Genomic DNA, 72,089 nt, shown 5'->3' with positions numbered 1-72,089 from the left:
AGTCTGATACAGTAAATGTTCTCTGTGCAGAGCTGTGGCATAGGGGCAGTGGTGCAAGTAGAAAAAATGTCTTACAGGTAATGTGTGCGTGCGTCCAAAAAATGGGTGTGGCCAAATGCCACATGGGGTGCGGATAATGAAAATGGCGTGATACACATATGGGGGGGGGGGGGCAGATACACATACGACCCCAATAGTACCAGATACACGTTGCCCCACAGTGTTAGATATACATTGTCCCACAGTCCCAGATACAGAAATGTCCCCAGTGCCAGATACACATGTTCCCCCAGTGCCAGATACAGAAATGCCCCCACAGTGCCAGATATGCCCCCAGTGCCAGATATGCCCCCAGTGCCAGATACAAAAATGCCCCCCCCCCCCAGTGCCAGATATGCCCCCAGTGCAAATGCCCCCCCCCCCCAGTGCCAGATATGCCCCCAGTGCCAGATACAAAAATGCCCCCCCCCAGTGCCAGATATGCCCCCAGTGAAAGATATGCCCCCAGTGCCAGATACAAAAATGCCCCACCCAGTGCCAGATATGCCCCCAGTGAAAGATATGCCCCCAGTGCCAGATACAAAAATGCCCCCCCCAGTGCCAGATATGCCCCCAGTGAAAGATATGCCCCCAGTGCCAGATACAAAAATGCCCCCCCCCCAGTGCCAGATATGCCCCCAGTGAAAGATATGCCCCCAGTGCCAGATAGAGATGCCCCCAGTTCCAGATATGCCCCCAGCGCCAGATACAGAAATGCCCCCACATTGACAGATATGCCCCCAGTGCCAGATATGCCCCCAGTGCCAGATACACATGTTCCCACAGTGCCAGATATGCCCCCAGTACCAGATATGCCCCCAGTGCCAGATACGCCAGCGCCAGGTACACATGCCCCCTCCTGCTGCTTACCGCCGTGCTGCTGTTCCTGTGTGTGAGGGGAGGAGAGCGCAGCGTTCACCTCTCCTGCCCCTCAGTCTCCGGCGGCGGTGCGGGTGTCACTCTACCTTGAATTAGGCACCGATCCGTGAGCCAATCAAAGCTCGCGGCCCGGCAGCCAATCAAGAGCCTTGGCTGCCGGTCCGCGAGCTCTGATTGGTTCATGGGTCGGTGCCGAATTGAAGGTAGACACTGAGGGGCAGGAGAGGCGCACGCTGCGCTCTCCTCCCTTCATGCAGCAGCAGCGCGGTGAGCCGCAGCGGATGGAGGGAGCGGCAGCCCGGCATTGGTGGGAACGGCGTACCCACGGCTAAATTTTTAAGGGTACGCCGTACCCACCTGTACCAGCCCACTTACACCTCTGCATAGGGGGGAGCTATATAAATAAATGCTAATAACAGTAGTTATAAACACTCTGTGCAGGGACCATTTAGAGACGGACGCAGATGTACATAGCGTTCCAACGACGCATTTACATCTTACTTACCTTCTCCCGGAAGTGGCAGGAGACTCATGGTTTTTCAGGTAGTTCCCCGCACCCCTGGAAGAGGTAGATCAGGGACGGGGAACCTTCGGCCCTCCACCTGTTGTTGAACTGTTGTTCCCCATCCCTGAGGTAGATAATGCCGGGAATTGTGGGTTTGTATGGAGAGGGTGGGGCTAAAATGGTACAAAGCGCCATCATTTTACCTCCGCCCCTTCCTAGAGGACCAATGATTTACCTAGACGTAGAAGACCAGGCCCCGCCCTGCTCACCGCCCAGCTGCTTCTTCTGGAGAGCAGTATTACAGGGTGGGCAAGTATGATTTATGGGCCCTACACACTGGGCATTTTCCCCCGAGGTGCCCGACGGCCAATAGGGTCTATGCGGCTGCGGGGGCGAGGGGTGACGGGGGGAGTGACAGGGGAGTGTAGTATCTTCACTTCCCCCGTCACCCGTCTCCATAGCCCTGCATGCTAATGTGGATGAGATTGTGGATATTGGCCTGCACGTATAAACGAGCCGCCACCAACGATGAACGAGCAAGGAGCTGCGCATCGCTCATCGGTGCATACACACTGAACGCTATCTCGTCCACATCGCTCAGTGTATCGCGTAATCTGTAAGGCCTGTTACGTGTCTATTGTAAGATGCGCGTATCTAAACCTGCAAGCAAATCAAAATGAACATGTGACTAATATACATACGTTTATATTACTGTAACTGTTATGTAACGGTGTAATTAGGGTAACATTCATAAGCATCATACTGACTAGGGAGTCCAATCCCGGGATCGGGATCAGCGGAATCCCGGGATTTGGGCTCAAAAATGCCGGGATTTGAATCCCGGGAGCATCCAATCCCGGGATTCACGGATTATACTGCACATGCGCGGCGGCGGGAGGGTGGGTGTGTAAGTAATAGTACTTACTAATATTAGGCGGGCGGCAGCCATGAACAAGTTGAACGCGGCGGCACTTCAAATGTAGCGCCGGCCGCCAGCCAATCAGAGCTGGCGGACCGGCAGCCAATCAGGGAAGCTGCAGCGGCAGCCAATCAGGAGCGACTGCTGCGGCCGCTTCCCTGATTGGCTGCCGGTCCGCCAGCTCTGGTTGGCTGGCAGCCGGCGCTTCATTTGAAATGCCGCCGCGTTCAGTGTCCATGGTTGCCGCCCGCCTAATAGTAAGTAGTTACTTACACACCCTCTCTCCCTCCGTGCATTCAGTGGTGCTCCCTACAGCCTTCCTCCCTCCAGCGCCGCTACCAACCTCCCTGCTGCGACCTACACCCACCCTCCTGAGTCCCGCACCGCTACCTACACCCTCCCTACACCCTCCCTACCTCCCGCACCACTACCTACACCCTCCCTACCTCCCGCACCGCTACCTACACCCTCCCTACCTCCCGCACCACTACCTACACCCTCCCTACCTCCCGCACCACTACCTACGCCCTCCCTACCTCCCGCACCACTAACTACGCCCTCCCTACCTCCCGTACCACTAACTACACCCTCCCTACCTCCCGCACCACTACCTACACCCTCCCTACCTCCCGCACCACTACCTACACCTCCCTACCTCCCGCACCACTACCTACACCCTCCCTACCTCCCGCACCGCTACCTACACCCTCCCTACCTCCCGCACCACTACCTACACCCTCCCTACCTCCCGCACCACTACCTACGCCCTCCCTACCTCCCGCACCACTAACTACGCCCTCCCTACCTCCCGCACCACTACCTACACCCTTCCTACCTCCCGCACCACTACCTACACCCTCCCTACCTCCCGCACCACTACCTACACCCTCCCTACCTCCCGCACCACTACCTACGCCCTCCCTACCTCCCGTACTACTAACTACACCCTCCCTACCTCCCGCACCACTACCTACACCCTCCCTACCTCCCGCACCACTACCTACACCCTCCCTACCTCCCCGCACCACTACCTACACCCTCCCTACCTCCCGCACCGCTACCTACACCCTCCCTACCTCCCGCACCACTACCTACACCCTCCCTACCTCCCGCACCACTACCTACGCCCTCCCTACCTCCCGCACCACTAACTACGCCCTCCCTACCTCCCGCACCACTACCTACACCCTCCCTACCTCCCGCACCACTACCTACACCCTCCCTACCTCCCGCACCACTACCTACGCCCTCCCTACCTCCCGTACCACTAACTACACCCTCCCTACCTCCCGCACCACTACCTACACCCTCCCTACCTCCCGCACCACTACCTACACCCTCCCTACCTCCCGCACCACTACCTACACCCTCCCTACCTCCCGCACCGCTACCTACACCCTCCCTACCTCCCGCACCACTACCTACACCCTCCCTACCTCCCGCACCACTACCTACGCCCTCCCTACCTCCCGCACCACTAACTACGCCCTCCCTACCTCCCGCACCACTACCTACACCCTCCCTACCTCCCGCACCACTACCTACACCCTCCCTACCTCCCGCACCACTACCTACACCCTCCCTACCTCCCGCACCGCTACCTACACCCTCCTCCTGAGTCCCGCACCACTACCTACACCCTCCCTACCTCCAGCACCGCTACCTACACACTCCCTACCTCCCGCACTGCTACCTACACCCTCCCTGCCTCCCGCACCGCTACCTACACCCTCCCTACCTCCCGCACCACTACCTACACCCTCCCTACCTCCCGCACCGCTACCTACACCCTCCCTACCTCCCGCACTGCTACCTACACCTACCTACCTCCCGCACCACTACCTACACCCTCCCTACCTCCCGCACCACTACCTACACCCTCCCTCCTGAGTCCCGCACCGCTACCTACACACTCCCTACCTCCCGCACTGCTACCTACACCCTCCCTGCCTCCCGCACCGCTACCTACACCCTCCCTACCTCCCGCACCACTACCTACACCCTCCCTACCCTCCCGCACCGCTACCTACACCCTCCCTACCTCCCGCACTGCTACCTACACCCTACCTACCTCCCGCACCACTACCTACACCCTCCCTACCTCCCGCACCACTACCTACACCCTCCTACCTCCCGCACCGCTACCTACACCCTCCCTACCTCCCGCACCACTACCTACACCCTCCCTACCTCCCGCACCGCTACCTACACCCTCCCTACCTCCCGCACCACTACCTACACCCTCCCTACCTCCCACACCACTACCTACACCCTCCCGCACCGCTACCTACACCCTCCCTACCTCCCGCACCGCTACCTACACCCTCCCTACCTCCCGCACCGCTACCTACACCCTCCCACCTGAGTCCCGCACCGTTACCTACACCCTCCCTACCTCCCACACCACTACCTACACCATCCCTACCTCCCGCACCGCTACCTACACACTCCCTACCTCCCGCACCGCTACCTACACACTCCCTACCTCCCGCACCGCTACCTACACCCTCCCTACCTCCCGCACCGCTACCTACACACTCCCTACCTCCCGCACCGCTACCTACACACTCCCTACCTCCCGCACCGCTACCTACACACTCCCTACCTCCCGCACCGCTACCTACACCCTCCCTACCTCCCACACCGCTACCTATACCCTCCCTACCTCCCGCACCGCTACCTACACCCTCCCTACCTCCCGCACCGCTAATTACACCCTCCCTACCTCCCGCACCGCTACCTACACTCTCCCTCCAGCGCTGCTCCCTACACCCTCCCTACCTCCTGCACCGCTACCTACACACTCCCTACCTCCCGCACCGCTACCTACACCCTCCCTACCTCCCGCACCGCTACCTACACCCTCCCTACCTCCCGCACCGCTACCTACACACTCCCTACCTCCCGCACCGCTACCTACACACTCCCTACCTCCCGCACCGCTACCTACACACTCCCTACCTCCCGCACCGCTACCTACACCCTCCCTTCAGCACTGCTGCCTACACCCTCCCTACCTCCCGCACCGCTACCTACACACTCCCTACCTCCCGCACCGCTACATACACACTCCCTACCTCCCGCACCGCTACCTACACCCTCCCTACCTCCCGCACCGCTACCTACACACTCCCTACCTCCCGCACCGCTACCTACACACTCCCTACCTCCCGCACCGCTACCTACACCCTCCCTATCTCCCGCACCGCTACCTACACCCTCCCTACCTCCCGCACCGCTACCTACACCCTCCCTACCTCCCACACCGCTAACTACACCCTCCCTACCTCCCGCACCGCTATACACCCTCCTACCTCCCGCACCGCTACCTACACCCTCCCTACCTCCCGCACCGCTACCTACACACTCCCTACCTCCCGCACCGCTACCTACACCCTCCCTACCTCCCGCACCGCTACCTACACCCTCCCTACCTCCCGCACCGCAAAATGAACATGTGACTAATATACATACGTTTATATTACTATAACTGTTATGTAACGGTGTAATTAGGGTAACATTCATTAGCATCATACTGACTAGGGAGGCCAATCCCGGGATCGGGATCGGCGGGATCTCGGAATTTGGGCCCAAAAATGCCGGGATTTGAATCCGGGAGCATCCAATCCCGGGATTCACGGGATTATACTGCGCATGCGCGGGAGGGTGGGTGTGTAAGTAATAGTACTTACTAAGATTAGGCGGGCGGCAGCCATGAACAAGTTTTACGCGGCGGCACTTCAAATGTAGCGCCGGCCGCCAGCCAATCAGAGCTGGCGGACCGGCAGCCAATCAGGGAAGCTGCAGCGGCAGCCAATCAGGAGCGACTGCTGCGGCCGCTTCCCTGATTGGCTGCCGGTCCGCCAGCTCTGGTTGGCTGGCGGCCGGCGCTTCATTTGAAATGCCGCCGCATTCAGTGTCCATGGTTGCCGCCCGCCTAATAGTAAGTAGTTACTTACACACCCCTCTCTCCCTCCGTGCATTCAGTGGTGCTCCCTACAGCCTTCCTCCCTCCAGCGCCGCTACCAACCCTCCCTGCTGCGACCTACACCCACCCTCCTGAGTCCCGCACCGCTACCTACACCCTCCCTCCTGAGTCCCGCACCGCTACCTACACCCTCCCTACCTCCCGCACCACTACCTACACCCTCCCTACCTCCCGCACCACTACCTACACACTCCCTACCTCCCGCACCACTACCTACAACCCTCCCTACCTCCCGCACCGCTACCTACACCCTCCCTACCTCCCGCACCGCTACCTACACCCTCCCTCCTGAGTCCCGCACCACTACCTACACCCTCCCTACCTCCAGCACCGCTACCTACACACTCCCTACCTCCCGCACCGCTACCTACACACTCCCTACCTCCCGCACCGCTACTACACCTCCCTACCTCCATCACCGCTACCTACACCCTCCCTACCTCCCGCACCGCTACCTACACCCTCCCTCCTGAGTCCCGCACCGCTACCTACACCCTCCCTACCTCCCGTACCACTAACTACACCCTCCCTACCTCCCGCACCGCTACTTACACACTCCCTACCTCCCGCACCGCTGCCTACACACTCCCTACCTCCCGCACCGCTACCTACACACTCCCTACCTCCCGCACCGCTACCTACACCCTCCCTACCTCCCGCACCGCTACCTACACACTCCCTACCTCCCGCACCGCTACCTACAGACTCCCTACCTCCCGCACCGCTACCTACACCCTCCCTACCTCCCACACCGCTACCTACACCCTCCCTATCTCCCGCACCGCTACCTACATCCTCCCTACCTCCCGCACCGCTAACTACACCCTCCCTACCTCCCGCATCGCTAACTACACCCTCCCTACCTCCCGCACCGCTACCTACACACTCCCTACCTCCCGCACTGCTACCTACACCCTCCCTACCTCCCGCACCGCTACCTACACCCTACCTACCTCCCGCACCGCTACCTGCACACTCCCTACCTCCCGCACCGCTACCTACACACTCCCTACCTCCCGCACCGCTACCTACACCCTCCCTACCTCCCGCACCGCTACCTACACCCTCCCTCCAGCGCTGCTCCCTACACCCTCCCTACCTCCCGCACCGCTACCTACACAGTACACACTCTCCAGCGCTGCTCCCTACACCCTCCCTACCTCCGCACCGCTTCCTACACACTCCCTACCTCCCGCACCGCTACCTACACCCTCCCTACCTCCCGCACCGCTACCTACACCCTCCCTACCTCCCGCACCGCTACCTACACCCTCCCTACCTCCCGCACCGCTACCTACACACTCCCTACCTCCCGCACCGCTACCTACACACTCCCTACCTCCCGGACCGCTACCTACACCCTCCCTACCTCCCACACCGCTACCTACACCCTCCCTACCTCCCGCACCGCTACCTACACTCTCCCTACCTTCCGCACTGCTAACTACACCCTCCCTACCTCCCGCACCGCTTCCTACACACTCCCTACCTCCCGCACCGCTACCTACACCCTCCCTACCTCCCGCACCGCTACCTACACCCTCCCTACCTCCCGCACCGCTACCTACACCCTCCCTACCTCCCGCACCGCTACCTACACACTCCCTACCTCCCGCACCGCTACCTACACACTCCCTACCTCCCGGACCGCTACCTACACCCTCCCTACCTCCCGCACCGCTACCTACACTCTCCCTACCTTCCGCACTGCTAACTACACCCTCCCTACCTCCCGCACCGCTTCCTACACACTCCCTACCTCCCGCACCGCTACCTACACCCTCCCTACCTCCCGCACCGCTACCTACACCCTCCCTACCTCCCGCACCGCTACCTACACCCTCCCTACCTCCCGCACCGCTACCTACACACTCCCTACCTCCCGCACCGCTACCTACACACTCCCTACCTCCCACACCGCTACCTACACCCTCCCTACCTCCCGCACCGCTACCTACACTCTCCCTACCTTCCGCACTGCTAACTACACCCTCCCTACCTCCCGCACCGCTACCTACACCCTCCCTACCTCCCGCACCGCTACCTACACCCTCCCTACCTCCCGCACCGCTACCTACACACTCCCTACCTCCCGCACTGCTACCTACACCCTCCCTACCTCCCGCACCGCAACCTACACCCTACCTACCTCCCGCACCGCTACCTACACACTCCCTACCTCCCGCACCGCTACCTACACACTCCCTACCTCCCGCACCGCTACCTACACCCTCCCTACCTCCCGCACCGCTACCTACACCCTCCCCCCAGCGCTGCTCCCTACACCCTCCCTTCCTCCCGCACCGCTACCTACACAGTACACACTCTCCAGCGCTGCTCCCTACACCCTCCCTACCTCCCGCACCGCTTCCTACACACTCCCTACCTCCCGCACCGCTACCTACACCCTCCCTACCTCCCGCACCGCTACCTACACCCTCCTACCTCCCGCACCGCTACCTACACCCTCCCTACCTCCCGCACCGCTACCTACACACTCTCTACCTCCCGCACCGCTACCTACACACTCCCTACCTCCCGGACCGCTACCTACACCCTCCCTACCTCCCACACCGCTACCTACACCCTCCCTACCTCCCGCACCGCTACCTACACTCTCCCTACCTTCCGCACTGCTAACTACACCCTCCCTACCTCCCGCACCGCTAACTACACCCTCCCTACCTCCCGCACCGCTACCTACACTCTCCCTCCAGCACTGCTCCCTACACCCTCCCTACCTCCCGCACCGCTACCTACACACTCCCTACCTCCCGCACCGCTACCTACACCCACCCTACCTCCCGCACCGCTACCTACACCCTCCCTACCTCCCGCACCGCTACCTACACACTCCCTACCTCCCGCACCGCTACCTACACACTCCCTACCTCCCGCACCGCTACCTACACCCTCCCTACCTCCCGCACCGCTACCTACACCCTCCCTCCAGCACTGCTCCCTACACCCTCCCTACCTCCCGCACCGCTACCTACACACTCTCTCCAGCGCTGCTCCCTACACCCTCCCTACCTCCCGCACCGCTTCCTACACACTCCCTACCTCCCGCACCGCTACCTACACCCTCCCTACCTCCCGCACCGCTACCTACACCCTCCCTACCTCCCGCACCGCTACCTACACACTCCCTACGTCCCGCACCACTACCTACACACTCCCTACCTCCCGCACCGCTACCTACACCCTCCCTACCTCCCGCACTGCTACCTACACCCTCCCTACCTCCCGCACCGCAACCTACACCCTACCTACCTCCCGCACCGCTACCTACACACTCCCTACCTCCCGCACCGCTACCTACACCCTCCCTACCTCCCGCACCGCTACCTACACCCTCCCCCCAGCGCTGCTCCCTACACCCTCCCTTCCTCCCGCACCGCTACCTACACAGTACACACTCTCCAGCGCTGCTCCCTACACCCTCCCTACCTCCCGCACCGCTTCCTACACACTCCCTACCTCCCGCACCGCTACCTACACCCTCCCTACCTCCCGCACCGCTACCTACACCCTCCCTACCTCCCGCACCGCTACCTACACCCTCCCTACCTCCAGCACCGCTACCTACACACTCCCTACCTCCCGCACCGCTACCTACACACTCCCTACCTCCCGGACCGCTACCTACACCCTCCCTACCTCCCGCACCGCTACCTACACTCTCCCTACCTTCCGCACTGCTAACTACACCCTCCCTACCTCCCGCACCGCTAACTACACCCTCCCTACCTCCCGCACCGCTACCTACACTCTCCCTCCAGCGCTGCTCCCTACACCCTCCCTACCTCCCGCACCGCTACCTACACACTCCCTACCTCCCGCACCGCTACCTACACCCTCCCTACCTCCCGCACCGCTACCTACACCCTCCCTACCTCCCGCACCGCTACCTACACACTCCCTACCTCCCGCACCGCTACCTACACACTCCCTACCTCCCGCACCGCTACCTACACCCTCCCTACCTCCCGCACCGCTACCTACACCCTCCCTCCAGCACTGCTCCCTACACCCTCCCTACCTCCCGCACCGCTACCTACACACTCTCTCCAGCGCTGCTCCCTACACCCTCCCTACCTCCCGCACCGCTTCCTACACACTCCCTACCTCCCGCACCGCTACCTACACCCTCCCTACCTCCCGCACCGCTACCTACACCCTCCCTACCTCCCGCACCGCTACCTACACACTCCCTACCTCCCGCACCACTACCTACACACTCCCTACCTCCCGCACCGCTACCTACACCCTCCCTACCTCCCGCACCGCTACCTACACCCTCCCTACCTCCCGCACCGCTACCTACACTCTCCCTACCTCCCACACCGCTACCTACACCCTCCCTACCTCCCGCACCGCTACCTACACCCTCCCTACCTCCCGCACCGCTACCTACACACTCCCTACCTCCCGCACCGCTACCTACACACTCCCTACCTCCCACACCGCTACCTACACCCTCCCTACCTCCCGCACCGCTACCTACACCCTCCCTACCTCCCGCACCGCTACCTACACACTCCCTACCTCCCGCACCGCTACCTACACACTCCCTACCTCCCGGACCGCTACCTACACCCTCCCTACCTCCCACACCGCTACCTACACCCTCCCTACCTCCCGCACCGCTACCTACACTCTCCCTACCTTCCGCACTGCTAACTACACCCTCCCTACCTCCCGCACCGCTTCCTACACACTCCCTACCTCCCGCACCGCTACCTACACCCTCCCTACCTCCCGCACCGCTACCTACACCCTCCCTACCTCCCGCACCGCTACCTACACCCTCCCTACCTCCCGCACCGCTACCTACACACTCCCTACCTCCCGCACCGCTACCTACACACTCCCTACCTCCCGGACCGCTACCTACACCCTCCCTACCTCCCGCACCGCTACCTACACTCTCCCTACCTTCCGCACTGCTAACTACACCCTCCCTACCTCCCGCACCGCTTCCTACACACTCCCTACCTCCCGCACCGCTACCTACACCCTCCCTACCTCCCGCACCGCTACCTACACCCTCCCTACCTCCCGCACCGCTACCTACACCCTCCCTACCTCCCGCACCGCTACCTACACACTCCCTACCTCCCGCACCGCTACCTACACACTCCCTACCTCCCACACCGCTACCTACACCCTCCCTACCTCCCGCACCGCTACCTACACTCTCCCTACCTTCCGCACTGCTAACTACACCCTCCCTACCTCCCGCACCGCTACCTACACCCTCCCTACCTCCCGCACCGCTACCTACACCCTCCCTACCTCCCGCACCGCTACCTACACACTCCCTACCTCCCGCACTGCTACCTACACCCTCCCTACCTCCCGCACCGCAACCTACACCCTACCTACCTCCCGCACCGCTACCTACACACTCCCTACCTCCCGCACCGCTACCTACACACTCCCTACCTCCCGCACCGCTACCTACACCCTCCCTACCTCCCGCACCGCTACCTACACCCTCCCCCCAGCGCTGCTCCCTACACCCTCCCTTCCTCCCGCACCGCTACCTACACAGTACACACTCTCCAGCGCTGCTCCCTACACCCTCCCTACCTCCCGCACCGCTTCCTACACACTCCCTACCTCCCGCACCGCTACCTACACCCTCCCTACCTCCCGCACCGCTACCTACACCCTCCCTACCTCCCGCACCGCTACCTACACCCTCCCTACCTCCCGCACCGCTACCTACACACTCCCTACCTCCCGCACCGCTACCTACACACTCCCTACCTCCCGGACCGCTACCTACACCCTCCCTACCTCCCACACCGCTACCTACACCCTCCCTACCTCCCGCACCGCTACCTACACTCTCCCTACCTTCCGCACTGCTAACTACACCCTCCCTACCTCCCGCACCGCTAACTACACCCTCCCTACCTCCCGCACCGCTACCTACACTCTCCCTCCAGCGCTGCTCCCTACACCCTCCCTACCTCCCGCACCGCTACCTACACACTCCCTACCTCCCGCACCGCTACCTACACCCACCCTACCTCCCGCACCGCTACCTACACCCTCCCTACCTCCCGCACCGCTACCTACACACTCCCTACCTCCCGCACCGCTACCTACACACTCCCTACCTCCCGCACCGCTACCTACACCCTCCCTACCTCCCGCACCGCTACCTACACCCTCCCTCCAGCACTGCTCCCTACACCCTCCCTACCTCCCGCACCGCTACCTACACACTCTCTCCAGCGCTGCTCCCTACACCCTCCCTACCTCCCGCACCGCTTCCTACACACTCCCTACCTCCCGCACCGCTACCTACACCCTCCCTACCTCCCGCACCGCTACCTACACCCTCCCTACCTCCCGCACCGCTACCTACACACTCCCTACGTCCCGCACCACTACCTACACACTCCCTACCTCCCGCACCGCTACCTACACCCTCCCTACCTCCCGCACTGCTACCTACACCCTCCCTACCTCCCGCACCGCAACCTACACCCTACCTACCTCCCGCACCGCTACCTACACACTCCCTACCTCCCGCACCGCTACCTACACCCTCCCTACCTCCCGCACCGCTACCTACACCCTCCCCCCAGCGCTGCTCCCTACACCCTCCCTTCCTCCCGCACCGCTACCTACACAGTACACACTCTCCAGCGCTGCTCCCTACACCCTCCCTACCTCCCGCACCGCTTCCTACACACTCCCTACCTCTCGCACCGCTACCTACACCCTCCCTACCTCCCGCACCGCTACCTACACCCTCCCTACCTCCCGCACCGCTACCTACACCCTCCCTACCTCCCGCACCGCTACCTACACACTCCCTACCTCCCGCACCGCTACCTACACACTCCCTACCTCCCGGACCGCTACCTACACCCTCCCTACCTCCCGCACCGCTACCTACACTCTCCCTACCTTCCGCACTGCTAACTACACCCTCCCTACCTCCCGCACCGCTAACTACACCCTCCCTACCTCCCGCACCGCTACCTACACTCTCCCTCCAGCGCTGCTCCCTACACCCTCCCTACCTCCCGCACCGCTACCTACACACTCCCTACCTCCCGCACCGCTACCTACACCCTCCCTACCTCCCGCACCGCTACCTACACCCTCCCTACCTCCCGCACCGCTACCTACACACTCCCTACCTCCCGCACCGCTACCTACACACTCCCTACCTCCCGCACCGCTACCTACACCCTCCCTACCTCCCGCACCGCTACCTACACCCTCCCTCCAGCACTGCTCCCTACACCCTCCCTACCTCCCGCACCGCTACCTACACACTCTCTCCAGCGCTGCTCCCTACACCCTCCCTACCTCCCGCACCGCTTCCTACACACTCCCTACCTCCCGCACCGCTACCTACACCCTCCCTACCTCCCGCACCGCTACCTACACCCTCCCTACCTCCCGCACCGCTACCTACACACTCCCTACCTCCCGCACCACTACCTACACACTCCCTACCTCCCGCACCGCTACCTACACCCTCCCTACCTCCCGCACCGCTACCTACACCCTCCCTACCTCCCGCACCGCTACCTACACTCTCCCTACCTCCCACACCGCTACCTACACCCTCCCTACCTCCCGCACCGCTACCTACACCCTCCCTACCTCCCGCACCGCTACCTACACACTCCCTACCTCCCGCACCGCTACCTACACACTCCCTACCTCCCACACCGCTACCTACACCCTCCCTACCTCCCGCACCGCTACCTACACTCTCCCTACCTTCCGCACTGCTAACTACACCCTCCCTACCTCCCGCACCGCTACCTACACCCTCCCTACCTCCCGCACCGCTACCTACACCCTCCCTACCTCCCGCACCGCTACCTACACACTCCCTACCTCCCGCACCGCTACCTACACCCTCCCTACCTCCCGCACCGCAACCTACACCCTACCTACCTCCCGCACCGCTACCTACACACTCCCTACCTCCCGCACCGCTACCTACACACTCCCTACCTCCCGCACCGCTACCTACACCCTCCCTACCTCCCGCACCGCTACCTACACCCTCCCTCCAGCGCTGCTCCCAACACCCTCCCTACCTCCCGCACCGCTACCTACACAGTACACACTCTCCAGCGCTGCTCCCTACACCCTCCCTACCTCCCGCACCGCTTCCTACACACTCCCTACCTCCCGAACCGCTACCTACACCCTCCCTACCTCCCGCACCGCTACCTACACCCTCCCTACTTCCCGCACCGCTACCTACACCCTCCCTACCTCCCGCACCGCTACCTACACACTCCCTACCTCCCGCACCGCTACCTACACACTCCCTACCTCCCGGACCGCTACCTACACCCTCCCTACCTCTTACACCGCTACCTACACCCTCCCTACCTCCCGCACCGCTACCTACACACTCCCTACCTCCCGCACCGCTACCTACACACTCCCTACCTCCCGCACCGCTACCTACACCCTCCCTACCTCCCGCACCGCTACCTACACCCTCCCTACCTCCCGCACCGCTACCTACACCCTCCATACCTCCCACACCGCTAACTACACCCTCCCTACCTCCCGCACCGCTACCTACACTCTCCCTACCTCCGCACCGCTAACTACACCCTCCCTACCTCCCGCACCGCTACCTACACCCTCCCTACCTCCCACACCGCTAACTACACCCTCCCTACCTCCCGCACCGCTACCTACACCCTTCCTACCTCCCGCACCGCTACCTACACCCTCCCTACCTCCCGCACCGCTACCTACACCCTCCCTACCTCCCGCACCGCTACATACACCCTCCCTACCTCCCACACAGCTACCTACACACTCCCTACCTCCCACACCGCTACCTACACACTCCCTACCTCCCGCACCGCTAACTACTCCCTCCCTACCTCCCGCACCGCTACCTACACCCTTCCTACCTCCCGCACCGCTACCTACACCCTCCCTACCTCCCGCACCGCTACCTACACCCTCCCTACCTCCCGCACCGCTACATACACCCTCCCTACCTCCCGTACCGCTACCTACACCCTCCCTACCTCCCGCACCGCTACCTACACACTCCCTACCTCCCGCACCGCTACCTACACCATCCCTACCTCCCGCAACGCTACCTACACCCTCCCTACCTCCCGCACCGCTATCTACACCCTCCCTACCTCCCGCACCGCTACCTACACCCTCCCTACCTCCCGCACCGCTACCTACACCCTCCCTCCAGCGCTGCTCCCTACAACTTTCTCTGATCCCTACTGCAATCCCGGGATTGAAAAAACGGCCTGGGATTGGCCTCCCTTATACTGACAGCATGGAGGGACACGGTTGTCTGTACAGCACAGGGGAATCGGATTAGCAAAAACAGGGACCCCTACCCCAGGAAACAACATTCCCGTGCTGAAAGTGCCGCAGTTACGGGGGTTATTCAGAGCTGCTAGCAAACCAAAAATGATAGCAATTGGGTAAAACCATGTGCACTGCAGGTGGGCCAGATGTAACATATGCAGAGAGAGTTAGATTTGGGTGGATTATATTGTTTCTGTGCAGAGTAAATACTGGCTGCTTTATTTTTACACTGCAATTTACATTTCAGTTTGAACACACCACCCAAATCTAACTCTCTCTGCACATGTTACATCTGCCCCACCTGCACTGCACATGGGCCCTCATTCCGAGTTGATCGGTCGCAAGGCGAATTTAGCAGAGTTACACACGCTAAGCCGCCGCCTACTGGGAGTGAATCTTAGCTTCTTAAAATTGCGACCGATGTATTCGCAATATTGCGATTACTAACTACTTAGCAGTTTCAGAGTAGCTTCAGACTTACTCTGCCTGTGCGATCATTTCAGTGCTTGTCGTTCCTGGTTGACGTCACAAACACACCCAGCGTTCGCCCAGGCACTCCCACCGTTTCCCCGGCCACTCCTGCGTTTTTTCCGGAAACGGTAGCGTTTTCAGCCACACGCCCCTGAAACGCCGTGTTTCCGCCCAGTAACACCCATTTCCTGTCAATCACATTACGATCGCCGGAGCGAAGAAAAAGCCGTGAGTAAAATTACTTTCTTCATAGTAAAGTTACTTGGCGCAGTCGCAGTGCGAACATTGCGCATGCGTACTAAGCGGATTTTCACTGCGATGCGATGAAAAATACCGAGCGAACAACTCGGAATGAGGGCCATGGTTTTGCCCAATTGCTAACTTTTTGGGGTTGCTAACAACGCTGAATAACCCCCACTATGCGAAGCTCTGCTAAAAGATGTGACAAGGATCCCAGGCTCTCCCCTCTCACCTGTGATACATGGCTGTAGCAGCTCTTCCCTCTCACCTGTGATACATGGCTGTAGCAGCTCTCCCCTCTCACCTGTGATACATGGCTGTAGCAGCTCTCCCCTCTCACCTGTGATACATGGCTGTAGCTGCTCTTACCTCTCACCTGTGATACATGGCTGTAGCAGCTCTCCCCTCTCACCTGTGATACATGGCTGTAGCAGCTCTCCCCTCTCACCTGTGATACATGGCTGTAGCTGCTCTCCTCTCTCACCTGTAATACATGGCTGTAGCAGCTCTCCCCTCTCACCTGTGATACATGGCTGTAGCAGCTCTCCCCTCTCACCTGTGATACATGGCTGTAGCAGCTCTCCCCTCTCACCTGTGATACATGGCTGTAGCAGCTCTCCCCTCTCACCTGTGATACATAGCTGTAGCAGCTCTCCCCTCTCACCTGTAAAACATGGCTGTAGCTGCTCTCCCCTCTCACCTGTGATACATGGCTGTAGCTGATCTCCCCTCTCACCTGTGATACATGGCTGTAGCAGCTCTACACTCTCACCTGTCATACATGGCTGTAGCAGCTCTCCCCTCTCACCTGTGATACCTGGCTGTAGCTGCTCTCCCCTCTCACCTGTGATACATGGCTGTAACTGCTCTCCCCTCTCACCTGTGATACATAGCTGTAGCAGCTCTCCCCTCTCACCTGTAAAACATGGCTGTAGCTGCTCTCCCCTCTCACCTGTGATACATGGCTGTAGCTGATCTCCCCTCTCACCTGTGATACATGGCTGTAGCAGCTCTACACTCTCACCTGTCATACATGGCTGTAGCAGCTCTCCCCTCTCACCTGTGATACCTGGCTGTAGCTGCTCTCCCCTCTCACCTGTGATACCTGGCTGTAGCTGCTCTCCCCTCTCACCTGTGATACATGGCTGTAGCTGATCTCCCCTCTCACCTGTGATACATGGCTGTAGCAGCTCTACACTCTCACCTGTCATACATGGCTGTAGCAGCTCTCCCCTCTCACCTGTGATACCTGGCTGTAGCAGCTCTCCCCTCTCACCTGTGATACATGGCTGTAGCTGCTCTCCCCTCTCACCTGTGATACATGGCTGTAGCAGCTCTCCCCTCTCACCTGTGATACATGGCTGTAGCAGCTCTTCCCTCTCACCTGTGATACATGGCTGTAGCAGCTCTCCCCTCTCACCTGTGATACATGGCTGTAGCTGCTCTTCCCTCTCACCTGTGATACATGGCTGTAGCTGATCTCCCCTCTCACCTGTGATACATGGCTGTAGCAGCTCTCCCCTCTCACCTGTGATACATGGCTGTAGCTGATCTCCCCTCTCACCTGTGATACATGGCTGTAGCTGATCTCCCCTCTCACCTGTGATACATGGCTGTAGCAGCTCTCCCCTCTCACCTGTGATACATGGCTGTAGCAGCTCTCCCCTCTCATCTGTGATACATGGCTGTAGCAGCTCTCCCCTCTCACCTGTGATACATGGCTGTAGCTGATCTCTCCTCTCACCTGTGATACATGGCTGTAGCAGCTCTACACTCTCACCTGTCAAACATGGCTGTAGCAGCTCTCCCCTCTCACCTGTGATACATGGCTGTAGCAGCTCTCCCCTCTCACCTGTCATACATGGCTGTAGCTGCTCTCCCCTCTCACCTGTGATACATGGCTCTACCCTCTCACCTGTGATACATGGCTGTAGCAGCTCTCCCCTCTCACCTGTGATACATGGCTGTAGCAGCTCTCCCCTCTCACCTGTGATACATGGCTGTAGCAGCTCTCCCCTCTCACCTGTGATACATGGCTGTAGCAGCTCTCCCCTCTCACCTGTGATATATGGCTGTAGCAGCTATCCACTCTCACCTGTGATACATGGCTGTAGCAGCTCTTCCCTCTCACCTGTGATACATGGCTGTAGCAGCTCTCCCCTCTCACCTGTGATACATGGCTGTAGCTGCTCTTCCCTCTCACCTGTGATACATGGCTGTAGCTGATCTCCCCTCTCACCTGTGATACATGGCTGTAGCTGATCTCCCCTCTCACCTGTGATACATGGCTGTAGCTGATCTCCCCTCTCACCTGTGATACATGGCTGTAGCAGCTCTCCCCTCTCACCTGTGATACATGGCTGTAGCAGCTCTCCCCTCTCATCTGTGATACATGGCTGTAGCAGCTCTCCCCTCTCACCTATAATACATGGCTGTAGCAGCTCTCCCCTCTCACCTGTGATACATGGCTGTAGCTGCTCTCCCGTCTCACCTGTGATACATGGCTGTAGCAGCTCTCCCCTCTCACCTGTCATACATAGTTGTAGCTGCTCTCCCCTCTCACCTGTGATACATGGCTCTACCCTCTCACCTGTGATACATGGCTGTAGCAGCTCTCCCCTCTCACCTGTGATACATGGCTATAGCAACTCTCCCCTCTCACCTGTGATACATGGCTGTAGCAGCTCTCCCCTCTCACCTGTGATATATGGCTGTAGCAGCTCTCCCCTCTCACCTGTGATACATGGCTGTAGCAGCTCTCCCCTCTCACCTGTGATACATGGCTGTAGCTGCTCTCCCCTCTCACCTGTGATACATGGCTGTAGCAGCTCTCCCCTCTCACCTGTGATACCTGGCTGTAGCTGATCTCCCCTCTCACCTGTGATACATGGCTGTAGCAGATCTCCCCTCTCACCTGTGATACATGGCTGTAGCAGCTCTCCTCTCTCACCTGTGATACCTGGCTGTAGCTGATCTCCCCTCTCACCTGTAATACATGGCTGTAGCTGATCTCCCCTCTCACCTGTGATACATAGCTGTAGCAGATCTCCCCTCTCACCTGTGATACATGGCTGTAGCAGCTCTCCTCTCTCACTTGTGGTACCTGGCTGTAGCAGCTCTCCCCTCTCACCTGTCATACATGGCTGTAGCTGCTCTCCCCTCTCACCTGTGATACATGGCTGTAGCAGCTCTCCCCTCTCACCTGTGATACATGGCTGTAGCTGCTCTCCCCTCTCACCTGTGATACATGGCTGTAGCAGCTCTCCCCTCTCACCTGTGATACATGGCTGTAGCTGATCTCCCCTCTCACCTGTGAAACATGGCTGTAGCTGATCTCCCCTCTCACCTGTGATACATGGCTGTAGCAGATCTCCCCTCTCACCTGTGATACATGGCTGTAGCAGCTCTCCTCTCTCACCTGTGATACCTGGCTGTAGCTGCTCTCCCCTCTCACCTGTGATACATGGCTGTAGCAGCTCTCCCCTCTCACCTGTGATACATGGCTGCAGCAGCTCTCCCCGCTCACCTGTGATACATGGCTGTAGCTGCTCTCCCCTCTCACCTGTGATACATGGCTGTAGCAGCTCTCCCCTCTCACCTGTGATACATGGCTGTAGCAGCTCTCCCCTCTCACCTATAATACATGGCTGTAGCAGCTCTCCCTTCTCACCTGTGATACATGGCTGTAACAGCATACCCCTCTTACCTGTGATACATGGCTGTAGCAGCTCTCCTCTCTCACCTGTGATACATGGCTGTAGCAACTCTCCCCTCTCACCTATAATACATGGCTGTAGCAGCTCTTCCCTCTCACCTGTGATACATGGCTGTAGCAGCTCTCCCCTCTCACCTGTGATACATGGCTGTAGCAGCTCTCCCCTCTCACCTGTGATACATGGCTGTAGCAGCTCTCCCCTCTCACCTGTGATACATGGCTGTAGCAGCTCTCCCCTCTCACCTGTGGTACATGACTGCAGCAGCTCTCCCCTCTCACCTTTGATACATGGCTATAGCAGCTCTCCCCTCTCACCTGTGATACATGGCTATAGCAGCTCTCCCCTCTCACCTGTGATACATGGCTGTAGCAGCTCTCCCCTCTCACCTATAATACATGGCTGTAGCTGCTCTCCCCTCTCACCTGTGATACATGGGTGAAGCTGATCTCCCGTCTCACCTGTGATACATGGCTGTAGCTGCTCTTACCTCTCACCTGTGATACATGGCTGTAGCAGCTCTCCCCTCTCACCTGTGATACATGGCTGTAGCAGCTCTCCCCTCTCACCTGTGATACATGGCTATAGCAGCTCTCCCCTCTCACCTGTCATACATGGCTATAGCAGCTCTCCCCTCTCACCTGTGATACATGGCTGTAGCAGCTCTCCCCTCTCACCTGTGATACATGGCTGTAGCTGCTCTCCTCTCTCACCTGTGATACATGGCTGTAGCAGCTCTCCCCTCTCACCTGTGATACATAGCTGTAGCAGCTCTTCCCTCTCACCTGTAAAACATGGCTGTAGCTGCTCTCCCCTCTCACCTGTGATACATGGCTGTAGCTGATCTCCCCTCTCACCTGTGATACAATGGCTGTAGCAGCTCTACACTCTCACCTGTCATACATGGCTGTAGCAGCTCTCCCCTCTCACCTGTGATACCTGGCTGTAGCTGCTCTCCCCTCTCACCTGTGATACATGGCTGTAGCTGATCTCCCCTCTCACCTGTGATACATGGCTGTAGCATCTCTACACTCTCACCTGTCATACATGGCTGTAGCAGCTCTCCCCTCTCACCTGTGATACCTGGCTGTAGCTGCTCTCCCCTCTCACCTGTGATACATGGCTGTAGCTGATCTCCCCTCTCACCTGTGATACTTGGCTGTAGCAGCTCTACACTCTCACCTGTCATACATGGCTGTAGCAGCTCTCCCCTCTCACCTGTGATACCTGGCTGTAGCTGCTCTCACCTCTCACCTGTGATACATGGCTGTAGCTGATCTCCCCTCTCACCTGTGATACATGGCTGTAGCAGCTCTCCCCTCTCACCTGTGATACCTGGCTGTAGCTGCACTCCCCTCTCACCTGTGATACATGGCTGTAGCTGCTCTCCCCTCTCACCTGTGATACATGGCTGTAGCTGATCTCCCCTCTCACCTGTGATACATGGCTGTAGCTGATCTCCCCTCTCACCTGTGATACATGGCTGTAGCAGCTCTCCCCTCTCACCTGTGATACATGGCTGTAGCTGCTCTCCCCTCTCACCTGTGATACATGGCTGTAGCTGCACTCCCCTCCCACCTGTGATACATGGCTGTAGCAGCTCTCCCCTCTCACCTGTGATACATGGCTGTAGCTGATCTCCCCTCCCACCTGTGATACATGGCTGTAGCAGCTCTCCCCTCTTCCCTGTGATACATGGCTGTAGCAGCTCTCCCCTCTCACCTGTGATACATGGCTGTAGCAACTCTCCCCTCTCACCTATAATACATGGCTGTAGCAGCTCTTCCCTCTCACCTGTGATACATGGCTGTAGCAGCTCTCCCCTCTCACCTGTGATACATGGCTGTAGCTGCTCTCCCCTCTCACCTGTGAAACATGGCTGTAGCTGATCTCCCCTCTCACCTGTGATACATGGCTGTAGCAGCTCTCCCCTCTCACCTGTGATACATGGCTGTAGCAGCTCTCCCCTCTCACCTGTGATACATGGCTGTAGCAGCTCTCCCCTCTCACCTGTGATACATGGCTGTAGCAGCTCTCCCCTCTCACCTGTGATACATGGCTATAGCAGCTCTCCCCTCTCACCTGTGATACATGGCTGTAGCAGCTCTCCCCTCTCACCTGTGATACATGGCTGTAGCTGCTCTTACCTCTCACCTGTGATACATGGCTGTAGCAGCTCTCCCCTCTCACCTGTGATACATGGCTGTAGCTGCTCTTCCCTCTCACCTGTGATACCTGGCTGTAGCTGATCTCCCCTCTCACCTGTGATACATGGCTGAAGCAGCTATTACCTCTCACCTGTGATACATGGCTGTAGCAGCTCTCCCCTCTCACCTGTGATACATGGCTGTAGCAGCTCTCCCCTCTCACCTGTGATACATGGCTGTAGCAGCTCTCCTCTCTCACCTGTGATACATGGCTGTAGCTGATCTCCCCTCTCACCTGTGATACATGGCTGTAGCTGATCTCCCCTCTCACCTGTGATACATGGCTGTAGCAGCTATCCCCTCTCACCTGTGATACATGGCTGTAGCTGCTCTCCCCTCTCACATGTGATACATGGCTGTAGCAGCTCTCCCCTCTCACCTGTGATACATGGCTGTAGCTGATCTCCCCTCTCACCTGTGATACATGGCTGTAGCAGCTCTCCCCTCTCACCTGTGATACATGGCTGTAGCAGCTCTCCCCTCTCACCTATAATACATGGCTGTAGCAGCTCTCCCCTCTCACCTGTGATACATGGCTGTAGCTGCTCTCCCCTCTCACCTGTGATACATGGCTGTAGCTGCACTCCCCTCCCACCTGTGATACATGGCTGTAGCAGCTCTCCCCTCTCACCTGTGATACTTGGCTGTAGCAGATCTCCTCTCTTACCTGTGATACATGGCTGTAGCTGATCTCCCCTCTCACCTGTGATACATGGCTGTAGCAGATCTCACCTCTCACCTGTGATACATGGCTGTAGCTGCTCTCCCCTCTCACCTGTGATACATGGCTGTAGCTGATCTCCCCTCTCACCTGTGATACATGGCTGTAGCTGATCTCCCCTCTCACCTGTGATACATGGCTGTAGCTGATCTCCCCTCTCACCTGTGATACATGGCTGTAGCTGATCTCCCCTCTCACCTGTGATACATGGCTGTAGCAGCTCTCCCCTCTCACCTGTGATACATGGCTGTAGCTGCTCTCCCCTCTCACCTGTGATACATGGCTGTAGCTGCACTCCCCTCCCACCTGTGATACATGGCTGTAGCAGCTCTCCCCTCTCACCTGTGATACTTGGCTGTAGCAGATCTCCTCTCTTACCTGTGATACATGGCTGTAGCATCTCTCCCCTCTCACCTGTGATACTTGGCTGTAGCAGCTCTTCCCTCTCACCTGTGATACATGGCTGTAGCAGCTCTTCCCTCTCACCTGTGATACATGGCTGTAGCTGCTCTCCCCTCTCACATGTGATACATGGCTGTAGCAACTCTCCCCTCTCACCTGTGATACATGGCTGTAGCTGATCTCCCCTCTCACCTGTGATACATGGCTGTAGCTGCTCTCCCCTCTCACCTGTGATACATGGCTGTAGCTGATCTCTCCTCTCACCTGTGATACATGGCTGTAGCTGATCTCCCCTCTCACCTGTGATACATGGCTGTAGCAACTCTCCCCTCTCACCTGTGATACATGGCTGTAGCTGATCTCCCCTCTCACCTGTGATACATGGCTGTAGCAGCTCTCCCCTCTCACCTGTGATACATGGCTGTAGCAGCTCTCCCCTCTCACCTGTCATACATGGCTGTAGCTGCTCTCCCCGCTCACCTGTGATACATGGCTGCAGCAGCTCTCCCCTCTCACCTGTGATACATGGCTGTAGCAGATCTCCCCTCTCACCTGTGATACATGGCTGTAGCAGCTCTCCTCTCTCACCTGTGATACATGGCTGTAGCATCTCTCCCCTCTCACCTGTGATACATGGCTGTAGAAGCTCTCCCTTCTCACCTGTGATACATGGCTGTAGCAGCTCTCCCCTCTCACCTATAATACATGGCTGTAGCAGCTCTCCCCCCTCACCTGTGATACATGGCTGTAACAGCATACCCCTCTCACCTGTGATACATGGCTGTAGCAGCTCTCCTCTCTCACCTGTGATACATGGCTGTAGCAACTCTCCCCTCTCACCTATAATACATGGCTGTAGCAGCTCTTCCCTCTCACCTGTGATACATGGCTGTAGCAGCTCTCCCCTCTCACCTGTGATACATGGCTGTAGCAGCTCTCCCCTCTCACCTGTGATACATGGCTGTAGCAGCTCTCCCCTCTCACCTGTGATACATGGCTGTAGCAGCTCTCACCTGTGATACATGGCTGTAGCAGCTCTCCCCTCTCACTTGTGATACATGGCTCTAGCAGCTCTCCCCTCTCACCTGTGATACATGGCTATAGCAGCTCTCCCCTCTCACCTGTGATACATGGCTATAGCAGCTCTCCCCTCTCACCTGTGATACATGGCTGTAGCAGCTCTCCCCTCTCACCCGTGATACATGGCTGTAGCAGCTCTCCCCTCTCACCTGTGATACATGGCTGTAGCAGCTCTCCCCTCTCACCTGTGATACATGGCTGTAGCAGCTCTCCCCTCTCACCTGTGAAACATGGCTATAGCAGCTCTCCCCTCTCACCTATAATACATGGCTGTAGCTGCTCTTCCCTCTCACCTGTGATACATGGCTGTAGCTGCTCTCCCCTCTCACCTGTGATACATGGCTGTAGCTGCTCTTCCCTCTCACCTGTGATACATGGCTGTAGCAGCTCTCCCCTCTCACCTGTGATACATGGCTGTAGCTGATCTCCCCTCTCACCTGTGATACATGGCTGTAGCTGATCTCCCCTCTCACCTGTGATACATGGCTGTAGCTGATCTCCCCTCTCACCTGTGATACATGGCTGTAGCAGCTATCCCCTCTCACCTGTGATACATGGCTGTAGCTGATCTCCCCTCTCACCTGTGATACATGGCTGTAGCTGATCTCCCCTCTCACCTGTGATACATGGCTGTAGCTGATCTCCCCTCTCACCTGTGATACATGGCTGTAGCAGCTCTCCCCTCTCACCTGTGATACATGGCTGTAGCAGCTCTCCCCTCTCACCTATAATACATGGCTGTAGCAGCTCTCCCCTCTCACCTGTGATACATGGCTGTAGCTGCTCTCCCGTCTCACCTGTGATACATGGCTGTAGCAGCTCTCCCCTCTCACCTGTGATACATGGCTGTAGCAGATCTCCCCTCTCACCTGTGATACATGGCTGTAGCAGCTCTCCCCTCTCACCTGTGATACATGGCTGTAGCTGCTCTCCCCTCTCACCTGTGATACATGGCTGTAGCAGCTCTCCTCTCTCACCTGTGATACATGGCTGTAGCTGCTCTCCCCTCTCACCTGTGATACATGGCTGTAGCTGCTCTCCCCTCTCACCTGTGATACATGGCTGTAGCAGCTCTCCCCTCTCACCTGTGATACATGGCTGTAGCTGATCTCTCCTCTCACCTATAATACATGGCTGTAGCAGATCTCCCCTCTCACCTGTGATACATGGCTGTAGCAGCTCTCCCCTCTCACCTGTGATACATGGCTGTAGCAGCTCTCCCCTCTCACCTGTGATACATGGCTGTAGCTGATCTCTCCTCTCACCTGTGATACATGGCTGTAGCTGCTCTCCCCTCTCACCTGTGATACATGGCTGTAGCAGCTCTCCCCTCTCACCTGTGATACATGGCTGTAGCTGCTCTCCCCTCTCACCTGTGATACATGGCTGTAGCTGCTCTCCCCTCTCACCTGTGATACATGGCTGTAGCAGCTCTCCCCTCTCACCTGTGATACATGGCTGTAGCAGCTATCCCCTCTCACCTGTGATACATGGCTGTAGCTGATCTCCCCTCTCACCTGTGATACATGGCTGTAGCTGATCTCCCCTCTCACCTGTGATACATGGCTGTAGCTGATCTCCCCTCTCACCTGTCATACATGGCTGTAGCAGCTCTCCCCTCTCACCTGTGATACATGGCTGTAGCAGCTCTCCCCTCTCACCTATAATACATGGCTGTAGCAGCTCTCCCCTCTCACCTGTGATACATGGCTGTAGCTGCTCTCCCGTCTCACCTGTGATACATGGCTGTAGCAGCTCTCCCCTCTCACCTGTGATACATGGCTGTAGCAGATCTCCCCTCTCACCTGTGATACATGGCTGTAGCAGCTCTCCCCTCTCACCTGTGATACATGGCTGTAGCTGCTCTCCCCTCTCACCTGTGATACATGGCTGTAGCAGCTCTCCTCTCTCACCTGTGATACATGGCTGTAGCTGCTCTCCCCTCTCACCTGTGATACATGGCTGTAGCTGCTCTCCCCTCTCACCTGTGATACATGGCTGTAGCAGCTCTCCCCTCTCACCTGTGATACATGGCTGTAGCTGATCTCTCCTCTCACCTATAATACATGGCTGTAGCAGATCTCCCCTCTCACCTGTGATACATGGCTGTAGCAGCTCTCCCCTCTCACCTGTGATACATGGCTGTAGCAGCTCTCCCCTCTCACCTGTGATACATGGCTGTAGAAGATCTCCCCTCTCACCTGTGATACATGGCTGTAGCAGCACTCCCCTCTCACCTATAATACATGGCTGTAGCAGCTCTCCCCTCTCACCTGTGATACATGGCTGTAACAGCATACCCCTCTCACCTGTGATACATGGCTGTAGCAGCTCTCCTCTCTCACCTGTGATACATGGCTGTAGCAACTCTCCCCTCTCACCTATAATACATGGCTGTAGCAGCTCTTCCCTCTCACCTGTGATACATGGCTGTAGCAGCTCTCCCCTCTCACCTGTGATACATGGCTGTAGCTGCTCTCCCCTCTCACCTGTGATACATGGCTGTAGCTGATCTCCCCTCTCACCTGTGATACATGGCAGTAGCAGCTCTCCCCTCTCACCTGTGATACATGGCTGTAGCAGCGCTCCCCTCTCACCTGTGATACATGGCTGTAGCAGCTCTCCCCTCTCACCTGTGATACATGGCTGTAGCAGCTCTCCCCTCTCACCTGTGATACATGGCTATAGCAGCTCTCCCCTCTCACCTGTGATACATGGCTGTAGCAGCTCTCCCCTCTCACCTGTGATACATGGCTGTAGCTGCTCTTACCTCTCACCTGTGATACATGGCTGTAGCAGCTCTCCCCTCTCACCTGTGATACATGGCTGTAGCTGCTCTTCCCTCTCACCTGTGATACCTGGCTGTAGCTGATCTCCCCTCTCACCTGTGATACATGGCTGTAGCAGCTATTACCTCTCACCTGTGATACATGGCTGTAGCAGCTCTCCCCTCTCACCTGTGATACATGGCTGTAGCAGCTCTCCCCTCTCACCTGTGATACATGGCTGTAGCAGCTCTCCTCTCTCACCTGTGATACATGGCTGTAGCTGATCTCCCCTCTCACCTGTGATACATGGCTGTAGCTGATCTCCCCTCTCACCTGTGATACATGGCTGTAGCAGCTATCCCCTCTCACCTGTGATACATGGCTGTAGCTGCTCTCCCCTCTCACATGTGATACATGGCTGTAGCAGCTCTCCCCTCTCACCTGTGATACATGGCTGTAGCTGATCTCCCCTCTCACCTGTGATACATGGCTGTAGCAGCTCTCCCCTCTCACCTGTGATACATGGCTGTAGCAGCTCTCCCCTCTCACCTATAATACATGGCTGTAGCAGCTCTCCCCTCTCACCTGTGACACATGGCTGTAGCTGCTCTCCCCTCTCACCTGTGATACATGGCTGTAGCTGCACTCCCCTCCCACCTGTGATACATGGCTGTAGCAGCTCTCCCCTCTCACCTGTGATACTTGGCTGTAGCAGATCTCCTCTCTTACCTGTGATACATGGCTGTAGCTGATCTCCCCTCTCACCTGTGATACATGGCTGTAGCAGATCTCCCCTCTCACCTGTGATACATGGCTGTAGCTGCTCTCCCCTCTCACCTGTGATACATGGCTGTAGCTGATCTCCCCTCTCACCTGTGATACATGGCTGTAGCTGATCTCCCCTCTCACCTGTGATACATGGCTGTAGCTGATCTCCCCTCTCACCTGTGATACATGGCTGTAGCTGATCTCCCCTCTCACCTGTGATACATGGCTGTAGCAGCTCTCCCCTCTCACCTGTGATACATGGCTGTAGCTGCTCTCCCCTCTCACCTGTGATACATGGCTGTAGCTGCACTCCCCTCCCACCTGTGATACATGGCTGTAGCAGCTCTCCCCTCTCACCTGTGATACTTGGCTGTAGCAGATCTCCTCTCTTACCTGTGATACATGGCTGTAGCATCTCTCCCCTCTCACCTGTGATACTTGGCTGTAGCAGCTCTTCCCTCTCACCTGTGATACATGGCTGTAGCAGCTCTTCCCTCTCACCTGTGATACATGGCTGTAGCTGCTCTCCCCTCTCACATGTGATACATGGCTGTAGCAACTCTCCCCTCTCACCTGTGATACATGGCTGTAGCTGATCTCCCCTCTCACCTGTGATACATGGCTGTAGCTGCTCTCCCCTCTCACCTGTGATACATGGCTGTAGCTGATCTCTCCTCTCACCTGTGATACATGGCTGTAGCTGATCTCCCCTCTCACCTGTGATACATGGCTGTAGCAACTCTCCCCTCTCACCTGTGATACATGGCTGTAGCTGATCTCCCCTCTCACCTGTGATACATGGCTGTAGCAGCTCTCCCCTCTCACCTGTGATACATGGCTGTAGCAGCTCTCCCCTCTCACCTGTCATACATGGCTGTAGCTGCTCTCCCCGCTCACCTGTGATACATGGCTGCAGCAGCTCTCCCCTCTCACCTGTGATACATGGCTGTAGCAGATCTCCCCTCTCACCTGTGATACATGGCTGTAGCAGCTCTCCTCTCTCACCTGTGATACATGGCTGTAGCATCTCTCCCCTCTCACCTGTGATACATGGCTGTAGAAGCTCTCCCCTCTCACCTGTGATACATGGCTGTAGCAGCTCTCCCCTCTCACCTATAATACATGGCTGTAGCAGCTCTCCCCCCTCACCTGTGATACATGGCTGTAACAGCATACCCCTCTCACCTGTGATACATGGCTGTAGCAGCTCTCCTCTCTCACCTGTGATACATGGCTGTAGCAACTCTCCCCTCTCACCTATAATACATGGCTGTAGCAGCTCTTCCCTCTCACCTGTGATACATGGCTGTAGCAGCTCTCCCCTCTCACCTGTGATACATGGCTGTAGCAGCTCTCCCCTCTCACCTGTGATACATGGCTGTAGCAGCTCTCCCCTCTCACCTGTGATACATGGCTGTAGCAGCTCTCACCTGTGATACATGGCTGTAGCAGCTCTCCCCTCTCACTTGTGATACATGGCTCTAGCAGCTCTCCCCTCTCACCTGTGATACATGGCTATAGCAGCTCTCCCCTCTCACCTGTGATACATGGCTATAGCAGCTCTCCCCTCTCACCTGTGATACATGGCTGTAGCAGCTCTCCCCTCTCACCTGTGATACATGGCTGTAGCAGCTCTCCCCTCTCACCTGTGATACATGGCTGTAGCAGCTCTCCCCTCTCACCTGTGATACATGGCTGTAGCAGCTCTCCCCTCTCACCTGTGAAACATGGCTATAGCAGCTCTCCCCTCTCACCTATAATACATGGCTGTAGCTGCTCTTCCCTCTCACCTGTGATACATGGCTGTAGCTGCTCTCCCCTCTCACCTGTGATACATGGCTGTAGCTGCTCTTCCCTCTCACCTGTGATACATGGCTGTAGCAGCTCTCCCCTCTCACCTGTGATACATGGCTGTAGCTGATCTCCCCTCTCACCTGTGATACATGGCTGTAGCTGATCTCCCCTCTCACCTGTGATACATGGCTGTAGCTGATCTCCCCTCTCACCTGTGATACATGGCTGTAGCAGCTATCCCCTCTCACCTGTGATACATGGCTGTAGCTGATCTCCCCTCTCACCTGTGATACATGGCTGTAGCTGATCTCCCCTCTCACCTGTGATACATGGCTGTAGCTGATCTCCCCTCTCACCTGTGATACATGGCTGTAGCAGCTCTCCCCTCTCACCTGTGATACATGGCTGTAGCAGCTCTCCCCTCTCACCTATAATACATGGCTGTAGCAGCTCTCCCCTCTCACCTGTGATACATGGCTGTAGCTGCTCTCCCGTCTCACCTGTGATACATGGCTGTAGCAGCTCTCCCCTCTCACCTGTGATACATGGCTGTAGCAGATCTCCCCTCTCACCTGTGATACATGGCTGTAGCAGCTCTCCCCTCTCACCTGTGATACATGGCTGTAGCTGCTCTCCCCTCTCACCTGTGATACATGGCTGTAGCAGCTCTCCTCTCTCACCTGTGATACATGGCTGTAGCTGCTCTCCCCTCTCACCTGTGATACATGGCTGTAGCTGCTCTCCCCTCTCACCTGTGATACATGGCTGTAGCAGCTCTCCCCTCTCACCTGTGATACATGGCTGTAGCTGATCTCTCCTCTCACCTATAATACATGGCTGTAGCAGATCTCCCCTCTCACCTGTGATACATGGCTGTAGCAGCTCTCCCCTCTCACCTGTGATACATGGCTGTAGCAGCTCTCCCCTCTCACCTGTGATACATGGCTGTAGCTGATCTCTCCTCTCACCTGTGATACATGGCTGTAGCTGCTCTCCCCTCTCACCTGTGATACATGGCTGTAGCAGCTCTCCCCTCTCACCTGTGATACATGGCTGTAGCTGCTCTCCCCTCTCACCTGTGATACATGGCTGTAGCTGCTCTCCCCTCTCACCTGTGATACATGGCTGTAGCAGCTCTCCCCTCTCACCTGTGATACATGGCTGTAGCTGATCTCCCCTCTCACCTGTGATACATGGCTGTAGCAGCTCTCCCCTCTCACCTGTGATACATGGCTGTAGCAGCTCTCCCCTCTCACCTATAATACATGGCTGTAGCAGCTCTCCCCTCTCACCTGTGATACATGGCTGTAGCTGCTCTCCCCTCTCACCTGTGATACATGGCTGTAGCTGCACTCCCCTCCCACCTGTGATACATGGCTGTAGCAGCTCTCCCCTCTCACCTGTGATACTTGGCTGTAGCAGATCTCCTCTCTTACCTGTGATACATGGCTGTAGCTGATCTCCCCTCTCACCTGTGATACATGGCTGTAGCAGATCTCACCTCTCACCTGTGATACATGGCTGTAGCTGCTCTCCCCTCTCACCTGTGATACATGGCTGTAGCTGATCTCCCCTCTCACCTGTGATACATGGCTGTAGCTGATCTCCCCTCTCACCTGTGATACATGGCTGTAGCTGATCTCCCCTCTCACCTGTGATACATGGCTGTAGCTGATCTCCCCTCTCACCTGTGATACATGGCTGTAGCAGCTCTCCCCTCTCACCTGTGATACATGGCTGTAGCTGCTCTCCCCTCTCACCTGTGATACATGGCTGTAGCTGCACTCCCCTCCCACCTGTGATACATGGCTGTAGCAGCTCTCCCCTCTCACCTGTGATACTTGGCTGTAGCAGATCTCCTCTCTTACCTGTGATACATGGCTGTAGCATCTCTCCCCTCTCACCTGTGATACTTGGCTGTAGCAGCTCTTCCCTCTCACCTGTGATACATGGCTGTAGCAGCTCTTCCCTCTCACCTGTGATACATGGCTGTAGCTGCTCTCCCCTCTCACATGTGATACATGGCTGTAGCAACTCTCCCCTCTCACCTGTGATACATGGCTGTAGCTGATCTCCCCTCTCACCTGTGATACATGGCTGTAGCTGCTCTCCCCTCTCACCTGTGATACATGGCTGTAGCTGATCTCTCCTCTCACCTGTGATACATGGCTGTAGCTGATCTCCCCTCTCACCTGTGATACATGGCTGTAGCAACTCTCCCCTCTCACCTGTGATACATGGCTGTAGCTGATCTCCCCTCTCACCTGTGATACATGGCTGTAGCAGCTCTCCCCTCTCACCTGTGATACATGGCTGTAGCAGCTCTCCCCTCTCACCTGTCATACATGGCTGTAGCTGCTCTCCCCGCTCACCTGTGATACATGGCTGCAGCAGCTCTCCCCTCTCACCTGTGATACATGGCTGTAGCAGATCTCCCCTCTCACCTGTGATACATGGCTGTAGCAGCTCTCCTCTCTCACCTGTGATACATGGCTGTAGCATCTCTCCCCTCTCACCTGTGATACATGGCTGTAGAAGCTCTCCCTTCTCACCTGTGATACATGGCTGTAGCAGCTCTCCCCTCTCACCTATAATACATGGCTGTAGCAGCTCTCCCCCCTCACCTGTGATACATGGCTGTAACAGCATACCCCTCTCACCTGTGATACATGGCTGTAGCAGCTCTCCTCTCTCACCTGTGATACATGGCTGTAGCAACTCTCCCCTCTCACCTATAATACATGGCTGTAGCAGCTCTTCCCTCTCACCTGTGATACATGGCTGTAGCAGCTCTCCCCTCTCACCTGTGATACATGGCTGTAGCAGCTCTCCCCTCTCACCTGTGATACATGGCTGTAGCAGCTCTCCCCTCTCACCTGTGATACATGGCTGTAGCAGCTCTCACCTGTGATACATGGCTGTAGCAGCTCTCCCCTCTCACTTGTGATACATGGCTCTAGCAGCTCTCCCCTCTCACCTGTGATACATGGCTATAGCAGCTCTCCCCTCTCACCTGTGATACATGGCTATAGCAGCTCTCCCCTCTCACCTGTGATACATGGCTGTAGCAGCTCTCCCCTCTCACCTGTGAAACATGGCTATAGCAGCTCTCCCCTCTCACCTATAATACATGGCTGTAGCTGCTCTTCCCTCTCATCTGTGATACATGGCTGTAGCTGCTCTCCCCTCTCACCTGTGATACATGGCTGTAGCTGCTCTTCCCTCTCACCTGTGATACATGGCTGTAGCAGCTCTCCCCTCTCACCTGTGATACATGGCTGTAGCTGATCTCCCCTCTCACCTGTGATACATGGCTGTAGCTGATCTCCCCTCTCACCTGTGATACATGGCTGTAGCTGATCTCCCCTCTCACCTGTGATACATGGCTGTAGCAGCTATCCCCTCTCACCTGTGATACATGGCTGTAGCTGATCTCCCCTCTCACCTGTGATACATGGCTGTAGCAGCTCTCCCCCCTCACCTGTGATACATGGCTGTAACAGCATACCCCTCTCACCTGTGATACATGGCTGTAGCAGCTCTCCTCTCTCACCTGTGATACATGGCTGTAGCAACTCTCCCCTCTCACCTATAATACATGGCTGTAGCAGCTCTTCCCTCTCACCTGTGATACATGGCTGTAGCAGCTCTCCCCTCTCACCTGTGATACATGGCTGTAGCAGCTCTCCCCTCTCACCTGTGATACATGGCTGTAGCAGCTCTCCCCTCTCACCTGTGATACATGGCTGTAGCAGCTCTCACCTGTGATACATGGCTGTAGCAGCTCTCCCCTCTCACTTGTGATACATGGCTCTAGCAGCTCTCCCCTCTCACCTGTGATACATGGCTATAGCAGCTCTCCCCTCTCACCTGTGATACATGGCTATAGCAGCTCTCCCCTCTCACCTGTGATACATGGCTGTAGCAGCTCTCCCCTCTCACCTGTGAAACATGGCTATAGCAGCTCTCCCCTCTCACCTATAATACATGGCTGTAGCTGCTCTTCCCTCTCACCTGTGATACATGGCTGTAGCTGCTCTCCCCTCTCACCTGTGATACATGGCTGTAGCTGCTCTTCCCTCTCACCTGTGATACATGGCTGTAGCAGCTCTCCCCTCTCACCTGTGATACATGGCTGTAGCTGATCTCCCCTCTCACCTGTGATACATGGCTGTAGCTGATCTCCCCTCTCACCTGTGATACATGGCTGTAGCTGATCTCCCCTCTCACCTGTGATACATGGCTGTAGCAGCTATCCCCTCTCACCTGTGATACATGGCTGTAGCTGATCTCCCCTCTCACCTGTGATACATGGCTGTAGCTGATCTCCCCTCTCACCTGTGATACATGGCTGTAGCTGATCTCCCCTCTCACCTGTGATACATGGCTGTAGCAGCTCTCCCCTCTCACCTGTGATACATGGCTGTAGCAGCTCTCCCCTCTCACCTATAATACATGGCTGTAGCAGCTCTCCCCTCTCACCTGTGATACATGGCTGTAGCTGCTCTCCCGTCTCACCTGTGATACATGGCTGTAGCAGCTCTCCCCTCTCACCTGTGATACATGGCTGTAGCAGATCTCCCCTCTCACCTGTGATACATGGCTGTAGCAGCTCTCCCCTCTCACCTGTGATACATGGCTGTAGCTGCTCTCCCCTCTCACCTGTGATACATGGCTGTAGCAGCTCTCCTCTCTCACCTGTGATACATGGCTGTAGCAGCTCTTCCCTCTCACCTGTGATACATGGCTGTAGCTGCTCTCCCCTCTCACATGTGATACATGGCTGTAGCAACTCTCCCCTCTCACCTGTGATACATGGCTGTAGCTGATCTCCCCTCTCACCTGTGATACATGGCTGTAGCTGCTCTCCCCTCTCACCTGTGATACATGGCTGTAGCTGATCTCTCCTCTCACCTGTGATACATGGCTGTAGCTGATCTCCCCTCTCACCTGTGATACATGGCTGTAGCAACTCTCCCCTCTCACCTGTGATACATGGCTGTAGCTGATCTCCCCTCTCACCTGTGATACATGGCTGTAGCAGCTCTCCCCTCTCACCTGTGATACATGGCTGTAGCAGCTCTCCCCTCTCACCTGTCATACATGGCTGTAGCTGCTCTCCCCGCTCACCTGTGATACATGGCTGCAGCAGCTCTCCCCTCTCACCTGTGATACATGGCTGTAGCAGATCTCCCCTCTCACCTGTGATACATGGCTGTAGCAGCTCTCCTCTCTCACCTGTGATACATGGCTGTAGCATCTCTCCCCTCTCACCTGTGATACATGGCTGTAGAAGCTCTCCCCTCTCACCTGTGATACATGGCTGTAGCAGCTCTCCCCTCTCACCTATAATACATGGCTGTAGCAGCTCTCCCCCCTCACCTGTGATACATGGCTGTAACAGCATACCCCTCTCACCTGTGATACATGGCTGTAGCAGCTCTCCTCTCTCACCTGTGATACATGGCTGTAGCAACTCTCCCCTCTCACCTATAATACATGGCTGTAGCAGCTCTTCCCTCTCACCTGTGATACATGGCTGTAGCAGCTCTCCCCTCTCACCTGTGATACATGGCTGTAGCAGCTCTCCCCTCTCACCTGTGATACATGGCTGTAGCAGCTCTCCCCTCTCACCTGTGATACATGGCTGTAGCAGCTCTCACCTGTGATACATGGCTGTAGCAGCTCTCCCCTCTCACTTGTGATACATGGCTCTAGCAGCTCTCCCCTCTCACCTGTGATACATGGCTATAGCAGCTCTCCCCTCTCACCTGTGATACATGGCTATAGCAGCTCTCCCCTCTCACCTGTGATACATGGCTGTAGCAGCTCTCCCCTCTCACCTGTGATACATGGCTGTAGCAGCTCTCCCCTCTCACCTGTGATACATGGCTGTAGCAGCTCTCCCCTCTCACCTGTGATACATGGCTGTAGCAGCTCTCCCCTCTCACCTGTGAAACATGGCTATAGCAGCTCTCCCCTCTCACCTATAATACATGGCTGTAGCTGCTCTTCCCTCTCACCTGTGATACATGGCTGTAGCTGCTCTCCCCTCTCACCTGTGATACATGGCTGTAGCTGCTCTTCCCTCTCACCTGTGATACATGGCTGTAGCAGCTCTCCCCTCTCACCTGTGATACATGGCTGTAGCTGATCTCCCCTCTCACCTGTGATACATGGCTGTAGCTGATCTCCCCTCTCACCTGTGATACATGGCTGTAGCTGATCTCCCCTCTCACCTGTGATACATGGCTGTAGCAGCTATCCCCTCTCACCTGTGATACATGGCTGTAGCTGATCTCCCCTCTCACCTGTGATACATGGCTGTAGCTGATCTCCCCTCTCACCTGTGATACATGGCTGTAGCTGATCTCCCCTCTCACCTGTGATACATGGCTGTAGCAGCTCTCCCCTCTCACCTGTGATACATGGCTGTAGCAGCTCTCCCCTCTCACCTATAATACATGGCTGTAGCAGCTCTCCCCTCTCACCTGTGATACATGGCTGTAGCTGCTCTCCCGTCTCACCTGTGATACATGGCTGTAGCAGCTCTCCCCTCTCACCTGTGATACATGGCTGTAGCAGATCTCCCCTCTCACCTGTGATACATGGCTGTAGCAGCTCTCCCCTCTCACCTGTGATACATGGCTGTAGCTGCTCTCCCCTCTCACCTGTGATACATGGCTGTAGCAGCTCTCCTCTCTCACCTGTGATACATGGCTGTAGCTGCTCTCCCCTCTCACCTGTGATACATGGCTGTAGCTGCTCTCCCCTCTCACCTGTGATACATGGCTGTAGCAGCTCTCCCCTCTCACCTGTGATACATGGCTGTAGCTGATCTCTCCTCTCACCTATAATACATGGCTGTAGCAGATCTCCCCTCTCACCTGTGATACATGGCTGTAGCAGCTCTCCCCTCTCACCTGTGATACATGGCTGTAGCAGCTCTCCCCTCTCACCTGTGATACATGGCTGTAGCTGATCTCTCCTCTCACCTGTGATACATGGCTGTAGCTGCTCTCCCCTCTCACCTGTGATACATGGCTGTAGCAGCTCTCCCCTCTCACCTGTGATACATGGCTGTAGCTGCTCTCCCCTCTCACCTGTGATACATGGCTGTAGCTGCTCTCCCCTCTCACCTGTGATACATGGCTGTAGCAGCTCTCCCCTCTCACCTGTGATACATGGCTGTAGCTGATCTCCCCTCTCACCTGTGATACATGGCTGTAGCAGCTCTCCCCTCTCACCTGTGATACATGGCTGTAGCAGCTCTCCCCTCTCACCTATAATACATGGCTGTAGCAGCTCTCCCCTCTCACCTGTGATACATGGCTGTAGCTGCTCTCCCCTCTCACCTGTGATACATGGCTGTAGCTGCACTCCCCTCCCACCTGTGATACATGGCTGTAGCAGCTCTCCCCTCTCACCTGTGATACTTGGCTGTAGCAGATCTCCTCTCTTACCTGTGATACATGGCTGTAGCTGATCTCCCCTCTCACCTGTGATACATGGCTGTAGCAGATCTCACCTCTCACCTGTGATACATGGCTGTAGCTGCTCTCCCCTCTCACCTGTGATACATGGCTGTAGCTGATCTCCCCTCTCACCTGTGATACATGGCTGTAGCTGATCTCCCCTCTCACCTGTGATACATGGCTGTAGCTGATCTCCCCTCTCACCTGTGATACATGGCTGTAGCTGATCTCCCCTCTCACCTGTGATACATGGCTGTAGCAGCTCTCCCCTCTCACCTGTGATACATGGCTGTAGCTGCTCTCCCCTCTCACCTGTGATACATGGCTGTAGCTGCACTCCCCTCCCACCTGTGATACATGGCTGTAGCAGCTCTCCCCTCTCACCTGTGATACTTGGCTGTAGCAGATCTCCTCTCTTACCTGTGATACATGGCTGTAGCATCTCTCCCCTCTCACCTGTGATACTTGGCTGTAGCAGCTCTTCCCTCTCACCTGTGATACATGGCTGTAGCAGCTCTTCCCTCTCACCTGTGATACATGGCTGTAGCTGCTCTCCCCTCTCACATGTGATACATGGCTGTAGCAACTCTCCCCTCTCACCTGTGATACATGGCTGTAGCTGATCTCCCCTCTCACCTGTGATACATGGCTGTAGCTGCTCTCCCCTCTCACCTGTGATACATGGCTGTAGCTGATCTCTCCTCTCACCTGTGATACATGGCTGTAGCTGATCTCCCCTCTCACCTGTGATACATGGCTGTAGCAACTCTCCCCTCTCACCTGTGATACATGGCTGTAGCTGATCTCCCCTCTCACCTGTGATACATGGCTGTAGCAGCTCTCCCCTCTCACCTGTGATACATGGCTGTAGCAGCTCTCCCCTCTCACCTGTCATACATGGCTGTAGCTGCTCTCCCCGCTCACCTGTGATACATGGCTGCAGCAGCTCTCCCCTCTCACCTGTGATACATGGCTGTAGCAGATCTCCCCTCTCACCTGTGATACATGGCTGTAGCAGCTCTCCTCTCTCACCTGTGATACATGGCTGTAGCATCTCTCCCCTCTCACCTGTGATACATGGCTGTAGAAGCTCTCCCTTCTCACCTGTGATACATGGCTGTAGCAGCTCTCCCCTCTCACCTATAATACATGGCTGTAGCAGCTCTCCCCCCTCACCTGTGATACATGGCTGTAACAGCATACCCCTCTCACCTGTGATACATGGCTGTAGCAGCTCTCCTCTCTCACCTGTGATACATGGCTGTAGCAACTCTCCCCTCTCACCTATAATACATGGCTGTAGCAGCTCTTCCCTCTCACCTGTGATACATGGCTGTAGCAGCTCTCCCCTCTCACCTGTGATACATGGCTGTAGCAGCTCTCCCCTCTCACCTGTGATACATGGCTGTAGCAGCTCTCCCCTCTCACCTGTGATACATGGCTGTAGCAGCTCTCACCTGTGATACATGGCTGTAGCAGCTCTCCCCTCTCACTTGTGATACATGGCTCTAGCAGCTCTCCCCTCTCACCTGTGATACATGGCTATAGCAGCTCTCCCCTCTCACCTGTGATACATGGCTATAGCAGCTCTCCCCTCTCACCTGTGATACATGGCTGTAGCAGCTCTCCCCTCTCACCTGTGATACATGGCTGTAGCAGCTCTCCCCTCTCACCTGTGATACATGGCTGTAGCAGCTCTCCCCTCTCACCTGTGATACATGGCTGTAGCAGCTCTCCCCTCTCACCTGTGAAACATGGCTATAGCAGCTCTCCCCTCTCACCTATAATACATGGCTGTAGCTGCTCTTCCCTCTCACCTGTGATACATGGCTGTAGCTGCTCTCCCCTCTCACCTGTGATACATGGCTGTAGCTGCTCTTCCCTCTCACCTGTGATACATGGCTGTAGCAGCTCTCCCCTCTCACCTGTGATACATGGCTGTAGCTGATCTCCCCTCTCACCTGTGATACATGGCTGTAGCTGATCTCCCCTCTCACCTGTGATACATGGCTGTAGCTGATCTCCCCTCTCACCTGTGATACATGGCTGTAGCAGCTATCCCCTCTCACCTGTGATACATGGCTGTAGCTGATCTCCCCTCTCACCTGTGATACATGGCTGTAGCTGATCTCCCCTCTCACCTGTGATACATGGCTGTAGCTGATCTCCCCTCTCACCTGTGATACATGGCTGTAGCAGCTCTCCCCTCTCACCTGTGATACATGGCTGTAGCAGCTCTCCCCTCTCACCTATAATACATGGCTGTAGCAGCTCTCCCCTCTCACCTGTGATACATGGCTGTAGCTGCTCTCCCGTCTCACCTGTGATACATGGCTGTAGCAGCTCTCCCCTCTCACCTGTGATACATGGCTGTAGCAGATCTCCCCTCTCACCTGTGATACATGGCTGTAGCAGCTCTCCCCTCTCACCTGTGATACATGGCTGTAGCTGCTCTCCCCTCTCACCTGTGATACATGGCTGTAGCAGCTCTCCTCTCTCACCTGTGATACATGGCTGTAGCTGCTCTCCCCTCTCACCTGTGATACATGGCTGTAGCTGCTCTCCCCTCTCACCTGTGATACATGGCTGTAGCAGCTCTCCCCTCTCACCTGTGATACATGGCTGTAGCTGATCTCTCCTCTCACCTATAATACATGGCTGTAGCAGATCTCCCCTCTCACCTGTGATACATGGCTGTAGCAGCTCTCCCCTCTCACCTGTGATACATGGCTGTAGCAGCTCTCCCCTCTCACCTGTGATACATGGCTGTAGCTGATCTCTCCTCTCACCTGTGATACATGGCTGTAGCTGCTCTCCCCTCTCACCTGTGATACATGGCTGTAGCAGCTCTCCCCTCTCACCTGTGATACATGGCTGTAGCTGCTCTCCCCTCTCACCTGTGATACATGGCTGTAGCTGCTCTCCCCTCTCACCTGTGATACATGGCTGTAGCAGCTCTCCCCTCTCACCTGTGATACATGGCTGTAGCAGCTATCCCCTCTCACCTGTGATACATGGCTGTAGCTGATCTCCCCTCTCACCTGTGATACATGGCTGTAGCTGATCTCCCCTCTCACCTGTGATACATGGCTGTAGCTGATCTCCCCTCTCACCTGTCATACATGGCTGTAGCAGCTCTCCCCTCTCACCTGTGATACATGGCTGTAGCAGCTCTCCCCTCTCACCTATAATACATGGCTGTAGCAGCTCTCCCCTCTCACCTGTGATACATGGCTGTAGCTGCTCTCCCGTCTCACCTGTGATACATGGCTGTAGCAGCTCTCCCCTCTCACCTGTGATACATGGCTGTAGCAGATCTCCATTCTCACCTGTGATACATGGCTGTAGCAGCTCTCCCCTCTCACCTGTGATACATGGCTGTAGCTGCTCTCCCCTCTCACCTGTGATACATGGCTGTAGCAGCTCTCCTCTCTCACCTGTGATACATGGCTGTAGCTGCTCTCCCCTCTCACCTGTGATACATGGCTGTAGCTGCTCTCCCCTCTCACCTGTGATACATGGCTGTAGCAGCTCTCCCCTCTCACCTGTGATACATGGCTGTAGCTGATCTCTCCTCTCACCTATAATACATGGCTGTAGCAGATCTCCCCTCTCACCTGTGATACATGGCTGTAGCAGCTCTCCCCTCTCACCTGTGATACATGGCTGTAGCAGCTCTCCCCTCTCACCTGTGATACATGGCTGTAGAAGATCTCCCCTCTCACCTGTGATACATGGCTGTAGCAGCACTCCCCTCTCACCTATAATACATGGCTGTAGCAGCTCTCCCCTCTCACCTGTGATACATGGCTGTAACAGCATACCCCTCTCACCTGTGATACATGGCTGTAGCAGCTCTCCTCTCTCACCTGTGATACATGGCTGTAGCAACTCTCCCCTCTCACCTATAATACATGGCTGTAGCAGCTCTTCCCTCTCACCTGTGATACATGGCTGTAGCAGCTCTCCCCTCTCACCTGTGATACATGGCTGTAGCTGCTCTCCCCTCTCACCTGTGATACATGGCTGTAGCTGATCTCCCCTCTCACCTGTGATACATGGCAGTAGCAGCTCTCCCCTCTCACCTGTGATACATGGCTGTAGCAGCTCTCCCCTCTCACCTGTGATACATGGCTGTAGCAGCTCTCCCCTCTCACCTGTGATACATGGCTGTAGCAGCTCTCCCCTCTCACCTGTGATACATGGCTATAGCAGCTCTCCCCTCTCACCTGTGATACATGGCTGTAGCAGCTCTCCCCTCTCACCTGTGATACATGGCTGTAGCTGCTCTTACCTCTCACCTGTGATACATGGCTGTAGCAGCTCTCCCCTCTCACCTGTGATACATGGCTGTAGCTGCTCTTCCCTCTCACCTGTGATACCTGGCTGTAGCTGATCTCCCCTCTCACCTGTGATACATGGCTGTAGCAGCTATTACCTCTCACCTGTGATACATGGCTGTAGCAGCTCTCCCCTCTCACCTGTGATACATGGCTGTAGCAGCTCTCCCCTCTCACCTGTGATACATGGCTGTAGCAGCTCTCCTCTCTCACCTGTGATACATGGCTGTAGCTGATCTCCCCTCTCACCTGTGATACATGGCTGTAGCTGATCTCCCCTCTCACCTGTGATACATGGCTGTAGCAGCTATCCCCTCTCACCTGTGATACATGGCTGTAGCTGCTCTCCCCTCTCACATGTGATACATGGCTGTAGCAGCTCTCCCCTCTCACCTGTGATACATGGCTGTAGCTGATCTCCCCTCTCACCTGTGATACATGGCTGTAGCAGCTCTCCCCTCTCACCTGTGATACATGGCTGTAGCAGCTCTCCCCTCTCACCTATAATACATGGCTGTAGCAGCTCTCCCCTCTCACCTGTGATACATGGCTGTAGCTGCTCTCCCCTCTCACCTGTGATACATGGCTGTAGCTGCACTCCCCTCCCACCTGTGATACATGGCTGTAGCAGCTCTCCCCTCTCACCTGTGATACTTGGCTGTAGCAGATCTCCTCTCTTACCTGTGATACATGGCTGTAGCTGATCTCCCCTCTCACCTGTGATACATGGCTGTAGCAGATCTCCCCTCTCACCTGTGATACATGGCTGTAGCTGCTCTCCCCTCTCACCTGTGATACATGGCTGTAGCTGATCTCCCCTCTCACCTGTGATACATGGCTGTAGCTGATCTCCCCTCTCACCTGTGATACATGGCTGTAGCTGATCTCCCCTCTCACCTGTGATACATGGCTGTAGCTGATCTCCCCTCTCACCTGTGATACATGGCTGTAGCAGCTCTCCCCTCTCACCTGTGATACATGGCTGTAGCTGCTCTCCCCTCTCACCTGTGATACATGGCTGTAGCTGCACTCCCCTCCCACCTGTGATACATGGCTGTAGCAGCTCTCCCCTCTCACCTGTGATACTTGGCTGTAGCAGAACTCCTCTCTTACCTGTGATACATGGCTGTAGCATCTCTCCCCTCTCACCTGTGATACTTGGCTGTAGCAGCTCTTCCCTCTCACCTGTGATACATGGCTGTAGCAGCTCTTCCCTCTCACCTGTGATACATGGCTGTAGCTGCTCTCCCCTCTCACATGTGATACATGGCTGTAGCAACTCTCCCCTCTCACCTGTGATACATGGCTGTAGCTGATCTCCCCTCTCACCTGTGATACATGGCTGTAGCTGCTCTCCCCTCTCACCTGTGATACATGGCTGTAGCTGATCTCTCCTCTCACCTGTGATACATGGCTGTAGCTGATCTCCCCTCTCACCTGTGATACATGGCTGTAGCAACTCTCCCCTCTCACCTGTGATACATGGCTGTAGCTGATCTCCCCTCTCACCTGTGATACATGGCTGTAGCAGCTCTCCCCTCTCACCTGTGATACATGGCTGTAGCAGCTCTCCCCTCTCACCTGTGATACATGGCTGTAGCTGCTCTCCCCGCTCACCTGTGATACATGGCTGCAGCAGCTCTCCCCTCTCACCTGTGATACATGGCTGTAGCAGATCTCCCCTCTCACCTGTGATACATGGCTGTAGCAGCTCTCCTCTCTCACCTGTGATACATGGCTGTAGCATCTCTCCCCTCTCACCTGTGATACATGGCTGTAGAAGCTCTCCCCTCTCACCTGTGATACATGGCTGTAGCAGCTCTCCCCTCTCACCTATAATACATGGCTGTAGCAGCTCTCCCCCCTCACCTGTGATACATGGCTGTAACAGCATACCCCTCTCACCTGTGATACATGGCTGTAGCAGCTCTCCTCTCTCACCTGTGATACATGGCTGTAGCAACTCTCCCCTCTCACCTATAATACATGGCTGTAGCAGCTCTTCCCTCTCACCTGTGATACATGGCTGTAGCAGCTCTCCCCTCTCACCTGTGATACATGGCTGTAGCAGCTCTCCCCTCTCACCTGTGATACATGGCTGTAGCAGCTCTCCCCTCTCACCTGTGATACATGGCTGTAGCAGCTCTCACCTGTGATACATGGCTGTAGCAGCTCTCCCCTCTCACTTGTGATACATGGCTCTAGCAGCTCTCCCCTCTCACCTGTGATACATGGCTATAGCAGCTCTCCCCTCTCACCTGTGATACATGGCTATAGCAGCTCTCCCCTCTCACCTGTGATACATGGCTGTAGCAGCTCTCCCCTCTCACCTGTGATACATGGCTGTAGCAGCTCTCCCCTCTCACCTGTGATACATGGCTGTAGCAGCTCTCCCCTCTCACCTGTGATACATGGCTGTAGCAGCTCTCCCCTCTCACCTGTGAAACATGGCTATAGCAGCTCTCCCCTCTCACCTATAATACATGGCTGTAGCTGCTCTTCCCTCTCACCTGTGATACATGGCTGTAGCTGCTCTCCCCTCTCACCTGTGATACATGGCTGTAGCTGCTCTTCCCTCTCACCTGTGATACATGGCTGTAGCAGCTCTCCCCTCTCACCTGTGATACATGGCTGTAGCTGATCTCCCCTCTCACCTGTGATACATGGCTGTAGCTGATCTCCCCTCTCACCTGTGATACATGGCTGTAGCTGATCTCCCCTCTCACCTGTGATACATGGCTGTAGCAGCTATCCCCTCTCACCTGTGATACATGGCTGTAGCTGATCTCCCCTCTCACCTGTGATACATGGCTGTAGCTGATCTCCCCTCTCACCTGTGATACATGGCTGTAGCTGATCTCCCCTCTCACCTGTGATACATGGCTGTAGCAGCTCTCCCCTCTCACCTGTGATACATGGCTGTAGCAGCTCTCCCCTCTCACCTATAATACATGGCTGTAGCAGCTCTCCCCTCTCACCTGTGATACATGGCTGTAGCTGCTCTCCCGTCTCACCTGTGATACATGGCTGTAGCAGCTCTCCCCTCTCACCTGTGATACATGGCTGTAGCAGATCTCCCCTCTCACCTGTGATACATGGCTGTAGCAGCTCTCCCCTCTCACCTGTGATACATGGCTGTAGCTGCTCTCCCCTCTCACCTGTGATACATGGCTGTAGCAGCTCTCCTCTCTCACCTGTGATACATGGCTGTAGCTGCTCTCCCCTCTCACCTGTGATACATGGCTGTAGCTGCTCTCCCCTCTCACCTGTGATACATGGCTGTAGCAGCTCTCCCCTCTCACCTGTGATACATGGCTGTAGCTGATCTCTCCTCTCACCTATAATACATGGCTGTAGCAGATCTCCCCTCTCACCTGTGATACATGGCTGTAGCAGCTCTCCCCTCTCACCTGTGATACATGGCTGTAGCAGCTCTCCCCTCTCACCTGTGATACATGGCTGTAGCTGATCTCTCCTCTCACCTGTGATACATGGCTGTAGCTGCTCTCCCCTCTCACCTGTGATACATGGCTGTAGCAGCTCTCCCCTCTCACCTGTGATACATGGCTGTAGCTGCTCTCCCCTCTCACCTGTGATACATGGCTGTAGCTGCTCTCCCCTCTCACCTGTGATACATGGCTGTAGCAGCTCTCCCCTCTCACCTGTGATACATGGCTGTAGCAGCTATCCCCTCTCACCTGTGATACATGGCTGTAGCTGATCTCCCCTCTCACCTGTGATACATGGCTGTAGCTGATCTCCCCTCTCACCTGTGATACATGGCTGTAGCAGCTCTCCCCTCTCACCTGTGATACATGGCTGTAGCTGCTCTCCCCTCTCACCTGTGATACATGGCTGTAGCTGCACTCCCCTCCCACCTGTGATACATGGCTGTAGCAGCTCTCCCCTCTCACCTGTGATACTTGGCTGTAGCAGAACTCCTCTCTTACCTGTGATACATGGCTGTAGCATCTCTCCCCTCTCACCTGTGATACTTGGCTGTAGCAGCTCTTCCCTCTCACCTGTGATACATGGCTGTAGCAGCTCTTCCCTCTCACCTGTGATACATGGCTGTAGCTGCTCTCCCCTCTCACATGTGATACATGGCTGTAGCAACTCTCCCCTCTCACCTGTGATACATGGCTGTAGCTGATCTCCCCTCTCACCTGTGATACATGGCTGTAGCTGCTCTCCCCTCTCACCTGTGATACATGGCTGTAGCTGATCTCTCCTCTCACCTGTGATACATGGCTGTAGCTGATCTCCCCTCTCACCTGTGATACATGGCTGTAGCAACTCTCCCCTCTCACCTGTGATACATGGCTGTAGCTGATCTCCCCTCTCACCTGTGATACATGGCTGTAGCAGCTCTCCCCTCTCACCTGTGATACATGGCTGTAGCAGCTCTCCCCTCTCACCTGTGATACATGGCTGTAGCTGCTCTCCCCGCTCACCTGTGATACATGGCTGCAGCAGCTCTCCCCTCTCACCTGTGATACATGGCTGTAGCAGATCTCCCCTCTCACCTGTGATACATGGCTGTAGCAGCTCTCCTCTCTCACCTGTGATACATGGCTGTAGCATCTCTCCCCTCTCACCTGTGATACATGGCTGTAGAAGCTCTCCCCTCTCACCTGTGATACATGGCTGTAGCAGCTCTCCCCTCTCACCTATAATACATGGCTGTAGCAGCTCTCCCCCCTCACCTGTGATACATGGCTGTAACAGCATACCCCTCTCACCTGTGATACATGGCTGTAGCAGCTCTCCTCTCTCACCTGTGATACATGGCTGTAGCAACTCTCCCCTCTCACCTATAATACATGGCTGTAGCAGCTCTTCCCTCTCACCTGTGATACATGGCTGTAGCAGCTCTCCCCTCTCACCTGTGATACATGGCTGTAGCAGCTCTCCCCTCTCACCTGTGATACATGGCTGTAGCAGCTCTCCCCTCTCACCTGTGATACATGGCTGTAGCAGCTCTCACCTGTGATACATGGCTGTAGCAGCTCTCCCCTCTCACTTGTGATACATGGCTCTAGCAGCTCTCCCCTCTCACCTGTGATACATGGCTATAGCAGCTCTCCCCTCTCACCTGTGATACATGGCTATAGCAGCTCTCCCCTCTCACCTGTGATACATGGCTGTAGCAGCTCTCCCCTCTCACCTGTGATACATGGCTGTAGCAGCTCTCCCCTCTCACCTGTGATACATGGCTGTAGCAGCTCTCCCCTCTCACCTGTGATACATGGCTGTAGCAGCTCTCCCCTCTCACCTGTGAAACATGGCTATAGCAGCTCTCCCCTCTCACCTATAATACATGGCTGTAGCTGCTCTTCCCTCTCACCTGTGATACATGGCTGTAGCTGCTCTCCCCTCTCACCTGTGATACATGGCTGTAGCTGCTCTTCCCTCTCACCTGTGATACATGGCTGTAGCAGCTCTCCCCTCTCACCTGTGATACATGGCTGTAGCTGATCTCCCCTCTCACCTGTGATACATGGCTGTAGCTGATCTCCCCTCTCACCTGTGATACATGGCTGTAGCTGATCTCCCCTCTCACCTGTGATACATGGCTGTAGCAGCTATCCCCTCTCACCTGTGATACATGGCTGTAGCTGATCTCCCCTCTCACCTGTGATACATGGCTGTAGCTGATCTCCCCTCTCACCTGTGATACATGGCTGTAGCTGATCTCCCCTCTCACCTGTGATACATGGCTGTAGCAGCTCTCCCCTCTCACCTGTGATACATGGCTGTAGCAGCTCTCCCCTCTCACCTATAATACATGGCTGTAGCAGCTCTCCCCTCTCACCTGTGATACATGGCTGTAGCTGCTCTCCCGTCTCACCTGTGATACATGGCTGTAGCAGCTCTCCCCTCTCACCTGTGATACATGGCTGTAGCAGATCTCCCCTCTCACCTGTGATACATGGCTGTAGCAGCTCTCCCCTCTCACCTGTGATACATGGCTGTAGCTGCTCTCCCCTCTCACCTGTGATACATGGCTGTAGCAGCTCTCCTCTCTCACCTGTGATACATGGCTGTAGCTGCTCTCCCCTCTCACCTGTGATACATGGCTGTAGCTGCTCTCCCCTCTCACCTGTGATACATGGCTGTAGCAGCTCTCCCCTCTCACCTGTGATACATGGCTGTAGCTGATCTCTCCTCTCACCTATAATACATGGCTGTAGCAGATCTCCCCTCTCACCTGTGATACATGGCTGTAGCAGCTCTCCCCTCTCACCTGTGATACATGGCTGTAGCAGCTCTCCCCTCTCACCTGTGATACATGGCTGTAGCTGATCTCTCCTCTCACCTGTGATACATGGCTGTAGCTGCTCTCCCCTCTCACCTGTGATACATGGCTGTAGCAGCTCTCCCCTCTCACCTGTGATACATGGCTGTAGCTGCTCTCCCCTCTCACCTGTGATACATGGCTGTAGCTGCTCTCCCCTCTCACCTGTGATACATGGCTGTAGCAGCTCTCCCCTCTCACCTGTGATACATGGCTGTAGCAGCTATCCCCTCTCACCTGTGATACATGGCTGTAGCTGATCTCCCCTCTCACCTGTGATACATGGCTGTAGCTGATCTCCCCTCTCACCTGTGATACATGGCTGTAGCTGATCTCCCCTCTCACCTGTCATACATGGCTGTAGCAGCTCTCCCCTCTCACCTGTGATACATGGCTGTAGCAGCTCTCCCCTCTCACCTATAATACATGGCTGTAGCAGCTCTCCCCTCTCACCTGTGATACATGGCTGTAGCTGCTCTCCCGTCTCACCTGTGATACATGGCTGTAGCAGCTCTCCCCTCTCACCTGTGATACATGGCTGTAGCAGATCTCCCCTCTCACCTGTGATACATGGCTGTAGCAGCTCTCCCCTCTCACCTGTGATACATGGCTGTAGCTGCTCTCCCCTCTCACCTGTGATACATGGCTGTAGCAGCTCTCCTCTCTCACCTGTGATACATGGCTGTAGCTGCTCTCCCCTCTCACCTGTGATACATGGCTGTAGCTGCTCTCCCCTCTCACCTGTGATACATGGCTGTAGCAGCTCTCCCCTCTCACCTGTGATACATGGCTGTAGCTGATCTCTCCTCTCACCTATAATACATGGCTGTAGCAGATCTCCCCTCTCACCTGTGATACATGGCTGTAGCAGCTCTCCCCTCTCACCTGTGATACATGGCTGTAGCTGCTCTCCCCTCTCACCTGTGATACATGGCTGTAGCAGCTCTCCTCTCTCATCTGTGATACATGGCTGAAGCTGCTCTCCCCTCTCACCTGTGATACATGGCTGTAGCTGCTCTCCCCTCTCACCTGTGATACATGGCTGTAGCAGCTCTCCCCTCTCACCTGTGATACATGGCTGTAGCTGATCTCTCCTCTCACCTGTGATACATGGCTGTAGCTGCTCTCCCCTCTCACCTGTGATACATGGCTGTAGCAGCTCTCCCCTCTCACCTGTGATACATGGCTGTAGCAGCTCTCCCCTCTCATCTGTGATACATGGCTGTAGCAGCTCTCCCCTCTCACCTGTGATACATGGCTGTAGCAGCTCTCCCCTCTCACCTGTGATACATGGCTGTAGCTGCTCTCCCCTCTCACCTATAATACATAGCTGTAGCAGCTCTCCCCTCTCACCTGTGATACATGGCTGTAGCAGCTCTCCCCTCTCACCTGTGATACATGGCTGTAGCTGATCTGTCCTCTCACCTGTGATACATGGCTGTAGCTGCTCTCCCCTCTCACCTGTGATACATGGCTGTAGCAGCTCTCCCCTCTCACCTGTGATACATGGCTGTAGCAGCTCTCCCCTCTCATCTGTGATACATGGCTGTAGCAGCTCTCCCCTCTCACCTGTGATACATGGCTGTAGCAGCTCTCCCCTCTCACCTGTGATACATGGCTGTAGCTGCTCTCCCCTCTCACCTGTGATACATGGCTGTAGCAGCTCTCCCCTCTCACCTGTGATACATGGCTGTAGCTGCTCTCCCCTCTCACCTGTGATACATGGCTGTAGCTGCTCTCCCCTCTCACCTGTGATACATGGCTGTAGCAGCTCTCCCCTCTCACATGTGATACATGGCTGTAGCAGCTCTCCCCTCTCATCTGTGATACATGGCTGTAGCAGCTCTCCCCCTCACCTGTGATACATGGCTGTAGCAGCTCTCCCCTCTCATCTGTGATACATGGCTGTAGCAGCTCTCCCCTCTCACCTGTGATACATGGCTGTAGCTGCTCTCCCCTCTCACCTATAATACATAGCTGTAGCAGCTCTCCCCTCTCACCTGTGATACATGGCTGTAGCAGCTCTCCCCTCTCATCTGTGATACATGGCTGTAGCAGCTCTCCCCTCTCACCTGTGATACATGGCTGTAGCAGCTCTCCCCTCTCATCTGTGATACATGGCTGTAGCAGCTCTCCCCTCTCATCTGTGATACATGGCTGTAGCAGCTCTCCCCTCTCACCTGTGATACATGGCTGTAGCTGCTCTCCCCTCTCACCTATAATACATAGCTGTAGCAGCTCTCCCCTCTCACCTGTGATACATGGCTGTAGCAGCTCTCCCCTCTCATCTGTGATACATGGCTGTAGCAGCTCTCCCCTCTCACCTGTGATACATGGCTGTAGCAGCTCTCCCCTCTCATCTGTGATACATGGCTGTAGCAGCTCTCCCCTCTCACCTGTGATACATGGCTGTAGCAGCTCTCCCCTCTCACCTGTGATACATGGCTGTAGCAGCTCTCCCCTCTCACCTGTGATACATGGCTATAGCAGCTCTCCCCTCTCACCTGTGATACATGGCTGTAGCAGCTCTCCCCTCTCACCTGTGATACATGGCTGTAGCTGCTCTTACCTCTCACCTGTGATACATGGCTGTAGCAGCTCTCCCCTCTCACCTGTGATACATGGCTGTAGCTGCTCTTCCCTCTCACCTGTGATACCTGGCTGTAGCTGATCTCCCCTCTCACCTGTGATACATGGCTGTAGCAGCTATTACCTCTCACCTGTGATACATGGCTGTAGCTGCTCTTCCCTCTCACCTGTGATACATGGCTGTAGCAGCTCTCCCCTCTCACCTGTGATACATGGCTGTAGCAGCTCTCCCCTCTCACCTGTGATACATGGCTGTAGCAGCTCTCCTCTCTCACCTGTGATACTTGGCTGTAGCTGATCTCCCCTCTCACCTATAATACATAGCTGTAGCAGCTCTCCCCTCTCACCTGTGATACATGGCTGTAGCAGCTCTGTACCTGTACTTGTCTGTAGTTATTTGTCTCTCTCCCCTGAAATACATGCCTACTATGTATTATAGTTGCTGACATAGTAATAATAATAGTGATGATAATAATAATAATAATAATAATAATAATAATAATTAACAATGTTATTTATATAGCACTTTTCTCATATAAAGTAAGAGTAACAGGAAAGAGAACTAAGCTTTTGGGTTGTATGTTTTTTAGGCAGTAGATGTAGATTAGTGAATGCTGAGTATCCGGAACGTTCTGAGTCTGTGTGTGAAAGATTCTGGTGTGGAGGCTTCTCGCACTGTGCGGGGCAGTAAACTCACTATCGGGGTATTTTCGTGTTACCCCCTTACATGTATTTAACCACAACTACACACTCACACACAGGGGGTCACACACTCCCACACAGGGGGTCACACACACACACCGGAGGTCACACACTCACACATACTTACACACACTCACACATACTTACACACACACCGGAGGTCACACACTCACACATACTTACACACACTCTCACATACTTACACACACACACACCGGGGGTCACACACTCACACATACTTACACACACTCTCACATACTTACACACACACACACCGGAGGTCACACACTCACACATACTTACACACACTCACACACACACACACACACACCGGGGGTCACACACTCACACACCGGGGGTCACACACTCACACACAGGGGGTCACACACACATACCGGGGGTCACACACTCACACATACTTACACACACACATACCGGAGGTCACACACTCACACATACTTACACACACTCACACACCGGGGGTCACACACTCACACATACTTACACACACTCACACACCGGGGGTCACACACTCACACACCGGGGGTCACAGACTCACACACAGGGGGTCACACACACATACCGGGGGTCACACACTCACACATACTTACACACACACACACCGGAGGTCACACACTCACACATACTTACACACACTCACACACCGGGGGTCACACACTCACACATACTTACACACACTCACACACCGGGGGTCACACACTCACACACCGGGGGTCACACACTCACACACAGGGGGTCACACACACACACCGGGGGTCACACACTCACACACAGGGGGTCACACACACACACCGGGGGTCACACACTCACACATACTTACACACACACCGGAGGTCACACACTCACACATACTTACACACACTCACACACCGGGGGTCACACACTCACACATACTTACACACACTCACACACCAGGGGTCACACACTCACACATACTTACACACACTCACATACTCAAGGCTGCCTGCGGAGCATTGGAGCAACGTCTCTACTGACTCACGTCTCCACTCTTTTCACCGCTTCATGAATAGACCCCGAGGAGAGGTGACAAGTGGCTAATGAGAGCGCCAGCGGCGCACAGCTCACATACACTTTCTCTGTTTGTGGAGTCTCTGTGGAGATTGCTGTAAATATTTGAGATCTCTCTCAGTCCTTGATGCCAGTGTCTTGTGTCTATAAAGTGTAATATTCCAGGCAGAGTTCCTGCACACAACTCGCCCGTCAGCGACACCCTGAGCTCCCCCTCACAGCTTACACTCCTCATCCTCCGCTCCTCAGAATGATGGCAGTTTATTTGTAATAGAGATGACAGCTCTCACTAACATCACTCTCTAAGTAACTGCTTGTACAATACTCACTTCATGATGTTCCTTATGGCAGAGATGCCAGCTAATACCAAGTGGGAATAATCCAGTGGGGAGAGGACTGTGGGGCACAGACATGGTGTGCGTCTGTCTATATAGGAGCTGCGGAGCACAGACATGGTGTGCGTCTGTCTATATAGGGGCTGCGGAGCACAGACATGGTGTCTGTCTCTCTATATGGGAGCTGCAGAGCACAGACATGATGTGCATCTGTCTATATGGGAGCTGCGCAGCACAGACATGACTGAACTGCGCGTGCGCTCCCCTGACTGTACGGCGCGTGCGTTCCCCTGACTGTACGGCGTGTGCATTCCCCTGACTGTTAGACATGTGAGTTGACTGTATGAAGACATGCCTGTTGTATATGGAATACAGTTGTAATAGAGCTTTCAGCACACAACCATGGGCGTTCATCAGTGGTGACTGGTGGCCTGAGGTGTTTACAAATAAAGGTACCAGGGGAAGGTGGACATTACCATGTGCATATTATCACTCCCCTGTCTTCTGACGATGCCCGCTATTGCGAATGTTATATCCCCTCCCTTTGTGTGGTAGTGCCGCCACTGTGTTCCTGTCATTGCTACTTATTAACCCTAATAAAGAGGTGGTACGTTGATGGGGTCATTGACATGATCCAGAACGCGGGGCACGGGTAAGCACAGAGAAATGTGCCAGGTACTTATATTACTTCAGATTACTGGTCACACGGTTACATCCTGGCAGATGACCATTCGGCTGGTTCTGGTTTCTCAAGCTGTCACGTTTGGGTCCACTCCCTGGGAAGACGTCATCACCCCTCTTATCACTTAGGGTGAGCTGGTCTTCCCGCTATTCAGATGCCCCCAGGACTTATACACAAGAGACACAGTGTGGCACAGGCTCAGCGATGGTACCAGATCAGTACCAGGAGACGAGTTATGTTCAGGCTGCCATCCTCATCAGACAGGGAACGCAGGAAGAACTCAGCCATGCAACCTAGGCCAGAGCAATCTCGGGCACCACACACCACCAGTATGGCACCAGCAGCCAAGCACTTGTACCCAGCACTGCAGGGTATTCATGCCGTTACCGTCTGTCCCGGCACCAGTCCTTCTCTCCTTGTTTCCATGAGGCCCGAGACCGTGTGGTTTGTTAGGATTGTCTGAATGGAAGATGACTGGAGAACGCACCTCCATGAACGCTCTACGGCGCCATAAACCTACCAGTGATCCCAGAACTGCACGGAAATGCCCAAAGAAAATGCTGCTGGCATCGGATTTTCTTGGAATTCTTTCCAGATTTAAATTCAGTGTTTTAGAGTTTCTTCAGCAAAATTTCATGCAGAAGAAAGGAAGAGACGTGGAAGTCTGCCCTGGACACAAAGAACGGAGGTTTACCTTAATGTAATGAGATAGTTATTACAAGAAAACAGAACCCAGAATTCATGTCTGGCCAGACTGCGTTCAGTGGGAGAGAACGTTCGGGGAATAGGGACGTATTTCATTGGAGACAGAGTTCTGCTCAGGGTCACCCACCGCTACATTCAGGGGATGCCGGGGATGTGGGAGGCCTCTTGTGAGCATTTGCGGTCTCCGTTGAGGGCAGAGCAGAAACGTTGGGGGCAGCAGTGGGCCGCAGAGCGCAAGATCCCACACTGATGAGCCCCACAGCTGCAGAGCTCCTAGTAGTATAGTTACCCACGCTCTCGGAATATCCAGGAGACTGATGAATCTGAGGGCGTTCTCCAGCTCCCGGTATAGCGGGTAACTCTCCTGTATGCTGCCAACTTCTCCCAGAAGTGTCCGCTCTAGGAGTAATGATTGGCTGTAAATCACCTCAACTGTGAACAGTCCATAAGTTGTGCAAATTGCAGCAAAACATTGCTGGGGGTAGGGCCGCTAAGACACAAATGGTAGCATCACTTCCATCCGCTGATGTTCCCAGCCGGCCCTCACTCGCTGGATCTCCCTGAGGCCTACCAGCAAAGGCTGGCACATGTGTATACAGTATATATGTACAGTATATATATATACATGATATACTGTATATATATATATATATATATATACTGCTCAGAAAAATAAAGGGAACACTAAAATAACACATCCTAGATCTGAATGAATGAAATATTCTTATTAAATACTTTGTTCTTTACATAGTTGAATGTGCTAAGTTAACAAGTGGGTGCAAAGGACCTACATAGAAATTGTCCTCAGGATAGTAAATGTTCCAGAAGTGTCACAATCTGTGTTCTTAGGTTCCCAATCCACCGTATACTCAGTCAAGTGGTAATTTTCTTTATCTCAATGGAAAAAGAATAGATCATGGTGCAGATCAAATTTAGAGGGACAATACGTTTTATTATACACAGGACACTCACAATTTACACAAAAAGAAAAGTATGTAACCAATCAAATGGAATAGGTAGGGGTGTAGGCTTCTAACATCATCACGTTACCCTCCCAGAATGGTATTGGGACACCACTGGCGGTTCCGGATAGCACACCAGTTTGGAGTAGCTTCGAAGTCAGAAGTCAAACAACATCCACAGTAAACGGAAAACGCCACCAGCTTGACGCGTTTCGGACAGTGCCTGTCCTTCCTCAGAAGCTTGGTGGCAAATGAGCACTTACACACATATATATCCTAAACATAATTGCATGATGGAGTCCATGTGTGTGGCATTCTCCCGCCACACAGCAACGCCGAACGGCCGTTCGCGGCCGGAAGTTACGTGACCGGAATCGGAAGTGATCATGCGTTCCAGCGTCTCTACCGGAAGTTCATCATGCGTTCCATGCTGTAATACGATGGATTGGACATGGAAACTTCCGCATTTAAGTTAAACAAGAATCCTCCTGATCAATGACGGAAGAGAGGAGAGATGATAAAATTTATAATAAAACAATGTTAAATATAAAAAATACACAATAAAAATTATTTATTGTGTATTTTTTATATTTAACATTTTTTTTATATTTAACATTGTTTTATTATAAATTTTATCATCTCTCCTCTCTTCCGTCATTGATCAGGAGGATTCTTGTTTAACTTAAATGCGGAAGTTTCCATGTCCAATCCATCGTATTACAGCATGGAACGCATGATGAACTTCCGGTAGAGACGCTGGAACGCATGATCGCTTCCGATTCCGGTCACGTAACTTCCGGCAGCGAACGGCCGTTCGGCGTTGCTGTGTGGCGGGAGAATGCCACACACATGGACTCCATCATGCAATTATGTTTAGGATATATATGTGTGTAAGTGCTCATTTGCTACCAAGCTTCTGAGGAAGGACAGGCACTGTCCGAAACGCGTCAAGCTGGTGGCGTTTTCCGTTTACTGTGGATGTTGTATGACTTCTGACTTCAAAGCTACTCCAAACTGGTGTGCTATTCGGAACCGCCAGTGGTGTCCCAATACCATTCTGGGAGGGTAACGTGATGATGTTAGAAGCCTACACCCCTACCTATTCCATTTGATTGGTTACATGCTTTTCTTTTTGTGTAAATTGTGAGTGTCCTGTGTATAATAAAACGTATTGTCCCTCTAAATTTGATCTGCACCATGATCTATTCTTTTTCCATTTAGATAAAGAAAATTACCACTTGACTGAGTATACGGTGGATTGGGAACCTAAGAACACAGATTGTGACACTTCTGGAACATTTACTATCCTGAGGACAATTTCTATGTAGGTCCTTTGCACCCACTTGTTACCTTCTTTTTGTTACATTGTTTCTCTTGGAATTTTATGAGGATTCCTGTGTTTTTCAAGCAGGCTGCATTGGTCCAGGCAGCGCATTTGTTCAATACACCTGTTTTTATAGATGAATGTGCTGACAACAAAATCACACAAAAATTATCAATGGAAATCAAATTTATTAACCCATGGAGGTCTGGATTTGGAGTCACACTCAAAATTAAAGTGGAAAAACACACTACAGGCTGATCCAACTTTGATGTAATGTCCTTAAAACAAGTAAAAATGAGGCTCAGTAGTGTGTGTGGCCTCCTCGTGCCTGTATGACCTCCCTACAACGCCTGGGCATGCTCCTGATGAGGTGGCGGATGGTCTCCTGAGGGATCTCCTCCCAGACCTGGACTAAAGCATCCGCCAACTCCTGGACAGTCTGTGGTACAACGTGGCGTTGGTGGATGGAGCGAGACATGATGTCCCAGATGTGTTCAGATGGATTCAGGTCTGGGGAACGGGCGGGCCAGTCCATAGCATCAATGCCTTCGTCTTGCAGGAACTGCTGACACACTCCAGCCACATGAGGTCTAGCATTGTCTTGCATTAGGAGGAACCCAGGGCCAACCGCACCAGCATATGGTCTCACAAGGGGTCTGAGGATCTCATCACGGTACCTAATGGCAGTCAGGCTACCTCTGGCGAGCACATGGAGGGCTGTGCGGCCCCCCAAAGAAGTGCCACCCCACACCAGTACTGACCCACTGCCAAACCGGTCATGCTGGAGGATGTTGCAGGCAGCAGAACCTTCTCCTTGGCGTCTCCAGACTCTGTCACGTCTGTCACATGTGCTCAGTGAGAACCTGCTTTCATCTGTGAAGAGCACAGGGCGCCAGTGGCGAATTTGCCAATCTTGGTGTTCTCTGGCAAATGCCAAACGTCCTGCACGGTGTTGGGCTGTAAGCACAACCCCCACCTGTGGACGTCGGGCCCTCATACCACCCTCATGGAGTCTGTTTCTGATCGTTTGAGTAAACACATGCACATTTGTGGCTTGCTGGAGGTCATTTTGCAGGGCTCTGGCAGTGCTCTTCCTGTTCCTCCTTGCACAAAGGCGGAGGTAGCGGTTCTGCTGCTGGGTTGTTGCCCTCCTACGGCCTCCTCCACGTCTCCTGATGTACTGGCCTGTCTCCTGGTAGCACCTCCATACTCTGGACACTACGCTGACAGACACAGCAAACCTTCTTGCCACAGCTCGCATTGATGTGCCATCCTAGATGAGCTGCACTACCTGAGCCACTTGTGTGGGTTGTAGACTCCGTCTCATGCTACCACTAGAGTGAAAGCACCGCCTGCTTTCAAAAGTGACCAAAACATCAGCCAGAAAGCATAGGAGCTGAGAAGTGGTCTGTGGTCACCACCTGCAGAACAACTCCTTTATTGGGGGTGTCTTGCTAATTGCCTATAATTTCCACCTGTTGTCTATTCCATTTGCACAACAGCATGTGAAATTGAGTGTCAATCAGTGTTGCTTCCTAATTGGACAGTTTGATTTCACAGAAGTGTGATTGACTTGGAGTTACATTGTGTTGTTTAAGTGTTCCCTTTATTTTTTTGAGCAGTGTATATATATATATATATATATATATATACATAGTACTGTATGTGATGGGGATACTGGGGGTCATTCCGAGTTGTTCGCTCGCTAGCAGATTTTAGCAGCATTGCACACGCTAGGCCGCCGCCCTCTGGGAGTGTATCTTAGCTTAGCAGAATAACGAACGAAAGATTAGCAGAATTGCTACTAAATATTTCCCTGCAGTTTCTGAGTAGCTCCAGACCTACTCCTACACTGCGATCAGCTCAGTCCGTTTAGTTCCTGGTTTGACGTTACAAACACGCCCTGCGTTCGGCCAGCCACTCCCCCGTTTCTCCAGACACTCTTGCGTTTTTCCCTGACACGCCTGCGTTTTTTAGCACTCTCCCGGAAAATGCTGAGTTACCACCCAGAAACGCCCCTTTCCTGTCAATCACTCACCGATCAGCAGTGCGACTGAAAAGCTATGCAGGATCCACAGCAAATCTGCTAAGTTTTTAGTTAAATAACTAAGCGCGTGCGCATTTAGCAACAAATCGCAGCATAGCGAAAATTGGCAACGAGCGAACAACTCGGAATGACCACCACTGTTCTTTAGAATGTCCTATTCATAATACCCCCCTTCCTGAGTGCTGCGTCCGCTCCTGGCGTTGCGTCTGATCCTCTCCTGGTTGCCGCTGGGCTGTGCCGTGTGATGCACCAAGGTGCGCATGTAGCTGACAATAATCCAGGACCTGATTCCCAGCCGCGATGCCAGACTCAGTGGAGCTATGTTTTGCATCTGCGCATGCGTCTGAGTGGCGCCACACACGCGTCCTGAGTTTGTGCGTGCACAGAAGCGGTACAGATTTGGACGCAGGGTAACAGATATGTAAGGGGCGTTACTGGGAGGTAATGGGAGTGGCTAATAACACGCACAGGGATGTTGCGTCCTATGGGTGTGGCGCTGGATGCAGTTGCGTACAGGGACACTCAGCCGCTCACAAAGGAGCAATACTCAAACCTGCCAAAGGCCTGCTGCAAGATTCTATGGTGCGACCGAAGGTGTCATCTATTGATCCAGTATTACAGTGCCTATGGGCGATGGCGGTGAGCGCGTCAGTCCTCGCACATACACAGATGTACACCAGGGAAGGGTTGTGCAGCTGCATTAGTATGTAGAGGGTCATTCCGAGTTGATCGCTAGCTGCATTCGTTCGCTGCGCAGCGATCAGGCTAAAAAACGGCACTTCTGCACATACGTATGCAGCGCTTTGCGCACGCGCGACGTATTATTACAACGAACGATGTATTTTCACACAAGGTCTAGCGAAGCTTTTCAGTCGCACTGCTGGCCGCAGAGTGATTGACATGAAGTGGGCGTTTCTGGGTGTCAACTGACCGTTTTCAGGGCGTGCTCGGAAAAACGCAGGCGTGCCAGGAAAAATGCAGGCGTGGCTGGGCGAACGCAGGGCGTGTTTGTGACATCAAATCCGGGACTGAACAATCTGAAGTGATGGCAAGCGCTGAGTAGTTCTGAAGCTACTCTGAAACTGTACAAAAATATTTTGCAGGCGCTCTGCGATCCTTTCGTTCGCACTTCTGCTAAGCTAAAATACACTCCCAGAGGGCGGCGACATAGCGTTTGCATGACTTCAAAAAACTGCTAGCGAGCGATCAACTCGGAATGACCCCCATAGTCACAGACGCGACTGCAGCAAAGCACGCAAGGAAAGCCGCGACTATGTCTGACTCACAATGAGCGACATCAGCCCTGTTGTATAAGGAATTGCAGTGACAGTGGTGATGCCCATTGCAGCTGCCCTTGGTTTACCCTTGCCAATCTATACTCATTATCCTGGCATAACTCTGCAATCACTCGCTGTGAAGATCAATGAGGTAACAGAATAGTGTCTGAGTATACCCATCACACCGGCCGGCTCAGTGATACAGAGGCAGGACACTATTACCCAGCACCCAGCGACAGTGATGTCACCGCCAGTGTACCGCTGACGCCCCCTATCTGTACACTTAGGGACTGATTCAGGTTGGATTGCAGAGTCTGCTAAGTAGCGGAATTTGCAATCCTTGTGAACGCATGTTGGGGGCCGCCCAGCATTCTAACCGCCTCCCCCCCCCCCTGATCGCAGAACGTAGAGTCGCCTCCTGCTGATGCCATCTTTCTGATTGCGGCGATTGTATGTGACGTAACGCAGCCACCACAATCATGCCCACGCCATGCCCACTGTTTAGATGACGCCGCCCCCATTTCCCTGCCTCCGCCCCCACAAAGTTCCGTCTCCGCCTAGGAAATGGAGCCCCTCGAATGCTTCTGCCTAATTGACAGCCAGAGGCGTTTGCATTTTGTGCGGGACCCAGCAGAAAATTCGGGCACATGCGCAGGACGGGCACTGCGCCTGCATCCTTTTAGTAATTTTTGCGGTTGGATTGCGAGTAACGATCCAACCTGAATCGGACCCATAGGCCCTTATTTGGCTTGCAACTCTATTTTGCAATAAATGCAGACGGAGACTTTCCGGGCGTCTGCGCAAGTCCACAGCGCATATGTGCGGACTTCCGCATTGCCAATTTGACTGACAGCGGCAGATGTCGGGGGGTACTGAAGCAGCATTGCGGGGGGGGGGGGGGTCAGGACCATTTTCAGGGCAGCCGCATGATGTTATAAGTGGCCGCTGCGACCCGAAAAAGTGTCAGCAGTCCGCCTGCATATTGTGGGGGGCCCGTCCTCAATTCCTACCTCAGCAATGCGATCGCAATTGTTTTGGCTGCAGTCGATTAGCGTGCTGGGCGGTCTTGCCCTGCGCTGGGTGGCCCCCGGTATACTATAGAAGCAGTCGCTACTCGACCTGACCCCTTAGTCTTACGGGGGGGGGGGGATGTAACAAACCTCATAAAAGGAGAAGTGGAGAAATTGCGCATCAGCCAATCAGATTCTAGCTAACATTCTATAGAATGTACTTGATAAATTTTACCTAGAAGCTGACTGGCGGCAACTTCTCCACTTGTCTTCCAGAGACGGTTTGATAAATCTCCAGCTCATAGACATCCTCCATCGCTGTTACGGAGAAGGCTGGAAAACGCCGGTTACAAGCGACACGCAAACGTCATTATTGTAGAATAAATCCACAGAAATCCTGAAGGACAGATTATATAACTACTGACAACAAGAAAAGTATAAAGGGGATGTAGTTCTGTGACCGGCGCTCAGGAGACCGCCAGGATCCCCGGCGCCGGTAACGCCTACCCAACCTATATAAAGCTGGAAACACAGAACTATAATATACCGTGTATATAATGCATTGTCCGCACCCCCTGATACTGGCTGTAACACTGCGATCGCCCCCCAGATAGTATATTACACAGTAGTTATATTATACAGACTGTGGTGAGTCTGGGGTCTATTTACTAAGCCTTGGAGAGATATTAAGTGGATGGAGATGAACTACCAGCCAATCAGCTCCTAAATGCCATGTTACAGGCTGGGTTTTGAAAAATGACAGTTAGGAGCTGATTGGTTGGTACTTTATCTCTATACAAGGCTTAGCAAATAGGCCCCTATATTACTACCAACCACAGGGGATCCTGGCGTATAGCCGCAGGTGCGCGGACTGTCTTCCAGTGTCTCCGTTCCTGCACACAGCACCCACATGTTTTCCACGCTGCTCCCCGGAGGTCTCTCCCCAGAGCACTCTTACACTGGTAGGGACCATGATCTTCTGCCCGTAGAACCTGCCCAGGTAACATGGCGCCATATCACAGAGAGCGCACCTCACTCACCATTACTGTAACTGGTGTCCGGGGTCCCTGCTGTAGCCAGAAATATTCTTATGAGCATAGAAAGCCTCTTATCTCACGGAGCGCGGCCTGTGTCAATATCATTATTTTGGGCATCTTCTAAATATAAATTTGTGATCGTTACTTTGCAGCTTTTCTTGGCTTTAACTCTGAGATTTATTCCTGGAGAAAACAGATTCGTTTTGGAATATGGTTTTTCTTATCCTGTGAAATGCTCCTTGTTCTGCATCTGTGCCGGAGGTTGGTGACCGAGCGGCTGTCCACTCAGGCCGTTGGAATCTGATCCTATTGTATGGAACGGTGAACGGCGATTACCTTGTGTTGGATTCAATTCCAGCTGTCTGTGTGGAGTTTGCACGTTCTTTCCATGATCATGCCTGTTTCTTCAGGGAGCTCCAGTTTTCTCCCACAGTCCAGGATTCCTGTATGGCCTGTGTTTAGATTGGCAGCGTTCCTCGGAGTTTAGATAAAATAGAATACTGTATATGGGCAGTGCTATTAATACTCATTAGCGAAACATAGATTGTGCCGGCAGATAAGAACCGCTCTCTTCCATCTAGTCTGCCCTAAACACATGTCCACTACACAGTAGGGTTCATTTTTAGTTGGGAGCCAATAACCTACAAGTATATTAGCAGTAGTGTGGGAGGAAACCGGAGTACCCAGAGGAAACCCACACAAGCATGGGGAGAACATACAAACTCCACACAGTTAGGGACATGGTGCGAATTGAACACATAACCTCAGTGATGTGAGGCAGCAATGTTGACCACTACACCATCCATGTTACACAAAGCTGTTTCTCACCCTCAGATATAACACAGAGCTGCTCCCTACATACAGTTATATCCAATGCAGTTTCCATATCCCAGAGTGACAGAAATACAGTTCATCAGGAAAGTATTCACAGCACTTCACTTTTTCCATTTTTTGTTATATTACAGCCTGGAATAAATTCCCTTTTCCCCTCAAAGTTCTATACACAATACCCCATAATGACAACATGAAAAAAGGTTTTTTTTAGATTTGTGCAAATTTATTAAAAATAAAAAACTAAGAAATCACATGTACATAAGTATTTTTTTTTTAATATGATGCTACAAGCTTGGCACCAGTGGGGCAAGCAGAAAAAATGTCTTATAGGTACTGTGTGCCATGCGCCCAAAAAAATGGGTGTGGCCAAATGCCACATGGGGCGTGGCCAATGAAAATGGGGGTGTGATACACATATGGGGGGGGTGGGGGGGCAGATACATATATGACCCCAATAGTGCCAGATATACATATGCCTCCACAGTGCCAGATACACCCCCACCATGCCAGATATGCTCCTACAGAGCCAGATGCACGAATGCCCCACGGTGCCAGATGCACAAATGCCCCATTGTGCCAGATACACAAATGCCACCAGTAGTGCCATAAATGCCCCCACAGTGCCAGATACACATTGCCCCAGAGTGCCAGATACACATTGCCCCAGAGTGTCAGATACACATTTCCCCGGAGTGTCAGATACACAGTGCCGTAACTAGCCATTTTAGCGCTGTGTGCAAGAAACGACAGTGGCGCCCCTCCATGTAAGACAGGGGCAGTGCGCGCCGCAGGCGTGCAAAAAATTTATAGGGGCGTGGCTTCACGGGGAAGGGGCGTGGTCACAAAATAACAGCAATTCATACTACGGTGCACAGTAGTCTACATTATTCAAATTACGCTGCACAGTAGCGCCACTACACCAGGTAGAGCCCCTTTTATACATTACAGCAGACAGTGTCCCCCTTTTTACACATTGCGGCAGCCAGTCCCCCTTTTTACACATTGCGGCAGACAGCGTCCCCCGTTTTACACATTACAGCAGCCAGGCCCCCTTTTTACACATTACGGCAGCCAGACCCCCTCTTTACACATTGCGGCAGCCAGGCCCCCTTTTTACACTCCCCCTTTTTACACATTGCGGCAGCCAGGCCCCCTTTTTACACATTGCGGCAGCCAGGCCCCCTTTTTACACATTGCGGCAGCCAGGCCCCCTTTTTACACGTTGCGGCAGCCAGGCCCCCTTTTTACACATTGCGGCAGCCAGTCCCCCTTTTTACACATTGCGGTAGCCAGTCCCCCTTTTTACACATTGCGGCAGCCAGTCCCCCTTTTTACACATTGTGGCAGCCAGTCCCCCTTTTTACACATTGCGGCAGCCAGGCCCCCTTTTTACACGTTGCGGCAGCCAGGCCCCCTTTTTACACATTGCGGCAGCCAGTCCCCCTTTTTACACATTGCGGTAGCCAGTCCCCCTTTTTACACATTGCGGCAGCCAGTCCCCCTTTTTACACATTGTGGCAGCCAGTCCCCCTTTTTACACATTGCGGCAGCCAGTCCCCCTTTTTACACATTGCGGTAGCCAGGACCCCTTTTTACACATTGCGGCAGCCAGTCCCCGTTTTTACACATTGCGGCAGCCAGGACCCCATTTTACACATTGCGGCAGCCAGTCCCCCTTTTTACACATTGCGGCAGCCAGGCCCCCTCTTTACACATTGCGGCAGCCAGGCCCCCTTTTTACACATTGCGGCAGCCAGGCCCCCTTTTTACACATTGCGACAGCCAGACCCCCTTTTTACACATTGCGACAGCCAGACCCCCTTTTTATACATTGCGGCAGCCAGGACCCCTTTTTACACATTGCGGCAGACGGTGTCCCCCTGAGAGAGAGAGAGAGAGAGAGAGAGAGAGAGAAAGAGAGAGAGAGAAAGAGAGAGAGAGAGAGAGAGAGAGAAAGAGAAAGAGAGAGAGAGAGAGAGAGAGAGAGAGAGAGAGAGGGGGGATATACTTACCTTCTCCCCGCTGACAGGCTCCTCGTGCAGCTTCCTCTCGGTGCAGGCTGTGTGAGGTGAGAAGGAGGAGGAGGGAGGGGGAGCAGGGAGCCGCAGCAGCGCTATTTGATTGGTAGTAAGCGCCGCTGCAGCATCCCCCTCTCCTTCTGTATTGGTTGCCTGGCGCTGCTGTGGATGCTGGGATGAAGGAACCGCATCCCAGCATCCATAGCAGCGCCGGGCAGCCAATACAGAAGGAGAGGGGGATGCTGCAGCGGCGCTTACTACCAATCAAATAGCGCTGCTGCGGCTCCCTGCTCCCCCTCCCTCCTCCTCCTTGAACCCGGCGCTGGTCTCTCTCCTCCAGCGCGGCGCACGGCGCACACAGAGGCGGCATGTAATGAGTCAATTTGACTCATTACATGCCGCTGGCCGTTGCGCCCCCAGGGCAACTGCGCTGTGTGCCAAGCCCCCTTGGCACACACGTAGTTACGGCCCTGCAGATACACATTGCCCCAGAGTGCCAGATACACGTTGCCCCAGAGTGCCAGATACACATTGCCCCAGAGTGTCAGATACACTCCCACAGTGCCAGATACACATTGCCCCAGAGTGCCAGATACACATTGCCCCAGAGTGCCAGATACACATTGCCCCAGAGTGTCAGATACACATTGCCCCAGAGTGTCAGATACACATTGCCCCAGAGTGTCAGATACATATTGCCCCAGAGTGTCAGATACATATTGCCCCAGAGTGCCAGATACACATTGCCCCAGAGTGTCAGATACATATTGCCCCAGAGTGCCAGATACACATTGCCCCAGAGTGTCAGATACATATTGCCCCAGAGTGTCAGATACATATTGCCCCAGAGTGCCAGATACACATTGCCCCAGAGTGTCAGATACATATTGCCCCAGAGTGTCAGATACACATTGCCCCAGAGTGCCAGATACACATTGCCCCAGAGTGTCAGATACACATTGCCCCAGAGTGTCAGATACATATTGCCCCAGAGTGTCAGATACACATTGCCCCAGAGTGTCAGATACATATTGCTCCAGAGTGCCAGATACACATTGCCCCAGAGTGTTAGATACACATTGCCCCAGAGTGTCAGATACATATTGCCCCAGAGTGTCAGATACACATTGCCCCAGAGTGTCAGATACATATTGCCCCAGAGTGCCAGATACACATTGCCCCAGAGTGTTAGATACACATTGCCCCAGAGTGTCAGATACATATTGCCTCAGAGTGTCAGATATACATTGCCCCAGAGTGTCAGATACACATTGCCCCAGAGTGTCAGATACACATTGCCCCAGAGTGTCAGATACACATTGCCCCAGAGTGTCAGATACACATTGCCCCAGAGTGTCAGATACACATTGCCCCAGAGTGTCAGATATACATTGCCCCACAGTGCCAGATATACATTGCCCCAGAGTGTCAGATACACATTGCCCCAGAGTGTCAGATACATATTGCCCCAGAGTGTCAGATACATATTGCCCCAGAGTGCCACATACACATTGCCCCAGAGTGTCAGATACACATTGCCCCAGAGTGTCAGATACATATTGCCTCAGAGTGTCAGATACACATTGCCACAGAGTGCCAGATACACATTGCCCCAGAGTGCCAGATACACATTGCCCCAGAGTGTCAGATACATATTGCCCCAGAGTGTCAGATACATATTGCCCCAGAGTGTCAGATACACATTGCCCCAGAGTGCCAGATACACATTGCCCCAGAGTGTCAGATACACATTGCCCCAGAGTGTCAGATACATATTGCCCCAGAGTGTCAGATACACATTGCCCCAGAGTGTCAGATACATATTGCTCCAGAGTGCCAGATACACATTGCCCCAGAGTGTTAGATACACATTGCCCAAGAGTGTCAGATACATATTGCCTCAGAGTGTCAGATATACATTGCCCCAGAGTGTCAGATACACATTGCCCCAGAGTGTCAGATACACATTGCCCCAGAGTGTCAGATACACATTGCCCCAGAGTGTCAGATACATATTGCCCCAGAGTGCCAGATACACATTGCCCCAGAGTGTCAGATACATATTGCCCCAGAGTGTCAGATACATATTGCCCCAGAGTGCCAGATACACATTGCCCCAGAGTGTCAGATACATATTGCCCCAGAGTGTCAGATACATATTGCCCCAGAGTGTCAGATACATATTGCCCCAGAGTGCCAGATACACATTGCCCCAGAGTGTCAGATACACATTGCCCCAGAGTGTCAGATACATATTGCCCCAGAGTGTCAGATACACATTGCCCCAGAGTGTCAGATACATATTGCCCCAGAGTGCCAGATACACATTGCCCCAGAGTGTTAGATACACATTGCCCCAGAGTGTCAGATACATATTGCCTCAGAGTGTCAGATATACATTGCCCCAGAGTGTCAGATACACATTGCCCCAGAGTGTCAGATACACATTGCCCCAGAGTGTCAGATACACATTGCCCCAGAGTGTCAGATACACATTGCCCCAGAGTGTCAGATATACATTGCCCCACAGTGCCAGATATACATTGCCCCAGAGTGTCAGATACACATTGCCCCAGAGTGTCAGATACATATTGCCCCAGAGTGTCAGATACATATTGCCCCAGAGTGCCAGATACACATTGCCCCAGAGTGTCAGATACACATTGCCCCAGAGTGTCAGATACATATTGCCTCAGAGTGTCAGATACACATTGCCACAGAGTGCCAGATACACATTGCCCCAGAGTGTCAGATACACATTGCCCCAGAGTGTCAGATATACATTGCCCCACAGTGCCAGATACACATTGCCCCAGAGTGTCAGATACACATTGCCCCAGAGTGTCAGATACACATTGCCCCACAGTGCCAGATATACATTGCCCCAGAGTGTCAGATACACATTGCCCCAGAGTGTCAGATACATATTGCCCCAGAGTGCCAGATACACATTGCCCCAGAGTGTCAGATACACATTGCCCCAGAGTGTCAGATACATATTGCCCCAGAGTGTCAGATACATATTGCCCCACTGTGCCAGATACATATTGCCCCAGAGTGTTAGATACACATTGCCCCAGAGTGTCAGATACATATTTCCCCACTGTGCCAGATACACATATGCCCCCACAGTGCAAGATACACATATGCCAGATATGCCCCCACAGTGCCAGATATGCCCCAACAGTCCAGATATGCCTTCACTTTGCCAGATACACATGCCCCCAGAGTGCCAGATATGCCCCAGCAGTGCAACTCACCGTTGTTGCTGCTGCCTGAGGCTGGCGCTGTCTTCTGCTGCTGGGGAGAGGAGAGCGCAGCACGCGCTCCTCCTGCCCTCAGTCCGGTCTCAGCGTCCTCCTGCGGCAGCATCCTGTATATTAGATAGATCTGGCGCCGGTCCACGAGCCAGGCAAGGCTCGCGGTTCAGCAGCGGCGGCTCCTGATTGGCTGCCGGACCGCGAGCTCTGATTGGCTCACGAACCGGCATTTCAGTGCACGCCGCCGCCAGGCTCAGGGGACTCGGGCAGGCAGGAGAGGAGCGGTCTCCTCTCTCCACACAGGTGTCTGTCCATTCCTCTTTGCAGCCCCTCTCAAGCACCATCAGGTTGGATGGGAAGCGACGCTGCACAGCCATTTTCAGATCTCTCCAGAGATGTTCAATCGGATTCAAGTCTGGGCTCTGGCTGGGCCACTCAAGGACATTCACAGAGTTGTCCTGAAGCCTCTCCTTTCATATCTTGGCTGTGTGCTTAGGGTCGTTGTCCTGCTGAAAGATGAACCATCGCCCCAGTCTGAGGTCAAGAGCGCTCTGGAGCAGGTTTTCATCCAGGATGTCTCTGTACATTGCTGCATTTATCTTTCCCTCTGTCCTGACTAGTTCCCCAGTTCCTGCCACTGAAAAACACCCCCACAGCATGATGCTGCCACCACCATGCCTCACTGTAGGGATGATATTGACCTGGTGATGAGTGGTGCCTGGTTTCCTCCAAACATGACGCCTGGCATTCACACCAAAGAGTTCAATCTTTGTCTCATCAGACCAGAGAATTTTGTTTCTTATGGTCTGAGAGTCCTTCAGGTGCATTTTGGCAAACTCCAGGCGGGCTACCGTGTGCTTTTACTAAGGAGTGGCTTCTGACTGGCCACTCTACCATACAGGCCTGATTGGTGGATTGTTGCAGAGATGGTTGTCCTTCTGGAAGGTTCTCCTCTCTCCACAGAGGAATGCTGTAGCTCTGGAAGAGTGACCATCGGGTTCTTGGTCACCTCCCAGACAAGGGCCCTTCTCCCCCGATCGCTCAGTTTAGATGGCCGGCCAGCTCTAGGAAGAGTACTGGTGGTTCCGAACTTTTTCCATTTATGGATGATGGAGGCCACTGTGCTCATTGGGACATTCTAAGCAGCAGATATTTTTCTGTACCCTTCCCCAGATTTGTGCCTTGAGACAATCCTGTCTCGGAGGTCTACAGACAATTCATTTGACTTCATGCTTGGTTTGTGCTCAGACATGCACTGTCAAGTGTGGGACCTTACATAGACAGGTGTGTGCCTTTCCAAATCATGTCCAATCAACTGAATTTACCACAGGTGGACTCCAATTAAGCTGTAGGAACATCTCATGGATGATCAGTGGAAACAGGATGCACCTGATCTCAATTCTGAGCTTCATGGCAAAGGCTGTGAATACTTATGTACATGTGATTTCTTAGCTTTTTATTTTTAATAAATTTGCAAAAATCACCCAAAAACTTTTTTCACGTCATTATGGGTACTGTGTGTAGAATTTTGAGGGAAAAAAATGAATTTATTCCATTATGGATATCAAATCAAAATACATATCAAAATGTGGAAAAAGTGAATCACTGTGAATATTTTCCAGATGCACTGTAAACACATCAGCCTGATCATATATATCCATGGCTGAAAAGCACAAATGGAGACAGCTAGACGGCACAGTGTATTTAGTAGTGATGAGCGGGTTCCATTCCTCGGAATCCGAACCCCCCCGAACTTCACCCATTTTACACGGGTCCGAGGCAGACTCGGATCCTCCCGCTTTGCTCGGTTAACCCGAGCGCGCCCGAACGTCATCATCTCGCTGTCGGATTCTCGCGAGATTCGTATTCTATATAAGGAGCCGCGCGTCGCCGCCATTTTCACTTGTGCATTGGAGATGATAGGGAGAGGACATGCAGCGTTCTCACAGTTTCTGTGTTCAGTGTGCTGCAAATATCTGTGCTCAGTGTGCTGCAAATATCTGTGCTCAGTATGCTGAAAATATCTACGTTCTCTGCCTGAAAAATGCTCCATATCTGTGCTGCACTGTAGTATAGGAGGACAGTGCAGAATTTTGCTGACCACCAGTATATAATATATAGCAGTACGGTACAGTAGTCCACTGCTCTACCTACCTCTGTGTCGTCAAGTATACTATCCATCCATACCTGTGGTGCATTTTAGTTGTTGTGCGCAGTATATATAGTAGGAGGACAGTGCAGAATTTTGCTGACCACCAGTATATAATATATAGCAGTACGGTACAGTAGTCCACTGCTCTACCTACCTCTGTGTCGTCAAATATACTATCCATCCATACCTGTGGTGCATTTTAGTTGTTGTGCGCAGTATATATAGTAGGAGGACAGTGCAGAATTTTGCTGACCACCAGTATATAATATATAGCAGTACGGTACAGTAGTCCACTGCTCTACCTACCTCTGTGTCGTCAAGTATACTACAAAAGTTCAGTAAAATGACCCAAAAATCAAAATTAAAAGCATCTGATGAGAAGCGTAAACTTGCCAATATGCCATTTACGACACGGAGTGGCAAGGAATGGCTGAGGCCCGGGCCTATGTTCATGGCTAGTGGTTCAGCTTCACATGAGGATGGAAGCACTCATCCTCTCGCTAGAAAACTGCAATGCCACTCATAGATGGGCCAGGTGTTTGTGTCGGCCACTTGGGTCACTTAGCTTAGCCATCCAGCGACCTTGGTGCACCTCTTTTTTTCTTTGCATCATGTGCTGTTTGGGGACTATTTTTTAAATCTGCCATCCTGTCTGACACTGCAGTGCCACTCCTAGATGGGCCAGGTGTTTGTGTCGGCCACTTGGGTCGCTTAGCTTAGTCACACAGCTACCTCATTGCGCCTCTTTTTTTCTTTGCATCATGTGCTGTTTGGGGACTATTTTTTTGAAGTGCCATCCTGTCTGACACTGCAGTGCCACTCCTAGATGGGCCCGGTGTTTGTGCCGGCCACTTGTGTCGCTTAGCTTAGTCATCCAGCGACCTCGGTGCAAATTTTAGGACTAAAAATAATATTGTGAGGTGTGAGGTGTTCAGAATAGACTGAAAATGAGTGGAAATTATGGTTATTGAGGTTAATAATACTATGGGATCAAAATGACCCCCAAATTCTATGATTTAAGCTGTTTTTTAGGGATTTTTGTAAAAAAAAAAAAATGAATCCAAAACACACCCGAATCCGACAAAGAATTTTCAGGGAGGTTTTGTCAAAACGCGTCCGAATCCAAAACACGGCCGCGGAACCGAATCCAAAACCAAAACACAAAACCCGAAAAATTTCCGGTGCACATCACTAATATTTAGTAATAGTTGCTGGAGGACGTGTATAAGACAATAAATGAAATGCTGGTGGAAAATCCCCTAGAAGACGCAAACATTTGTACGTTCAGCAGATGCGCAGCCTGAGAGTACCGCTATGAAACCGATCCGTCCTATAAAGACACATTCTACCATCCAGGCTGCAGATTGTAAACCAGATTTACAGCTTCAATCCGTCACTTTACATTATACGGTGTAACTGAACTGTACTGGGATAGCGTTTTACAATGGCGAATAATACACATTCTAATACACAATTACCTTCACAAAACGACCGTATTTATACAGAATGGGAGATCGGGGTCTGTTCTATGTCCCCCTCCGCTCTGTGTGCAGTTATACAATAAACAAGAGATTTAATAATGTATCCAACCTCGTTAAAAGCCACTTTCATCTAAAGAGCTGAATCTTACAAACGGAAGAGACAGGAAAAGTCGCAGGTTTCCTCAGTCATCGCCCATTACAGGAGACCAAACACTGGGGAGACACAAGACTGCGCTGCCGCATTACGTACAGCATATCGGGGCCTATTTACCTGGTAATCCTGCAGAAAAGAGGCACTTCCACATCATCACTACTAAATAAAGAGGCTATTTACTAACCTCAAATGTAGGAGGCACCCCACCGTCCGCACCCCTGCGCTCTGCCTGAGAGGTGACTGGAAGGTCGCCCCCCTCCGCCTCCGCCTTATCAAATCACATCCCAGCTAGAAAATGCAATAACTGCAAAAACATTCCACAACCTACGTCAGTGTTGCTCAGGGGTGTATCCAGAAGAAAATGATAGGGGGGGCACCATGGAAGGGGCAAGTACATTTGCGTGCGGCTTCGGTGCATGTGAGGTGGCGCTTCTTATACAATGCCCACAGTTGTAGCGCTCATTATGCAATGTCCACTGTACTGGTAGTGCCCCTTATATAGACCCCATAGTAGT

The sequence above is a fragment of the Pseudophryne corroboree genome, chromosome 6 (genome assembly GCF_028390025.1).
Source record: "Pseudophryne corroboree isolate aPseCor3 chromosome 6, aPseCor3.hap2, whole genome shotgun sequence".
Lineage (NCBI taxonomy): Eukaryota > Metazoa > Chordata > Amphibia > Anura > Myobatrachidae > Pseudophryne > Pseudophryne corroboree.
The sequence above is the reverse complement of the archived record's forward strand: the minus strand, read 5'-3'. Positions refer to the sequence as shown.